Below are 72089 nucleotides of genomic sequence, written 5' to 3'. Positions count from 1 at the left end.
TTCTTACTATTCAGAGGAATAGTTCCTAATACCAATGCAGAAACTAGTTGGATATACAGGTATGAAATAAAGAAAGGGAAGGAAAGTCAATGTGATGATCTTGAAATTCAAAGGAGAGATGAAGAGAAAGCTGAACTAAGGAAGAGGTATTTTGATGCAAAGAAGTCTGTAAAAACAACTAAAGTAGATGTTGGTGATCTTGTTATGATAAAACGTCCAGGTTTTATGGGAAACTCTTCTTCCAAGTTCATGAAACCAATTAAAGTAACAAAAGTGTTTAAAAATGTGATAAAAATTCAAGATCATCGCATCTGGAACCTTAAAAGAGTTGTTGTAGTTAAAGGAAAGATGATTCATAATTCAAATAAAAGTGTGAATGGTCCTCCTCCACCAATTGATGAAAGGGGTCAAATTTGCAGCTCATCTAGAATGTGTAAGCGAACATGTTATCTTTCTGATTATTTATAAATGCTTTTATAGATGTATAAATGTTCTTATTTTAATTTGTTTAGATAAAGAGGGGAGGTGTGTGGTATTCTGCCTTCTTCTCTGCATGTGATGTTTTAGTATGGAATCCAGATATGTCATATACAGAGTGTGCAATGCGTCATTGACCAAGGTCATGACATTCTATGAGAGTGTTTGCAAAGGAAACCTGGTCAGTTGATGCCAAATCTGCTCATTGATGGAGGATATTTCTTGATGGAAAAAACTTGAAAAGAAACTGCATACCTGAGTCCAGTTTCATGATTCAACCTGCTTTAAATTCACCCGCCACTTATTTTATATTTTTTTATTTTATAGCATTTGTAAGGCGCGCAGCTACCCACAAAGAGTTTCCCGGCGCCAGAAACGCAAAACACTCAGATATCACTGGGGAGAGAACAGACAAAGCAATTATTTATTAAAAAGCCACGTTTTTATACTCTTTCTAAAATTCACATAGCTTTCCTCCTTGCGAATGTAAAAGGGCAGTGTGTTCCACAGCATTGGCCCCAGGTAGGAGAAAGATCTCCCGCCTATTCTGGCTCTTTTAAACCTTGGTACTGCAAAGTTTGCCGCTGTACCTGAACGCAGGTTACGGTTTGGGAGGTAGGGCTTAGCAAGGGCCTGAAGATATTTGGGGGCAGTGCCAGCTTTGATTTTAAATAGGTAGCTCAAGGCTTTGAAACGAATACGGTTCTCAACTTTAAGCCAATGCAGATCCTTGAGATGTTGGGTGATCCTAGCAGATCTGGGGATTTTACAAAGCAGTCTAGCCGCAGCGTTCTGCACTAGTTGCAGACGCTTTATCACTGCCTTATTTGAGCCCAGGTATAAGATGTTACCGTAATCAAGCCGAGATGTCACTAAGGCATTGACCACGGTCTTCTGGGTAGTAGGCGGCAGCATCCAGATGATTTTGCGTAACCATTTGATAATGGCGAGCATATACCTGCCACTTTGTTTGCTTGCTGGGACATGGATAAACAGTCATCAATGGTGACCCCAAGGTTTCTAACCTGCGAGGCTGGAGATGGAAGTTTACCCAATGATGGTGGCCAATGGGAGTCATTCCAGAGATCTTTGCTATTTCCTAACAGGAGTACCTCTGTTTTATCTCCATTTAGTTTAAGTTGGTTGTCTGACATCCAGCAAAAAATTTCTTGGAGGCCTACTTTTAATGCAGATGGGGTAGACATGTCAGATTTGGAGAGTGAGAATAGGACTTGTGAATCATCTGCATAGGTCATTAAACTTAAGCCAACATTTTCTATAAGATTGGCCAGTGGACGTAGGGATAAATTAAAAAGCAGAGGGCTCAAAATTGATCCTTGTGGCACTCCGTGAGGAGAATGGAATACCTCAGAGCAAGCTTCCGAAGAGGAGATCTGGAAAGTACGGAGGGAAAGGTAGGATCTAATCCATTCCAGAGCTTTGCCTTCGACACCATTCTCCCCCAGCCTGTCCAGCAGTATGGAGTGAGAAATGGTGTCGAAAGCCGCACTGAGATCTAACAAGACCAGTGCTACTGTTTGGCCGTCGTCCATAAGCTCCCTGATCCTTTCTGTGACCCCGAGCAGGGCCGTCTCAGTAGAAAAACCACTCCTAAACCCCGATTGAGACGAATGTAGGAGATTATTGTTTTCTACATAGGTTGAGAGTGCCTTGTGGATATGCCTCTCTAGGATCTTGGAAAAGGCGGGTAGCAACGAAATTGGGCGATAATTGGCCAATATCATCGGGTCTGCGCCTGGTTTTTTAAGTAGGGGGCTGACCATAGCATGTTTCCATAGAGCAGGAACTATGGCTTGCTCTATGGATGCGTTCAGTATTTCTGCTATGGGAGTTAAGGCAGCATCCTCTAATTTGTTTACGATACTGACAGGAATAGGGTCACGTGGGGAGCCCGATTTGATTGATTTTAGTAGTTCCTTCAGTATATCTAATTTAATAGGAGGCCAGGCTTCAAGATGACAGTTTACTCTAGGGACTAGGGTGATGTTTCCTTGCTTGTCTGTTGACTTGTTAGCATTTTTAATATTAGAGACAATGTTCTCAATCTTATTCGTAAAGAAAGAGGCCAAATCCTGGCATTGCTGGGTATTAAGAGGGGTAGGTTCTGCTCTAGCATTCTCCCCAGCTAACTCTTTTACCGTGTTAAAGAGAGTCTGGGATTTGTTTACGGCCATGTTATTTGTATCGGTGACATAGCAAGCTTTGGCTTTCATGCAAGCTGAATGGTAACAATTTCTGGCCTTTCGGTAAACTTCTTTTTGGTAAAGGTCGTAATTTTTTCGCCACTGTCTCTCTAGGTTCTTACAGCTAGATTTTTCTTTCTTCAAGGCTTCTGTGAACCAGGGAGCAGGAGGGCGATGGACTTTCCCTTTGCAACGGGCTAGGGGCAGGCAAGTATCAACGGCGCCAGTTAGCCACTTTTGTGTTAGCTCTGCAATGCTATCCATATCTCCATCCAAATTTGGATGATTTTCCTTCAAAGCATTGTTCAGGTCCTCCAAATTTAGGAATTTACAGTTTCTTCTAGAAGATTCTGTAGGAGTCGAAATTGGACCTTTTTTAGGCTCTAGCAAAATGGCAAAACTTAGAAGAAAATGATCTGACCAGAGAACAGGCGTGGTGTTAAGCCATGAAAGTTCTTTCATGTTTGATATTATAGGGTCCAGCAAGTGTCCGGCTTTGTGAGTTGGACCGCTATTTCGTAGTGTCATGTCCAACACCATGAGGTCATCTATTAGATTTTTACAGGTCTTGCTTTGGGCGTCGTCTAGATGAAGATTCAGATCTCCTAATACAGTGTAATTTTGGGCTTTTAGATGTTGGGGTAGGATAAAATTTGCCAAGTCATCTGACCAAGATGGATTATTTACTGGTGGTCGGTAGATTAGTAGTCCGGAAAAGGTGAAATTTGGACTGAGGGAAATTTTGAAAGAAGCAGCCTCGCAGTTAGGAATAGCTGCAGGTTCAAAAGTGCACACATAGTCTCTGCTGTAGATAATAGCAATACCCCCTCCTATTTGTCCTACCCTATCTCTCCTAGCTATAGCATAGCTCGGGGGGAGGGCGGTTGCACTCCAACGTATTTCGTATTACGTTAGACAAATGCTATCTACACACTATATTCACCAGGCAAAACCCATGTAATATCCTTGCATCAAACAATTCAAAATATCCCCATAGCTAGTTTTCCTGTTAGACTAGACACCGGCTGTGAATTCAAATGTCCATAAAAGATGGTGACTGTCCGTGCTCTGACTCGCTACCATTCTCTGCTTCAGCTAAACTTAGTCTTGATATGGTGCACTTCAAGAGGATTTTAGGGGCAGAATCCTGCACTCTCCAGCTGCTGCTCTGGTAGATTTCCCCCCGCATGATCCAGTTGCACCCAACAACTGATGGACTCTGTTGCAGAATCTTCCAACTTTTCTTGCCGCAACTCCTTCAGCTTCTCCTGTTGATGCTTAGCTGGCCACACTTCTTTCTATATCAAATCCTTGACTTGGTCATTTTGTGGCCTCATGAGACTGTCAAAGCAATGTTTAGTATACTATTCAGGGTTACAGCAAGTCCCACCCACTAACCTGACACTCTCTAAAATATGGAGCTACCTCATGCTGCTCAAAACTTATGGTGAGAGCCATCAAGACTCCTGGGATGAAGACTAATGTAGCTCTGAACCCTCTGGGGTTAGCAGAGGCAAGCATGACACTAAACATTTATTGATAACCATGATGGCAATACCAGTACCAAAATCATAATTTTCCCTTCTGGAATTACTTCGGTCCCTCCAACTGTGCTGGTAGAATCTGCCTTAGCGGACCTGACAGTAAAATCTGGTGCTTGTCTGGTGGATTTTCTCCCTCCATTGCTGCTTCCGCTTCTCCCCTGGGTTCTCTTAAGTTTCCTTTGAAGTGGGATAAGCTAGAATGGTTGCTGCATTGGAAGGATCTGATGTTGGTGCAAAATGATTTGCTGGGGTTTCTCAATCTGCTTCAGCAAACTCTAATAAAAACGATGTGAGGGCTATTTCTCAGGCTCCCTCTGGAGATAGGGCCCTCCCTATAATTGTATTTGGGCATAAGACATCGTCCACAAAAATATTCTTTTTAATACATTGTACAGTTTGATGGCTCAAATGAGGGCTGGAGCATCTCTGTGATTTGGCAAATTAGGGCAAGGGGAAAACCCGCCCTGATACTTTTACTGATGTGAGATTAACGTGATATAATAAGATAGGGTTCTCTACAAACTGACTCTGATCCAGGAAGCCTCATGGTTAAAGGAGGAATTGGAAGGTATTTTTTCATCATCATCATCGGATGTTCCAGTTGGAGAAGTCAGTGACAGCTTGGTTGTAGTGGTAAGATCTTTGCTGAGACCTATCACCAAATAAATTCACTTCATATCACCAGATACTACTTCAAAAGTAGGGACTGTGGATTCACGTAAGTCATATATTTGCTATTGTGACCCTCAATGCAGATCTTTCTCTTGCTTCTATTTATAATCTGGTTACCCTTATGAAGAGGAGGCCATAAAGAATTACGCACATGTTGTGCCCAGAACTGCTAAATGCAGATGCCAAATCGAAAATCTATAAGCTTAGACACAGTATATGGACTTAAACCAGGGTTGGGTGAGGTGGTAAAGGTGCAGACCCACACTCAAAGCCACTGGAAATGCATGTGTGACAACCTTCTGGCATTCATGTCTGTAGGAAGCTTGCTTTTTATGTACTGTACCAAAATGAGGAACACATGTAGACAGTCCAGATAACCCTTATTTGCTTACAGAGCTTAAATTAACAATCCCAAAAGCTCTCTTTTGTGGTAGTGTGAGTGAGCAAGTTAGGCTTATCAGAGGGTAGTTTAAAACATTTATTGAACACACAGAGTCAATACAGGAAACACACACTCAAGGAGAAAGTCAAGACCAATTTGGAAAAATCACAAGTGCTTTAATATAGTCTAGCACCAACATATTTTGCAATTAGGTAAGCAGTTTTTGAAATAGCAATTTTTACAGAAAAGTAAAATTGTAGTACAAATGTGATTTTACACAGAAATTCTTTCCTATGCAGAAAAAGGCATATACTACATACAGGTACTTGCACGTGTATTCCAGAGCCAACCTTCATGACTTAAGGTGCTAGGGGGGCCAAGGTCCAAAGTGCCACCAGCAGTTTGGGTTTACTCGACCTGCTGTGTTTGGGTGTAGAGGTGCTGGACGGATTGTTAGCCTTGCGCGCTACACTGTAGGCAAGGAAAGGGGTCCACCTCGAAATAGACTGCAGAACGAACTTGGGAATAATTTGGGGAGCTGACCATGGGGGGGGGGGGGGGGGGGGGGGGCTCAGTTTGTAAGGGTCCTGGGAGCAGGAGAGCACAGTCAGTTGTCGTGGACCTGGGCTGAGGAGCTCAGGTGCAGAGGACTTTGTTCGGATGGGCCTGTGGATCAAAGGCACTCATGGTTCTCAGTTAAACCTGGGGGGGGGCAAAATGGGACAGCTGGGCCACTCTAGGAGCTGGCCTCTGTGATGCTGACATCCCATGTAGCTGGTCGGTTGATTCAGCGTTGGTTCTCGACTTGGACTTCAAGCAAGCTTTGGTTGCTGCAAGGGGCTGCTACCCCTGGTATTGGTGCAGGGCTCCTCTGGTTGGTCCTGGAATCTTCACACTTAGTGGGGAGATGGATAGGACCTCCTGAAGCATGGTAACCTCCTCCTGGGTGGCAACTGTGTCAGTGGGCCTGGTGAACAGCAGAACAGTGAACTGGACTTTGTGGTCAGTGCCTGCAGGCTGCTGGGAAGTGGCTCCTCCATTTCATGGGAGATGCAGGTACCTTGGTGAAATGGCGGAGGCCCTCTGAGGCTTTTGGAGGATGCACAGCTTCAGGACTAGTTGGATTGTTGTGATTGCAGGAGCAGGTAGCTGGACAGGGTTTGGCGCCAAAGTCCACCAGCAGTCCGCAGTTCTTACTTCTTCAGCTCTTCTTTGTTTTCTTCTTTCTTCAGTCAGATGATTCTAAGTTCCTGGTATCAGGGGGCCACCTAAATACTGAATTTAGTGTGTGAAGAGGATTGAAGGGTAGTAGCCAATGGGATACTTACTCTTGGGGTCCCTACCCCTGTCCCAGAGTTCATAATTAAACCAAAATCAAGATGGCGGAATCCTTCTTTTGTGGGGCATATCAGGCATCTCACCTTAGGGGTGTGACTGGCTTGGTATTGCACCACACTTCCTTTCATAGCTAATTTCCAACCTATCCTGGTGCCAAATGGACCTCAGGGCAGGAGGTCGCATCTTCCAGGTCTGGAGGAAGCCGGGGTCACATATCAAGGGCGGCAGGGCTTTGAAGCCCCTAGCCTTGTTATGCAGATTCACTAGCCATCCTGCTGGAGTAGGTGTGAACCTCTTCCTTTGGACCAGGCATTGTTTCTAGCCTCAGAGAGCGCAGGCTCTTACCTGTAGGTGGGTCAGAAACATGTCTGTGGTGGCAGGCTGATTGTTACCAGGCATGCAGCACACTAAGAGACTGGTAGGTTTTCAGGGGGCACCTTTGAGGGGACCTCTGGGTCCATGTTTTGATAAATACACTACTGACATCAGTAGGGATTTATAAGAAAAGGTGTTTGATACTGAGCACCATAGGTTTCAGTGAAGCCATCATGTAGCTGGAGATCTCGTAATGATCATGCACAGTACATATACTTAAGATGGTTTATCTGTGGACTTGTACTATCCAGCAATTGAAATGGACAGTAGCAAGGCATATCTGCTCCTGCTGGTATGTCCTCACGTGTAATATAATGCACCCTGCCTTAGGTCTGTAAGGCCTGCTGTAGGGGTGACGTACATCCATTGCATGCAGTGTCTGTGGTAATAGCACACAAGGCGTGTGCCATGTCATGTTTCTACATTTGTTTGCACCATTTCATGCAGCCTGCAATGGCAGTCTGCATGAGTTTGGTATGGGTCCCTTAGTGTGGCACAAAACATGCTGTAGCCCTAATGGACTCTCTTTAGAACCCATGCTCTTGGTACAAAGGGTATCACATACTAGGGGCTTACAGAGATGCTAAAGGTCTTGCCATTTGGAGAAAAATTAAACAGTTACCTTGTTTTTATGGAAAGAGCACTGGCACTGGGGACCTGGTTAGCAGGAACCCAGTGCACTTCAGTCAAAATTGCAACAGATATTAGGCAAAAGTTTGGGTGATCATGTCAAAAAGGGGCACTCTCCTACAATGTCAATTCGGGGATGTGAAAAAATGATTATAATTTTCGCATCTGAGCCTGATGACCTCTCTTCTACATCACGCCTCAAAGTTCAACCTAAAAAAATTAAAATGGCGAGGAGAAGGGTTGGAAAAAATTCAGGCCACTGTAAAATTTCAAATGTCCTACTTAGGGCCCCAAAAAGATGAATAATGTGTAAGTGATTTGGAACAAATGATTCTGGACCTATTACAAGAGTTAAAAAGAAAGGTCGCTAAAGAGGTCCGAGCGCTTGCCAGCCAAATATAACGGGGGTTTGCGGAAGCTAGGAGCATTTATAGGAAGTTACTGGGGGTTGCAAAGTCCTCTTACAAGGAAATGCTCTGGAATAAAGTTCTAAGCGCGGGAAAACACCCAAAATAGTCGGGATTTTTGGGGAATAATTAATGATCTAAACAAAGGGACAAAACTCCATCAGGAAGCATTGGTCGGAGCTGAAACTTGGACCCTTCATGTGCAAACCTTATACTGTGATACAGATCCATGCCTCGTGAATGGCTCATGGACAACAAAGGCAAACAAGGAGAAAATAAATGGAACTAAGTAGAAGAAAAATAAAGAATCAGAGTCTGAGGAAGAACTAAAAGGGCCAGCCGATTTGGTTGATTTAACCACCAAAAACGAATTGAGCAAGATAATAGCAAGATTGAAGTCAGAAGGAGCAGCAGGTCTGAATGGGCTGCCAAACGCGATCTTCAAGCATGACCCGGCCTTGTGGTAAGAGACCTTAGCGCCTCTCTTTAACCACATATATAAACAAGCAGAGGTCCCTGCCTCCTGGAAAGGTAATATTATTCACCCGATATTTAAGCATGGAGACCATCGCAATCCCGCAAACTATAGGCTGATATACTTAATAGATGTGGAGTCCAAGCTCTACGCCTCTTGCATTCTATCAGAGCTACAAGATTGGATAGGAGTTACCAACATAATTCCCCAGTTTCAAACAGGCTTCAGGCAAGGAATGGGAACAATATCAAACCTGACTTGTCTGTCTCTCCTAATGGATATAGCGGTAGCCAAGGGAGTTCGGCTGTACGCCTGCTTTATCGATATCAAGTCTGCGTTCGACCGGGTGAACAGAGAGCAATTGTGGGGAAAATTAAAGAGCTGGGGCGTGCCGAATCAACTTTTAAAGGCCATAAAAGCACTATATAAGAACATCTGGGCAAGAGTGAAACTGGGCAATGGAGGCTGTACAACCACAAGTATCTCAACGCAACAAGGTCTAAAACAAGGTTGTGTTTTAGCTCCTACTCTTTTTAACCTTTTCCTCTCAGAGCTCACAACTGTGCTTGAGTTGGCTGAATGTCACCCATCATCATTGGCCAACAACCCTATACCTTGTTTACAATACGCAGACGACATAGTATTGCTGAGCAAAACACTGATTGTCCCACAAAGAGCAATAAATAAATTAACAGCTTATTTGAAACAGGAAAGGCTGGAACTAAATAAAGAAAAAACAAAAGTGGTCCGTCTAGTAGATCCACAAAAGCTCAAGTACAAATGGACAGCAAATGGGGCAACGGTGGAAGAACAAGAGTCATATAAGTGAATTGGAATAATAATATCACAAGGAGCGAAACATAAGGAGCACAAAGCAGCAATACAAGCAAAAGCCCAATCTTTAATCTTCGCTTAGCATTTATTAAAAGCAAAAATGGACTGCCCTAATTATAAGCACCTATTAAAAGTTATGGCGGCCCGCATTTTGCCCACCCTATCGTACGGGCTGGTTACTTGGTGTGGCAAGGAGGCAGACCTATTAAATGACCTACAAATCAAAACCTACAAAGCTGTTTTCAACCTCCCAAAATCCGCCTCAGCATCGCAAGTCAGGCTTGAATTTGGACTGCAATATCAGAAATTTAGGAGCATGAGCGGCTTCGTGAAACTCTGTCACAAACTTCGATCTGCATACCCAGATACAATGGACTGGCTGAGCTGGGAAGAAATTAAAAAACAGGGGGACACTGGAACCCCAAGCACCTGGGGAAAGCATTTGAAAACCTGTCTGAAAGAGCTGGAGCTGGAACCAGCATGGGAGTCCGGGATGGACAAAGCATGCCTAAGCAGATCGGCCAACGTGGCAGCAAAAAGGAAATCCTTTCTAGAGGATAAATACATACTTGCAAAACGCCGGCACAGCTGGACCATTATTAACTCCTTTACAGCATTAAAACCTCATGCAAACCTCACATCCCATTTTAGCGGTAATTTAAAAAGAGCATTTACAGATTACCGGATGGGTCTGCATATCTCGAAGGATTTAGTACCGTCCTGGAAAGGTTCCCATCAGACGGAGCAATTTCGTCTCTGCTGTTACAAAACCAAAACCCTAGCCCATCTTCTTTGTGTATGTCCGGCACTCACGGCACAGAGACAACGACTTCTGAAACCCATTTTTAATGAGCTAAGCATCCGTTCCTACAGACATGCCGTAACAAGTTGGTTGGGGAGGTTTCTCCATAATTTTGGCATGCCGGGGAATCAAACTCCTGGCAGTGGTGAGAAAAAGCTTAGGTCAAATCGAGCAGGGGGAAGACCGAGGAGGTTGGACATTAGGGCCACCCTAACTCCAAGGAAATCATGGGGCATATTATCAAGCCTGTGCGCTAAAATTATCGCCGCTTTATCGGCCGAAAACGGCCGATAAAGTGGCGATAATGGGCTTGATAATATGCTCTATGGAATTCCAATCGAAGCCCATGTTAGATGTGAAGACATCTAACATGGGCTTCGATTGGAATTCCACAGAGCATATTATCAAGCCCATTATCGCCGCTTTATCGGCCGTTTTCGGCCGATAAAGCGGCGATAATTTTAGCGCACAGGCTTGATAATATGCCCCCATATTCTGTAAAAACCGACTGAGACCCTGAGACGGCTGGAGCTGCCCTGGACGAAAGTTTTTAAACATTGTTTGTTATACCATTTCTTAGTCGCTGAGCAGCAACAAGTCCAGAAAAATGTATTAACTTTTGTACTGTTATTTTATCATGTGAAATTTGTAATAATTTTAATTATTTATGCAATAAACCTTTTGACTTGACTTGACTGAGCCTGATGAGGAATTTCAAAGAGTTGAATGTGGAGCAACTGATAGTGAATTTGTTACTGCAGGCATTCCCTGACCTCTGTTGCTGGCTCTTCTCTCAGCAAGTTTTGACAGCTCAACAATTCACATTCTTTGTCCCTTAACCCCTTCAAAGCTCATGACAGAATAGTTCCGTCATGAGCATTGGTGCCCCTGTGCTCATGATGGAAATATTCTGCCATGAGGCCAGGGACACGAAATCCCTCTGCTGCAGACAGCAGAGGGATTTCTATTTCGCTCCTGTGACATCGGGAGCTGGGGAAGAGCTTCCCCAGCTCCTAAGGCCCCCTGCCTGGTTTCTGTTCCATGAAGATCAGCACGCATGTCGCGCTGTCGTCATTGAACAGAAACCGAAACTGAAATGAGTCTTAATGCTCATTTCAGGTTCACTTTCTATGTGCTAAGGGGGCTATATCAGCCCCGCGGGCACGTAGAAAGACAGGAGAGGTATTATTAGAAAGGGGAAAATCTCCCCAGTGGATTCCTGCTTGGGGATCGCCCCAGGAAGGCGATCCCCAAGTTGGGATCCACCCACTAGACACCAGGGAGGGGGGAGCGGCCCCTTCACTCCCCCATAAATAAATGGCCTAAATTCAATCATTCTGCCTCCCCTGGGGGACAGATGGGGCAGTAGCCCCCGATGGGCAGAAAGCCCACTAAACGCCAGGGATTTTTTGTGTGCATTTTTTTAAGGTGGAGGCTGCCCGAAATGGGAACGCCAAATGCCCCCACCCCCTGCCACCATTACAGCCTTTCTGCCCCCCAGATGGTGGCAGTAGCCCCCAAAATTCCCCCCGGGGGCGGAAAGCCCCCTAAACACCAGGGATTTTTTGCACCAATTCTTTTAGGATGGGGGCTGCCCAAATGGGCATGCCAATGCCCCCACCCCCCAACACCATTACAGCCTTTCTGCCCCCTAGGTGAAGATGGGGGCAGGAGCCCCCAATCTGCCTTCCGGGGGGGGGCAAAAGCCCACTAGACGCCAGGGACATTTTGAGGGAAATCTGAATTAGGGTGGTGGCTGCCCAGAATGGGCATGTCAATGCCCCCACCACTCCCTCACAAACATTACAGCCTTTCTGCCCCCCCTGGGGAGAAGATGGGGCATTAGCCCCCAATCTGCCCCCGGGGGGCAAAAAGCCTAGTAGACACCAGGGATGTTTTGGGCAAATTTTTATTAGGGTGGGGCATTGGCATGCCCATTTTGGGCAGCCCCCACCCTAATTAAAATTTGGCCAAAAAACTTACTGGCATCTCGTGGACTTTCAGCCCCCCCTGGGGAGAAGATGGGGCATTAGCCCCCAATCTGCCTCGTTGGAGGGGCAAAAAGCTCATTAGACGCCAGTTTCTTTTTGTGGCAAATCCAAATTAGGGTGGGGCTGCCCAAAACGGGCATGCCCATACCCCCCCTTCCCCCACAAAAATGACAGCCTTCCTGCCCCCCTGTGGGCTGATGGGGGCATTATCCCCCAATCTGCCCGCTCGGGGGCAAATAGCCCAGTAGACGCCCAGGATTATTTTGGGAAAATTTTAATTAGGATGGGGGCATTGGCATGCCCGTTTTAGGCAGCACCCACCCTAATTAAAATTTGCCCAAAAAACTCCCTGGCATCTAGAGGACTTTCAGCCCCCCCCGGGGGAAGACGGGGGCATTAGCCCCCAATCTGCCCCGCTCGGGGTGGCAAAAGCCCACTAGATGCCAGGGTTTTCTTTTGAGCAAATTTGAATTAGGGTTGGGCTGCCCAAAACAGGCATGCCCATGCCCCCTCTCATGCAAAAATGACAGCCTTCCTGCCCCCGCTGGGGGGGCAAGTGGGTCAGTAGCCCCCAATCTGCCCCCCGGGGGGGCAAAAGCCCACTAGATGTCAGGGATTTTTTGGCAAATTTTTATTAGGGTGGGGCATTGACATGCTGTTTTTGGCAACCTCCACCCTAATTAAAATTTGCTCAAATAAATCCCTAGCATCTAGTAGGCTTTTCTCCCCCCTGGGGGGGGAAGATGGGGCATTATCCCCCAATCTGCACCCCCAGGGAGTGGGCAAAAAGCCCACTAGTTTTTATGGGCTAATTTGAATTAGGGTGGGGCTGCCCAAAAAGGGCATGCCCATGCCCCACCCCTGCAAAAACGACAGCCTTCCTGCCCCCGTTGGGGGGGGGGCAAATGTGGCAGTAGCGCCCAATCTTTCCCTGAGGGGGCAAAAAGCCCACTAGATGCCAGTGATTTTTTTTGGCAAATTTGTATTAGGGTTGGGGCATTGACACGCTGTTTTTGGCAACCTCCACCCTAATTAAAATTTGCTCAAAAAAATCCCTGGCATCTAGTAGGCTTTCCACCCCCCTGGGGGGAAGATGGGGGCATTATTCCCCAATCTGCACCCCCAGGGAAAGGTCAAAAAGCCCACTAGTTGCCAGGTTTTTTATGGGCAAATTTGAATTAGGGTGGGGGCTGCCCAAAACAGGCATGCCCATACCCCCACCCCCTCTCCCACAAAAATTACAGCCTTCCTGCCCCCCCCCAGGGGGCAGATGGGGCAGTAGCCCCAATCTGCCTCCCAGGGGGGCTAAAAGCCCACTAGATGCCCGGGATTTTTTTGGGCAAATTTTAATTAGGGTTGGGGCTGCCCAAAGCGGGTATGCCAATGCCCCTACCCCCACCCACAACAATTGCAGCCTTTCTGCCCCCCCCCGGGGGAAGAGGGGGACAGGAGCTCCCAATCTGCCCCCCGGGGGTCAAAAAGCCCACTAGACACCAATGATTACGCTGGCTTTTTTAAATGTGGACATACCAATGCCCCCACCCCCAAAAAACTAGCCACAGTGTTTTTCCCCCCTTGGAGGCATTTCAGGGTAACCCCACCCCCGATATCCCCCCCAGAGCGGCAGAAAGCCGACTAGGCACAGATTTGTTTTTAGCAATATGCCTACCTGTCGATTTTGAGCCCTAGCGCAGCCGGCACATAGGGAAACCTAGCAAACCTGTACATTTTTACAAACTAGACACCCAGGGGAATCCGGGATGGAGTAACAACTGGCTCGCTCCAGATTCTGTTCACCTGTCCCCTTCCATACCTAAACATTTGTCCAAAAAAAACAAATTTTCCTCATATTTCTGTGGTGGAAAGTTCTGGAATCTGCATGGATCCACACAATTCCACCCACCCCGCGATCTCCAAAATTTTCCAAGAAAAATAGTACCTCACTTACATGTGTAGGCCTAGTGCCCGCGACAGAAAACGGTCCGAAACGCAACTTGAACACACCACATTTTCACAGGAAAAACTGATCCTATTTTTGCAAAGTCCTAGCTATAGATTTTGAACCCTAGCTCAGCCGGCACCTAGGAAAACCTAGCAAACCTATACATTTTTGAAAACTAGGTACCCAGGGGAATCAAAGATGGGTTTACTTGACTGGCTCTCACCAGGCTCTATTACCCAGAATCCCTTGCAAACCTAAAAATGACATCAAAATTACCCAACACAAAGCAACCTGGTTTTGCAAGGGGCGTCCCTTGAGTCTATGGCCCCGGGCTTGGCGTCCATCTAGGGAAACCTACCAAACCCACACTTTTCTTAAAACTAGACACCCAAGAGAGTCCAGTGAGGTATGGCTTGCATGGGTCCCCCAATGTTTTCCTACCCAGAATCCCTGCAAACCTCAAATGTAACAGAAAAATTCACTTTCATCTCAAATTTCTGTGTGAGAAAGTTCTGGAATCTACCTGGATCCACAAATTTCTTCCCACCCGGTGTTTCCCCAGGTCTCCATATAAAAATGATGTCTCACTCATGTGGGTGGGTCAAGTACCCACGACAGGCAAGGGCCCAAATCCTATTGAGGCGACATCAAAATGTCATATCACAAAAGAACCTTGTTTTGCAAAGGGCGGTCCCATGACTTTTTGGCCCCGGGCTTGGCGGCCATCTAGGGAAAACTACAAAACCCACACATTTGTGAGAACTAGACACCCGTGGGGAGTCCAGCGAGGTATGGCTTGCATGGGTCCCCTAATGTTTTCCTACCCACAATCCCCTGCAAACCTCAAATTTAGCTGAAAAAATTACTGTTTCCCAAATTTCTCTGTGGGAAAGTTCTGTAATCTACGTGAATCCACAAATTTCTTCTCACCCAGCATTCCCCCAGGTCTCCCAATAAAGATGATACCTCACTTGTGTGGGTAGGCACAGTGGCTGCAACAGGAAATGGATCAAATGGTAGTGTGGAGAATTCAAAATTAACTAGTGCAAAACTACCTGGTTTTGGGGGGGCACCTTAGATTTTGGCACCGGGCTCAGCCTTCTTAGTGCACATTTTTTGTTTCTTGAGTTAGCTGTACTTTCTTCAATCCAAGAAAATATGTCAGCCCTAAGGGATATTTCCACAAAGCATGGGCGCAGCCTTTAACTGATTCATACATCGTCGCACCAGTTTTTGACACTCAATAATCAATTCTTACGATGTTTGATTAACATCGGTACTAGCTTTAACACTAACACCAGTTTGTGAGTACTTCATATAGAAAACACGTAACATCACAATACCCTCAGCTTACTTGATTATTAGCTGATCGGTTTATTATAACAGACAATCTGGTTCGTTTTGGGATTTCTTCTTACTGTGTTCACACACGCAGATTATCCGCACGGTAATATGTAGTAAACTTGTGCAATTGACATCTAGGTGTCAATAAAGTTGCATTTGTCCTCGACGAGTTGCCCTTTAAAATACAGCCTGCTGACGTACTGGATGTATACCCCGGAAGTCTGCAAGCGGCAGGACTCGGCGTTCAGGAAATCGGCATGGAAAGGATCTAGGTAATTACCCCGCAGAAACCTGTTAGTTTAGTGCAGACTCAATAATGATCCACGCTCTCATAACTAAGCGTGATCTTTTATTTCTTGTCCCGCAGTACTTTTGACACAAGCATAGATTGGTGGACGGAGCAACATTCGCAGGAGTTCACGGGTAAGAAACGTGAATTACTGACCGTGAGGGAAATGAAGCCTCACAGCTTAAGATTCAATTGTAATAACCGCGTGTATTCATTCATAGTCTTATATCCAAGGAAGTGGGTCTGGATATTGCCAACTAGTGAGACCTATGGTTTACTAGTTTACAGGAATAGTGAGGCACCGAATTTTAGAGAGACTCAGGTATGCTGGTACATTTATTAACACAGGGTCACAACACCATCTGATACCCTTGAACATGGCAGTCAGTATTTTTCACTTCCTTTTCTAGTTTCTCAAAGAGCCCAACCAAATAGAAATCCGACTGCCTGTGATATCAGAGCTTACTTTGTTCATTCTCAGTGAGTACCACCATGTTATCCTTTGGTTCCTCTTTAATCCCCCGGCGCCTGTTTCATTCTTCACAAAGTTCCAACACACATGGTGTGAATCTCATATTCGATCCTTTGCACTTGGCTAAACTTGTTGGGATCTTCACATGGATGCATTATAATCAGGCACAAAGTGCGAATCATTTCACCCCCTTTTATTTTTTTCACAAATCTTTTATGACCCACAGAGGTGCCAATTCTAGATAATTATGTATCATCTCATGGTGAATTTTGAAGTATCATATTCAGATGACAATGTTTCACATTTCAGTGCCAAAACCGTGGAACTTGAAGTCACGAAGAAACTAACAAGAAAAATTCCAACCCCTGAAGAAGAGTTCAGCGGAACCCGAAATGCATTGTTTTTTTTTTCATTTGATTTTGTAAATACCAGGATATATAATTTCATTTGTTTTGATCTTTTAGACATGTTTTGAATGTTAATGAGTAAATTTGTAGTGAATAAATATGTTCAGAATATATGAACACAAATTTCTTGGATTTTTGGCGTTTATTTGAATATAACAGGAGAAGTACCTTTTGATTGAACATTGCATAAACTAGATAAGTTTAAACAGAAATCCTAGGGACATAGGTTGAGTACCCTCCAGACTTGGATGTATCCAGGTCTTGACAGAGCAGTTTGACAAATTGGGTTGTGGGCACAACCCTCAGCAGGGCACTCCCTCACAGTATAAAATTGGTTACAGATTTTAGAACTTGCTGATTAAATTGGAGTGCGGTTTTCACATTTTCAGAGCAGTTATACTAGGTCCCACAGTAAACTAGCACCCATCCAACTTTATTTACACCATGGCATCATTCAAAGACATAGCCGATCTGACATTAAATGAAGCAGAAACGAAACCTTACAGTATGGAGAAACAGCTTCCATTTTCTCACTAATCAAAGAAGTACAGACTTTTAGCACCTCGGCTGGCACTACCACACAGATGCTGAGACAACTTGAATACACAATGCGCAGAGAGGTTAACCAACGCCTTCATGCGACAACTCTAATTTAATACCACAAAGTTAAAAGAATACCACGAGGACTACACATAGCATTGAAACCGATGCTCTTTAAATTCAACAAAGCATTCATGAGTAAGTGGTATGCGATTTTAAATAAGTGTTCTTTAGACCTAATATTGCTTATCATAGAAGAGTTATCTCTCATTCTCGAGGATCTAAAAGAGGACATCTTTAAACTCACAGAGGAACTTTCCACTAATATACCAGAGGAAGATTGGGGAAAGATTTTGGAGGACATCCTGATTAAGCTCGATATCCACGCAAAAGAAGTACATGACCGCAAGATTAGAAAATTCCGCAGGGACACGATAGACTACAAGTTGGATGAGGTTTATACGTGGGCAGAAATCTATACTCGAAAAAGATTCTCCACAAAAAATCCGAGACAAACATCTTCTGAAGAAAGCATAGTACCAGACGAAAACCTAACACTACAAAGACCTCCAGCACTGTCTAATGGCTCACAAGCAAGTGGTTCAATCCCTGGACAAGGCACATCAAGAACTGAGAAGCCGTCTTTTTTAGCGGAAGGCCATTCATCGAACCTCCCACCAGACAAACCCATGGAACAAAAAAGAAACAAATCAGGAGGGGAAAAAAGCACAAAAAAAACAACAGAAAGTGGCAGACCCCAAGGGATAGTCAAACGGGTAACTTAGTAGTGAATATTTCCACGAGAACTTTTACAACCGAAGAAACCAATGTACTGAACAAATGCACATCGTTCCAACATACGTCTCTAATGGACTAGAAACGGAGATAGCATTGTTCAGATTCTTGAGAAAGTTACGTTTGAAGTGGTTCTTCTCCACAATCAACAACAAGGGGCAACATCAACACCTGAACTTTTCAAGCCCAAGAGCAAAGTTATGTCCCCTATTTCGCATAAAACACTGGATAATTTTGAAATACTAGTCAAAAAGGATTTGGAGAAAATAGTTTATGAAAAATCGAAACAAACAAATCTATCCAAGAAAGAAATGAGGATCTTGAATGATTTAGGACAAGACACAGAAATCACCTTCCAACCGGTAGACAAGGGAGGTGCCCTTGTAATGATGAACACCACTTTTTATGATCAGAAAGTTGAGGAGCATGTCAATGACACGGATACATACATTCGTTTGGATAGTTATCCCATCGATCAATTCTGCAAACTTTTGGAAGACATCACACTGAGAGCTGAAGAAAAAGGACTCATCAACGCCAACACCAGGAAATACTTATCATCGACTACTCCACAGACACCTCATATATACATGTTACCAAAGATCCATAAAGACCCCACTAATCCACCTTTTCGTCCCATCGTGGCAGGATGAGGATCGATTCATGAACCAGTAGGATGTTTCATTGATCATCACATGCAACCTCTGGTAAAATCCTGGATAACGTACATTAAGGACACCACTGACTGTCTTCCCAAACTATCAGCCATTAGTCATTCAGTTAGTGCAGAGACCCTCTTGTGTACCATTGATATAGTAGCATTATACACATCTATTTCCCACATGGATGGGATGGAAGCCATGGAGTAGAGACTGTTGAACTCAGAAGTGGATCAGGATTTAGGAGTGCTACTACTAGAACTGTTACACTTCTCTCTGTATCATAGTTACTTTTTGTGGAAAAATCAGTACTTTTTGCAAAGAACAGGGACATCAATGAGTTTCCGAGGAGCACCCTTGTATGCAAATACCTTTATGGCCCATTTTAAGGAAGAACACATACTGAAGAACCCAAAATGGAGTGCGCACACACTCCTGTTTTTAAGATTCATAGATGATATTCTCATTATTTGGAACGGGAGCAGAGCTGAACTGGAAGAAGGTATATTGGAGATCAACTCAAAGAACCAGAGGATAAAATTCACTCACAATATACAGAGGGAACGGATAAAATTTTTGGACATTGAAATTTATAAATCATCCCAAGGGATTGCGACTACCATGTTCCGCAAACCGACAGACGTCAACAATGCCTTGCACTATACCAGTGCTCATCCAAAAACATTGAAAGATCACTTACCCACATCACAACTGATATGGATTAAAAGAATCTCCTCGGATCAACAACATTGTGACAACCTAATCAAAGATCAAATTGACCAATACAAACAACGTGGATATCCGGATGAAGTATTAGACTGTGCACTGAACAAGGTAGCACTATTGGACAGAGCAACTTTGCTCCACAAAACACAGAAACCACCTAATGAACGCATGGTATCCATTCTGAAACAATCCAAACAGGCAGTCAAGAGCAAAGAAATCATTCGACAACGATGGGACATCATAGCTAATGACTCAGACTTTGTCAACTTATTTATAGGGACCCCTATCTTTGCACAAACACGCTCGAAAAACTTAAGAGAGTTACTAAAAACAAACGCTCATCCACTCACAATTTTTTAGGTTTGCAAGGGATTCTGGGTAACAGAACCTAGTGGGATCCTGTCAAGTCATCCCATCCTGGATTACCCTGGGTATCTAGTTTTCAAAAACATATAGGTTTGCTAGGTTTTTCTAGGTGCCTGCAGAACTATGGTTCAAAAACTACAGCTAGGCCCTTTGCCAAAAAAGGGTCATTTTTCACTGCTAAATTGAGGTGTGTCCACATTACGTTTTGTGCCGTTTCCTGTCGCGGGCACTAGGCCGACCCACACAAGTGAGGTAAAGTATTCATTCACAGTCTTATATCCAAGGAAGTGCGTCTGGATTTCGTCAACTAGTGAGACCTATGGTCTACTAGTTTACAGGAATAGTGAGACAACAAATTTTAGAGAGACTCGGGTATGCTGGTACATTTATTACCACAGGGTCACAATACCATCTGATACCCTTGAACATGGCAGTCAGTATTTTTCACTTCCTTTTCTAGTTTCTCAAAGAGCACAACCAAATAGAAATCCAACTGCCTGTGTTATCAGAGCTCACTTTGTTTGTTCTCAGTGAGTACCACCATTTTATCCTTTGGTTCCTCTTTAATCCCCCGGCGCCTGTTTCATCCTTCACAAAGTTCCCACACACACGGTGTGAATCTCATATTCGACCCTTTGCACTTGTGTTATCAGAGCTCACTTTGTTTGTTCTCAGTGAGTACCACCATCTTCCTCATGCTGGACTGGACTTGGTGTCCGACATGTGTCTGTTTCTCAACAGACTTTAGGGAACACAGGGAGGGTGGAAATTTGTGGATCCATGCAGATTCCAGAACTTTCCACCACAGAAATGTGGGGAAAATTTGATTTTTTTGACAATGTTTTAGGTTTGCAAGGGATTCTAGGTAACAGAACCTGGTGGGAGGCAGTCAAGTCCCCCCATCCTGGATTAATCTGGGTGTTTAGTTTTCAAAAATGTATAGGTTTGCTAGGTTTCCCTAAGTGCCGAGGGTCATTTTTCACTGCGAAATTGAGGTGTGTCCACGTTGCGTTTTGCGCCATTTCCTTTCGCGGGCACTAGGCGGACCCACACAAGTGAGGTACCATTTTTCTCTGAAGTTTTTATGAACGTGGGGTGGGTGGAAATTTTTGGATCCAAGCAGATTCCAGAACTTTCCAGCACAAAAAAAGGAGAGAAAATTAGTTTTTTTATGACAATTATTTAGGTTTGAAAGGGATTCTGGGTAACAGAACCAGGTGAGAGGCAGTCAAGTCACTCCATCCTGAATTACCCTGGATGTCTAGTTTTCAAAAATGTATAGGTTTGCTAGGTTTACCTAGGTGCCGGCAGAGCTAGGGTTAAAAAACTACAGCTAGGCACTTTGCCAAAAAAGAGTCATTTGTCAATGCAAAGTTGAGGTGTGTCCACGTTGCATTTTGCGCAGTTTCCTGTCACGGGCACTAGGCCGACCCACACAAGTGAGGTACCATTATTCTTGGAAGACTTTGGGGAATGCGGGGTGGGTCAAAATGTGTGGATCCACGCAGATTCCAGAACTTTCCACCACAGAAATATGGGGAATATGTGTTTTTTGGAGACAATGTTCTAGGCTTGCAAGGGTTTCTGGGTAACAGAACCTGGTGGGAGGCAGTCAAGTCACCCCATTCTGGATTTCCCAGGGTGTCTGGTTTAAAAAAAATGTATAGGTTTGCTAGGTTTCCCTAGGTACCGGAAGAGCTATGGTTCACAAACTACAGCTAGGCACTTAGCCAAAAAAATCATTTTTCACAGCGAAATTGAGGCGATTCCACGTTGCGTTTTGCGCTGTTTCCTGCCGCAGGCACTAGGCCGACCCACACAAGTGAGGTACCATTTTTCTCGGAAGACTTTGGGAAATGCGGGGTTGGTGGAAATTAGTGGATCCATGCAGATTCCAGAACTTTTCACCACAAAAATGTGGGGAAATTGTGGGTTTTTTGACAATTTGTTACATTTGCAAGGATTTCTGGGTAACAGAACCTGGTGGGAGGCAGTCATGTCACCCCATCCTGGATTTCCCTGCGTGTCTAGATTTAAAAAATGTATAGGTTTGCTGGGTTTCCCTGGGTGCCGGCAGAGCTATCATTCAAAAACTACAGCTAGGCACTTTGGCAAAAAAGGGTAATTTTTCAGAGTGAAATTGAAGTGTGTCCACGTTGCGTTTTGCGCCATTTCCTGTCAGAGGCACTAGGCCAACCCACACATGTGAGGTACCATTTTTCTTGTAAGACGTTGGTGAACGTGGGGTAGGTGGAAATTTGTGGATCCATGCAGATTCCAGAACTTTTCATCACAGAAATGTGGGGAATATGTGTTTGTTTTGACAATTGTTTAGGTTTGCAAGGGATTCTGGGTAACAGAACCTGGTGAGAACCAGTCACGTCAACATATTCTGAATTCCCCTGGATGTCTAGTTTTCAAAAATGTATAGTTTTGCTAGGTTTCCCTAGGTGCCGGCAAAGCTAGGGTTAAAAAATACAGCTAGGCACTTTGCCAAAAAAGGGTCATTTTTCACTGTAAAATTGGGGTGTGTCCACGTTGCGTTTTGTACCTTTCCTGTCGTGGTTACTATGTCTACCCACACAAGTGAGGTACCATTTTTATCGGGAGACTTAGGGTAATTCATATTTGTAAAGCAACTGTTATTACCTATTGACTTTCGATGCATTTCTGCCTTCCAAATGAAAAACATTGGGTAAAAAAGAAGTCATTTTGAAAAATGACCGATAATTCTCATGCTAGTATGAGTATTCCCAATTTCGGAAATGTGCAAATATCTACTGTTTCTAAACTCTATATTTTGTTCCCCTTTCAGAAATACATAGGTGTCTTTCGTACCGATTTTTCCATGTATACATTTTCCCACAATAACTGCTATATACCCAGTACATCATAAAAAGCCATTGCAAATTGCTGCTCAGTTTTTGACTCTGGGTTGATCTGGTTCTTGGAGAACCTACAAGTCCTATGTATCCCCACAATCAGTAAAGTCCAGCGGATATAATGGTATATTGTTTTCAAAGAGCTGTAATAATTTGAAGAAGTTACAGGTGAAAACATTGACACAAAAGGCTGTCTTTTTCAACCAATTTTCAATTTTTCCTATATTAAACTGTTAGTTTCTATAAAGAAACCTTGATGGATCTACACAAATGACCCCTTGCTGTATTAAGAATTTTGCCTACTTTTCTAAAACGTATAGCTTTCCAGGACCCATTATTGCTTTCGTACTCATGTCTACCATTAACTGGAAGGTGGCTGAAAGCACAACAAATATCAAAAATAGGCTATGTCCCTAAAAATACCAAAAGTGTGCAAAAAATGTTAGTTTTCTCACAAACGTCTGTAATTTCCTAAAAGTTGGTAAAATGTTGATTTCATCTCCACAAACTTTTTTTTGATACCATATTCAGGGAAAAACCCAGACGCTTTTATTTGCTGGCCTTTTTTCCATTTCACCCCCAAAAAAACAAAATTTTGCGGTATTTTGGCTAATTTCTGGGACCGCTCCAGAGGAATCCACAAACCCTGGGTACCTTTAGAATCCCCATGATATTGGAAGAAAAGGACACAAATTTAGTGTGGATACCTTATGGGTCAAAAAGTTACAGGGGCTTAAGCTCGTACTACCTCAAATAGCCCAAAAAAGGCTTAGCACGGGGGAGGGGGAAGGCCTAGCAGTGAAGGGGTTAAAAAATCTGCTAGAGTAACATAACAAAGACTCATATTTGTAGTCCTTAATAAACATGTTTAATCTGGAGGAGATTATTCGTGACAGATATGACCCAAATATTTTGTAGAGCCACCGTGGGACATTGGTGGTTTTTTCATTAGCTCATTCAAGTCTTCCATGAGGTTGGGGTTCTAGTGGTCTTTCAAGCACCTGCAAAACTTCAATGGTTTTCAGAAGATGGATGTTGTTTTGTATTTCACTTTTTATTGTGTCACAGTTTTTTAAAGAAGTGGCAGCATGTTCAACAAAGAGGAAGGGGAAAGGAAGTCCGGTTGCTCCGCACTCGCCTTGATGCCCATGGGCTAAATCTGCGCTTTACAAGACTACATTCAATTCAATTCAATTCAATTCAAATCTCTGATTTAAAGTAATTGCTATTTTCATTCTAAGGATGCCAGTAACAAAAATTGCAATACTTAGAGATGAGAAGAAAACATTGAGGAGTATTCACAAGCATCACTGTCAAGTTTATTTAAACCACTTGTTATGTAATTTTGTTAGTAGTGGTTTGTGTTGCCTTTATTGCCATTAGCATGGCTTCACAGTATGTCAATCAATCAATCAGGCAGTACTTGTAAAGCACGGCTTATCACCCAGAGGGGTATGCAGGTGATGAGGTTCTGATGACTTATTTAAAGAGCCAGGTCTTAAGCCCCTTTCTGAAGTCAGTAAATGACTGGGTTCGCGGGTGGAAGGGGAGTTCAATCCAGGGCTTGGCGGCGAGGTAGGAAAAGGAACAACATCCACTGCAGCTTGAACACATGTAGGGGATATGTACGAGGGCAAGGGAGGCAGAGGGAAGCTCTCTGGTGGGTTGGTGGAACGTCAGTCAGTGGTTGATGTAGGTGGGTCCGATATTGTGGTGAGCTTTGTAGGCGTAAGTCAGCAGCTTGAAGTGGCATCTCTCGTGGATGGGAAGCCAGTGGAGTGTTTTTAGGTGAGGTGTGGTGCTAGTTCTGTTGGGGAGATTGAGAGTGAGTCTGGTTGAGGTGTTTTCGATGGTCTGGAGGCTTTTGGGGAGCTGTTTGGTGGTTTTGGCATAGAGTGCATTGCCATAGTCAAGCCAACTAGAGACGAGGGCTTGAGTGACCATTTTTTAGGTTGGAGATGGGGATCCATCAGAAGATCTTGCACAGCATGCAGAGGGTATGGAAGCAGGAAGAGGATACGGTATTTATCTGTTGCCTAATAGTAAGTTGGCTGTCCAGGATGATGTTGATATTGTGTGCGTGGTGTGAGAGGAGGTCAGCATTGAGCCAAGCCTAGGGGGGCCACCAGGTGTTGTCCTATGGTGAGGTGTTGTTTCCGAAGATGAGTACCTCCCTTTTGTCCATGTTCAGCTTCAGGCAGTTGGACCTCATCCAGTTGGTGGCATTAGACATGCTGTTCTGGAAGTTGGATCTGGTGGTGACAGGGTAGTCTGTGAGGGACAGAATGATCTGAGTGTCATTGGCATACAAGATAATATTTAGTCCGTGGTGCAGATGATGGTGGCTACCGCATGATGTAGGTGTTTAAGAGGGTGGGGCTTAGGGAGGAGCCCTGGGGGACTCAGCAGAAAAGCTTTTGGGTTAGGATGTGAAGGGTGATAGATAGATATTTTGTGTTCATCTAGTGAGGAAGGAGGAGATCCACTTTAGTGCCTTACCCCTGATGCCAATGCTGTGGAGTCTGGCGATGCAAGTGTATTGGTATACAGTGTTGAAAGCTGCTGAGAGATCGAGAAGGATCAAAGTTGCCGTCTCCCTTTGGTTGAGAAGGCATCTAATGTCATCTGTTGTGGTGATCAGGGCAGTCTTGTGCTATGATTGGATCAGAAGCCGGATTGGGAGGCATCAAGCAGGTTGTTATCTTCCAGGTACTCTGTGAGCTGCTAGTTGATGGTTTTCTCCAGGACCTTGGTGGGGAAGGGGATCAGCAAAATACGGTGATAATTCTTGAGTTCGTTGGGGTCAGCAGAGGGTTTCTTCAGGTGCGGTTTGACCTCAGTGTGCTTCCATGCGTCAGGAACAGCAGCAGTGGTGATGGAAGAGTTGAGGATGTCTGTTATTGGTGCTGCTGATTTATTTCCTTTCTAAGTTGTAGATGTGATGGGGACAGGGATCCATTGGTGATCGGAAGTGGATCGAGTTCATGATGGATGTGGTGTCCTGGGGCATGGGCTATTTCAAGTTGGCGAGCGGTTGCCTGTTGGCTGCATTGTGTGGGTGTTAGGAGGTGGTTTAGGTTGGTTGGTTGAGAGTCAAAATTGCTAAAGGACTGACATCTTGTTGTGGAAGTGGTCTGCAAGAGTGTGGCAGAGGGCCTGGGATGGGTTGCTCGTGTTTTTAGTGGCAGCTTGGTAGGCAAACTCTCTGAAGATGCTGTATAGTTCATTGACATGGTTTACGCTCACCCCAATAGAGTTGGTGAGGATGTCTCTCTTGGCCCCCCTTGGGCAGTGGTGGTAATTGCTAGAGCACCAATGCCTCTCCAGTCGCTTGCATTGACGTTTGAATCACAAGAATGTGTATGGTGCGCTACTCACCTGTAAGGGTCTCAAGGTGCTGCGGGGGGGGGGGGGGAGTTCCAAGTCTTGGCTGCCAGGTAGGAGAATGATCTTCCTCCGACTGTGGATTTCCGAATTCGTGGGACGGAGGCGAGGCTGGCAGATTGGAGCTGGCGGGTGGGTGTGTAGGAAGTGAGGCGGTTGTGGAGGTACTTCGAGCCCATGTCGTGGAGAGCCTTGTGTGCGTGGGTGAGGAGTCTGAACGTGATCCTCTTGTTGACGGGGAGCCAGTGTAGGTCTTTCAGGTGGGCAGAGATGTGGCTGCGGCGAGGGATGTCCAGGATGAGTCGTGCTGAGGCATTCTGAATGCGCTGGAGTCTTTTCTGGAGTTTGGCTGTGGTTCCAGCGTAGAGGGTGTTCCCGTAGTCCAGACGGCTGGTGACGAGGGCCTGGGTGACCGTCTTCCTGGTTTCTGTGGGGATCCATCGGAAGATCTTTCGGAGCATGCGCAGGGGGTTGAAGCAGGATGATGAGACTGCGTTCACTTACTTGGTCATCGTGAGGGAGGAGTCCAGGATGAAGCCCAGGTTGCGTGCGTGGTCCGTTGGTATGGGTGCATTGCCCAGGGCAGGGGGCCACCAGGAGTCGTCCCACGTGGAGGGAGATGGTCCGAGGATGAGGACTTCCGTCTTGTCTGAGTTCAGTTTCAGACGGCTGATCTTCATCCATTCTGCGACGTCTCTCATTCCTTCCTGGAGGTTGGCTTTGGCGGTGGCGGGGTCGTTGGTGAGGGAGAGGATCAGCTGGGTGTTCCATGGCGTAGGAGATGATGTTGAGGTTGTGTTGGCGGGCGATGGCTGTGAGAAGGCTCATGTAGACGTTGAAGAGGGTGGGGCTGAGTGAGGATCCTTGCGGGACACGGCAGATGACTTCGGTGGCCGCGGATCGGAATGGGGGGAAGCGGACTCTCTGAGTTCTTCCGGCAAGGAATGAGATGAGCCACTCCAGGGCCGCTCCTTGGATTCCGGTGTTGCTGAGGCGCTGTATCAGGGTGCGGTGGCAGACGGTGTCGAAGGCTGCTGAGAGGTCCAGGAGGATGAGAGCAGCCGTTTCCCCGTTGTCGAGCAGGGACCTGATGTCATCGGTGGCTGCGATGAGGGCGGTCTCGGTGCTGTGGTTTGCTCAGAAACCAGACTGTGAGGGGTTGAGGGATCCGTTGGTCTCGAGGAAGGCGGAGAGTTGTCTGTTGACGGTCTTCTCGATGACTTTGGCTGGAAAGGGGAGGAGCGAGATGGGGCGAAAGTTCTTCAGGTCCATGGGGTCCGCAGTGTGTTTCTTGAGGAGAGCGCTCAGCTCGGCATGTTTCCAGCTCTCCGTGAAGGTGGCAGATGCGAAGGAGCTGTTGATGATGTTCCAGAGTTGGGGTGTGATGATGGAGTCGGCTTTGTTGAAGATGTGGTGTGGGCAGGGGTTGGTGGGGGAGCCGGAGTGGATGGTGTTCATCTTGTGGGTGGTGTCTTCGGTGCTGACAGGGGTCCAGGTGCAGAGGGTGGTGGTTGGGGGTGCTGATTCGGCAGTTGGGTGCGTAGTTTGTGCGCCGAAGCTGTTGTGAATGTCGGTGATCTTGCGGTGGAAGAACGAGGCGAGAGTGTCGCAGAGGCCTTGCGAGGGAGAGATGTCGATGTTGCAGGCGCTGCGATTTGAGAGCTCTTTGACGATGCTGAAGAGCTCCTTGCTGTTGTGGGTGTTGTTGTTCAACACCCACAACAGCAAGCGGATCAGCTGGTGGTGTTTGCGGGTGGCGTTCTTGAGGGCGGTCATGTGTTCTGTTGTCTGGTCGTGGTGCCAGACTTTCTCGAGGGTGTGGCAGGTTTTCTTGGAGTTTTTGAGGTTGGTGGTAAACCACAAGGCTTTCCTGCTGCCGGGTCTGCTGGGGGGGTTCCTCAGTGGTGCGAGTTCGGTGGAGGGGCTGAAGGAGATGTGCTTGCTGGAGGAGAAGACAGGGTCAAGCATTTGGCTGGCGTAGTGGGTGGGGGTGTTCACCAGTTGCTTGAGTCCAAGGTTGGTGAGGTTGTCCAGCAGGGCGGTGGTGTTGCAGTCCTTGTCATTCTCCAGATGGAAGTTGAGGTCCCCTAGGAGGATGTAGTCAGAGGAGGTGAGGGCGTGCGGACTGACGAAGTCTGCGAGGGCTTCGCTGAATTGTGTGCATGGTCCCGGGGGTCTGTAGATGAGAGTGCCTCTGTGGGTGGTCTTGGGGTTGGTGTGGATCTGGAAGTGAAGGTGTTCGGCAGCCGTGAGGGTGCCGTCGGAGTTGGTCGTGATGCGGATGGTGTTTCTGTGGACGATGGCGATGCCTCCTCCAGTTTGGTTGACGCGATCCCTCCGGGTGATTTTGTAGCCGTCCGGGATGCTATGGCGATGTCAGGGGGCTGAGGAGGCGTTCATCCAGGTGTCCGTGAGGAAGGCGACATCTGGTGAGGTTGTGTCGAGGAGGTTCCAGAGTTCCACGGCGTGCCTGTGGACGGAGCGGGTGTTGAGCAGGATGCACTTGAGGTGGTTGTTGCTGGTGATCGGCTTGGCGGATGCGGTGCAGTTCCTGAGGCAGGTGAATCAGCAGGCTTGGCAGGTGAAGGGTCCGTGTGTGGGCCTCGGGGTGGCTTGGTAGCGGGCGGCGTATCGGACGGCGTTGAGTGCGTGGAGGGTGGCGGTGTCGTAGGACCGTCGGGTGCGCTGGCATCGGTGAGGACCAGGGGTCCTGGCGCTGGGCGCGGTCCAGCCGCGGACAGGCGTAGACAGTCTTGCCTTTGGGGCGCCTTCGGCGCACAATCGGCGTGCCCGCTGCACGTGAACGCTGCGCGTACGCACTGGCTCCATTTAGGGCGAAGTGGGAGGGAGGAGCAGCTGGGAGGCGGGAGTGGGCGGCCAATGGGGAAACAGAAAGAAAAGGGGGTGGGGCTGTGAGGGAGCAGCGGCGGGAAGCGGGAGGGGGGGTCACACCAGGGGTACAGTAACGAGAGAAAGCGCAACAAAAACCTACTGACAGAAGGAAAAACACTAATACAGTAAATACAATACAATCCAATAAACGAAGGCTCAGGAGGGCAACAGCGGGAGAAAAGAACGAGCAGCAGCGAGGGGGCACCGAGGTCAGGGATGGACCTGTGGCGCTGCGGCAGAGACGTGGCTACAGCTGGTGCGCCGTACGGCGTTGGGGTGTCCTGGGGTCAGCTGGGTCAGCTGGGTTTGTAGTGCTTGCTGGGTCTGTAGTGGTGACCTTCCTCATGGGGACAACAGTGTAGATGTTGTGGAGATCCAGTTAGATAAATTCTGGACGTCGAGTTCTAGGGTGTTGGCGGGGTCAGGCCTGGTGATCCAGCAGGAGATCCAGCGGGACTCTGTGATTCTGCTCTAACTTTGGCGAGGTGGGTTGGAGGGTAAGGTACTAGGTTCCAGTGATCCTGGGAAGGTGAAGTGGGTGATGCTATGGTCTGTGAAGGTATCCTTGGTCACAAGGTGAGAACTTGATTCTGTCTCTGGCTGAAAAGATGGGTTCAAGTGTGCGTCCTGCACTGTGTGTGGGGCTGGTGACCCACTGCACGAGGCTGATGTTGCTTATGCTCTCCAGGAGGTTGATGGAGTTGAATGAATGAATGAAGGAATTTCTAAAGTGCCGGAATCACCCAGTAAGGGCTATCTCTGCGCTAGAGGAGTCGATATGCCAATCCATGAAAATCAGTGAATAGGTAATAAGTTCCAGTAACGTGGAGCGGTGTCAGAAAAAGCTTTGCCGCCCGTGCAGAGTTTCCTACAACGGGGGAGGTAACAAGAAAAGCTTTCTCCCCTGAGCGTAAATGTCTACACGTCTGATATGAAATACGTTTTTCAGTAAGGTAACTTGGACCTCTGCCATTGAGTGCTTTAAGTACAAGACAGCAGATCTTGTACTTAATTCTTTGGCAGATAGGTAACCAGTTAAGGCATCGCAAGGGAGGAAGAGAGGCTGTTCTGGGGGACATATTAAGAATTAAATGGGCTGCAGTGTTCTGAACCACCTGCAGCCTATTCAGTACAGACTCATTTGCGGACGCCAGAAGGGAATCACAATAGTCGAGATGACTAATTACCAAGGCCTGAGTTGGTGTTGTTATTGTCATTGAGGTGGAAGTTCAGGTCTCCCAGGAAGATCTAGTGGATGGAGTCGATAGCTGGTGGGTGATGAAGTCAGAGATAGGGTTGCAGAAGCTAGTGCGGGGGCCCAGGGATCTGAAGGAAAGTGTTTCTCTGATGGTTGTCTTCACGTCCATTCTGATCAGAAAGTTGAGGTGTTCTTGATTGGTGAGATTTCTTCTTTAGAGCGTATCCTTGTTGCCTCCACCGTGCTTGCCAGGGCAATCGCAGTGAAGCATCTTGTAGCCATGGAGTGTAGCAGCACCGATGAGGAGGTGAGCCGGGTCTGTGTGATGATCATTATATTGGGGGTGAGTGTGATAATGGTGTCTCAGATTTCCATGGCTTGCTTGCAGAGGGACCGATCATTGAACAGCATGCAGTGGAGCTGTGTCTCAGGGCGGTTGTTGGCTGTGTGGGAGTCATGGGGCTATGACGTTGCAGGTGAAGCAGCAGTGGTGGCATGTGAATGACCCTTTTGTTGATTGTGGTGAGGCAATGCAGCAGTTGTTGTGCTAGCTCCTGGTGGTGAGGGACCATAGCTGGGTGGAGGTGTACCGGTGGATTTTGGGTGAGCCAAGGATCCTGGTGCTAGGCGTAGTTCAGGTACAGACGGGCACAGATGGGCTTGCCTCTGGCCCACTTTGGCATGCCCGCAGCACGCCCGCTGTGCACACCCACACTGCAGCCTCCATTACGTAGGTCCTGGGGGTGAGAGGGACTCTGGGAGGTGGGAGGCAGGAGGTGGTAAAATTGGCAGGAAATAGGAGTTGCTAGCTAATAACATTAAAGTAAAGTGGGCAAAAATTCAAATACAAAAACAGTGGCGATTAGCTCAGGTGCCAACGGGCATTAAACACAGAAAAATGGGCAGAGCACCTGTTTACCACCGAAGGTCGATTCAGAAAAGGGGGTGGTGATGAACAGAGTGTCTGAATTAAGCAGACCACTCTTACCCAGTCCAAAGATCAGGGCTTGATCCATCACCGTTATTTATCTCACTGCACCATCCCAGCTCAGAACCTGGCTATATGCAAATCAGTCTGTCCCTGGCCCAGTGCATCATGGGAACAGGGCAGACTAAACTACCAAGCCAATTCTTCACCAGAAAGGAGACAAGCTACCGGGGACCGGTTTCTGGCATTTCAGCCTTCTTCGGCCCGGCTTGCTTGAATCCTGATGGTGCAGTGAGAAAGGGACTCATGTCTGAGTATACCATGCCACACCTATAGTGGCCAAAAACGATTCAGAAAAGGGGGTGGTGATGAACAGAGTGTCTGAATTAAGCAGACCACTCTTACCCAGTCCAAAGATCAGGGCTTGATCCATCACCGTTATTTATCTCACTGCACCATCCCAGCTCAGAACCTGGCTATATGCAAATCAGTCTGTCCCTGGCCCAGTGCATCATGGGAACAGGGCAGACTAAACTACCAAGCCAATTCTTCACCAGAAAGGAGACAAGCTACCGGGGACCGGTTTCTGGCATTTCAGCCTTCTGGAAGGGTATACTCAGATGTGAGTCCCTTGCTCATTGCACCATCAGGATTCAAGCAAGCCGGGCCGAAGACGTCTGAAATGCCAGAAACCGGTCCCCGGAAGCTTGTTTCCTTCCCAGTATAAGAATTGGCTTGGTAGTTTGGTCTGCCCTGTTCCCATGATGCACTGGGCCAGGGTCAGACTAATTTGCATATAGCCAAGTTCTGAGCTGGGATGGTGCAGTGAGCTAAAGAACGGTGATGGATCAAGCCCTGATCTTTGGACTGGGTAAGAGTGGTCTGCTTAATTCAGACATTCTGTTCATCACCACCCCCTTTTCTGAATCATTTTTGACCACCGAAGGTCAGCAGTTAGGGGCAGGTCACAGGCCAAAGTCTCCAGGGAGAGCTGGCACAGGACCTGCTCAATGGGGTCACGCTGCGGCCTTCGGTAAGTAGGTCCTGGGGGTAGGAGGGGCGCTGGGAGATGGGAGGCAGTGAAATCTATGGGAAAAAGGAGCGGTGCACAGGGCTTTTTAATACAGGGAAAGTAAAGTACAGTGGGGAACAATACAAGTACAAAAATGCAGTGATGAAGGAGCTGAGATGCAAAGAAGCAATCACAGAAATATTGGCCGAGCACCTCCTTACGGATGAAGGTCATCAGTCAGGGGCATGACATGAGCAGAAAGCGTCAGGGGGAGCTGACACAGGACCTGGGTACCTGTTTGTCCTGGCCCAGGATTCTGTCACAGACTGAAGTCTGTTCTCTGTTGAATAGGTTCATTAGTAGTGTGGGTGTAGTTCGTACTCATTTTGTGTATGTGTTTGGTTGTATTGTTGTTAGGTGTATGTAGTGAGGGAACTTTACTATTTAGGGAACGCACCATCTATTTTAATTGGTATGTATTGTATTGTTTTTATCGCAGAATTTATATAGTGCTTACTACCCCTATGTGAGGTGCTAAAGTGTTCACCTACATGAATGGCATGCTAGTCCGCGTTGGTTGTGTGGTTTGAAGGATATTGTGTTTTGTTTTTGTCGTATGCGGGAAGCGTTTCCATATCATGCTTAATGACCACTGGTGTTCCTTTATTGTGTTTTGGGATGCAGCACATAGCAGTTTTATGGATGATGAGGTGTGACAGATATGCAGTTTTAGGATTTTCAGTATACTGGCTCACTTTGAACAGCCCTGCAAGTCCCTTTATAGTATTTCGTATGATATAGTCTGCTTTGCAGGTTATTGCACTGGGATGTCCAATCTGAGATTTTATGTATAGTTGTGGTCCTGAGCTGACATTTTTGGAGGGAGAGAGAAGTGGAGAGATTTTTTGGAATGGGCATTTTTATTATCACCCCATACCTGAGTGCCTTTGTGAGATGTAAAGAAGCGGTCAGACCGTATAGATATTTGAGACCTGCAGTGGTGCACTATATTAAAGTACTCTGAATTGTCCAGCATTGTCTGACAAATATCTTCAGTCATTCAATGTCTGTTCATGTGGTGATGTTAGTTCATTTGGCTGTACAGTGCTGGCAATGGACAACCCTTATAGCAGATATGTCTTATGTGAATTTAAGAGTATAAGTTACAATGTGCTTCTGACCGCTGAAAATTATGGTTTTAATATCATTGTGGGCCATCCCTGGTATATATGTATGCACATAACGATAAAATACCACGGTGAGCTACATGTCAGCCCGTCTTAATCTGCAAAATTGAAAGCAGTTTGTTAGTTGAAAAGTTTCCAATTCACGGGTTGTAAGCTGGGAATTGTGTTTGAGGATGTTACTCTTTTCTGGGCTCTGTTGTTTATGTATGGATAGTGCAGTTACCTGGGAAATAGCCATGTTTTCAACTATCTTCAGAAGTGCTATGCTCCTGTGTGCTTGTAATGCTGGCTGGTAGTGAGCGCCAGAGCTTGGCGGGTTGTACTAAGAAAGCATGGCCTCCTACCGATTTCTTATGGTAAGTTGGTATGATGATAAGTGGGACAAGCCTAGAGCACAGTGTTGTACTTGGTTTGTATTGCTCAAATGTAACTTGTAGCTATAGCAGTCCTTTTCCTTGGGAGGATCTGTAGACCTTGCAGAGTGCCTTGAACATCGCCCTTCTAGCTATAGGTAGCCAGCGATTGCATGAGTCGAGTCAAGCGGTCTCTTGGTTGCAGAAAAAGATGAAGTCTTGTGGCAAATTTTTGAATATGTTTTTTTTGCGAATGATGAATGCTAGTGCACTAAGGTATAGGCTGTTGGTATAGTTATGCTTCAAGATTACGAAAGTGAAGATGGCTTGCAGTTTATGTGGGTTTGCAAGGTATAGAAAGATGCAACAAAGTGTTTTCATTGTGTAGAAGGCACTCTTTGTGACATTGTTAATATGGGGTATCAAGGATAAGTCTGAATCCATGGTTGCATCTCTCACTTGTAGGCCATACATATAATAGAGAAACAAAAAGTACAAGGCCCAGAATTCGTAGAGCTTCTGGCTAAGTTTTAAACACTGGTGACTTTGATGGTGTAGTGCGAAATTAGAAAACACAGTAAAATAATAATGCGCTCCCAAAAGGACTTAACTACCATATTGTGCATAATTTAGTTTAAAAGGTACATGCTTTCCCGGAAGACTATAAAAGTAGAATTTAGGTGCCTGAGCGTGTGCTGAATGTATACAATATATGCTGCATGGGAATAAATAACACATACTTAAATTACAAATGGGTGTGACATCCCCAGGCGACAGCAATATGGTCAATATGTTGTTCATTTCTGCAAAATACATACATTTCCACTTATAATTTTGCATCATGCATAATTGATGCACTGGACTGAAGAAACAGTGTGATAATTAGCACAAAAAAAAGTACATTGTGCCTACCCAGGGGTGTCATTGATGCAATGTTGGATTAAGTTACTCACCTGCCACTCGCCCAGTGTACCTCCAGCGCAACAGACCTTCGCGCTGAGAGGGGAAACTTTGCACGGCTGACGCCATTGCCTGGAAGCACTGCGGCCACGCCCACCACCCTTAGGCCACGCCCCCTTACTCGGTATTTAGGCGAGCTGATGTGCTAGCGCGACTAGAGAACTGGTAAGCTCCTGAGGCGGAAAGCCGGGAGATTTTGTGAAGACTGCTTTGATTTTTAATACTTTTTAACAGATTTGTGTGATACTGTGTTTTTAAAAAGTAACCTCAAAACCTCACCTGCCACTCGCCCAGTGTACCTCCAGCGCAACAGACCTTCGCGCTGAGAGGGAAAACTTTGCACGGCTGACGCCATTGCCTGGAAGCACTGCGGCCACGCCCACCACCCCCTTCAGTCTATAAAAATGTGCTTCACCCAGAAGCGCAGCGGACGAGCGCAGCGGACGAGCGCAGCGGACGAGCGCAGCGGGAGCACCGTTTGCGCGCCTAAGGCGCGCCTAAGGCAAGGCCGTCTGCGCCCGTCCGCAACCAGACTGCGCTCAGCGCCAGCCATGCTGCTGGTTTATCCCCCTCACAAATAAGATAGTCTGGACAAGTGCGGAATTATTGGCACTGAATAGAGTCAAACTCTGTCATGCGTCCAGGCTCGACCTGACCCAATCGGTTCTCCCACCCTCATGCCTGCATTGTGGCGATTTGCCGGCCAACGCTCCACCTCAACCAAACAAACATTCTAAAACAACAAGACGACCCACGGCCACCAGTTCCCCTACGATCCCGTTTAAGGCAGCTCTACTGAACTGTAGATCCCTCCCCAAACATGCGGATGATAGAAACCTGGCTAAACTTCGACAATATGGCCTCTATTCCTCTTGCGATCCCACCGGGTTTCAAACTAAGCCTCTCAAATAGAGAGGAAGACAGAAGAGGCGGTGGAGTGGCCATTATCTTCAAAGATAAATTTATACTGACATCCTCTGCTCCCAACACTATCCCTGGTATAGAGGGGCTACACTTCTGCCTACAAATTAACCCGCAACTATCCCTAGCCGGCCTGCTCATCTATAGACCCCCGGACTGCCCCTCGACACGCACCAGCGAACTTTGGGATCTAATAATCCAAAGCTCCCTAGCCCACCCTTCAATGTCCACGCCGACAGGCCTGATGGCCTCCAGACTAGTCAACTTATCTCAACGCTACAAGCCGCTAACCTAACGCAAATTATCTCAGAACCCACGCACAGAGCCGGCCATATATTGGACCTAATTTTCTCCAACGTTTTGGACTCTACTACCCTTCCTCCCTTACCCCTGGTATGGACGGATCATTTTTTAATTCCCTTCTCCATCCCCCTTCCGTCCTATTCCCATAAAACAGGCAAACGTTCCTACATATGTAGAAATTGGGCTAAATTATCTGCTAACACCTTATGTCCTGCTCTTGCAGTTGCCCCCCCCCCCACTGACATCGGATGTGAACTCCGATGCAGTGCTGTTAAACCGCCGGATAGGAAACACAGTGGAATCCATCGCTCCTGCCAAAACTGCCACATCTCGCAGAGAATCCCCTACTGCCCCCTGGTTCTCCGCAGAGTTGATGGAGAAAAAAAGCTATTGCAAAAAGCTGGAGCGCCTTTGGAGGACAAACTATTGTGAAGCAGCAAAAAAATGCTACAAAAAAGCCCTACGAGGCTTACATCAATCTATAAAAAAAAGCCAAAAAATGATTCTTTGTGACCTCCATCCAACAAGCTGAGACCTTTTCAAACCCCACGCCCACTGTAATGGCGGACTCAGAAATAAAAGTTTCACCCCCTCCTCCCTTGGCCCAATTCCATCACATCTCCCGTGAAGAGGCCATGAGTGAGTTAAATAAATGTAAATCTGGAGGCCCAGACGACCCCTGTCCGCCAAAACTCTGGAAAATGATGTCGACACCTATTGTTGAACCTCTTCTTCATATTTGGAACACATCCATTGAAACTGGCATTTTCCCTGACTGCTGGAAACATGCCACCCTCCTCCCTTTAAAAAAAAAGCCAAATGGTGCTCCTGACGACCTGACCAACCTGCGCCCTATTTCCCTGCTAGCAGCCCCCGGAAAAATGCTCGAGAAGCTGATTCAGCATCAATTGAACAGCTTCATAGAGAAAAACGGAATCCTACATGAAACACAGTCAGGTTTCAGGACCGGTTTCAGCACCGAGACGGCCCTTATTGAGGTTGCTGAGTCGATTAGATGGTCTTTAGACGCAGGAGCATCAGCTATGCTGGTGCTCCTGGATCTATCGGCTGCATTTGACTCAGTGGACGATGGAAGATTGATGTTGAGGCTAAGAGACACAGGTCTTGAGGGTAAAGCACTGAACTGGCTTCAATCCTACTTAACGGGTCGCTCCCAGAAAGTTGCACTAGGCACCTTTTCCTCCAAACCAAAACGTCTCTGGTGTGGTGTCCCCCAGGGGTCTGCGCTCAGCCTGTTACTTTTTAATGTCTACTTGGCCCCACTTTTTACCTTGATTGCCAAATGGGGGGTCAAGGCAATCTCTTATGCCGATGATACTCAATTAGTCTTCCCCTTTCATGAAGTATCTGAGGTTGCTTTTAGCAAAATTAAGGGCTGCCTTCAAGAAATAGCCAACTGGATGAATACTAACAAACTTAAGTTGAATGCATCCAAAACGGAAGTATTATTCTTTGGAAAAAATACGTGTCCTTCTCCAGACCTATGGTGGCCCTCCGAAATGGGACCAGCCCCAGTCCCTGGAACCAATGCGAAGAACCTGGGAGTAAGATGGGATGTTAACAGGTTAATAGCAGGTCTCCACATGTTGCCTTCACAAACTCAGGAACCTTCGCAAATTTCTGTCTCTCCTACCGGCTGAGTGCCGTAAAACGGTAGTCCACGCTACAGTTACCTCTAGACTAGACTACTCGAACGGCCTCTACCTTGGTCTGCCCAAATATCTGGTGCAGCGCCTTCAGACCGTGCAGAATGCGGATGCGAGACTCATAAAATCGATTTCTTTTAAACATCATGTCTCTCTGCACCTGCGCGAACTGCACTGGCTCCCAGTGGCGAGCAGAATTAAATTCAAAGCTCTTACTCTGGCGTTTAGAGCACTAAAAGGCATATGCCCTAACTATTTAAAACTTAGACTCCCCCGCTAGCATTCGGAAAGACATCTACGCTCAAACTCCCTGCTTCAGCTAACCATACCAAGAGTTAGGAAGGCCAGACTTGGGGGCAGATCCTTCTCTGCTGGCACGGCGAAACTCTGGAACGCCCTGCCTCTGGATATTCAATCCACCTCGACAGAAGCAAGTTTTAAGAAACTCCTAAAGACCTGGCTTTTTATGCAAAAAACCTAAGCATTTCACCTAGTTTCTGTCTTAAGCTGAAAGCTCTCTACTAGCGCCAGGACACCTCCTTGTGAGGTAGCTGTTCGCGCTTTACAAGCATCAGTATTATTATTATTATTATTATTATTATTATTATTATTATTATTATTTACTCAAATATGGATGACCCATTCTGAATGTACCGCATTAAAGAACATTTAGCTATGTTCAAAGGCGATGTCCTCAAAATGTATGTGTGAATTTCAGCGCCGTTAAAGTTACTACCTCTCACTGCTTGTGACGTTTGGTACAGGATGAATGCTGGTATAGTTTACCAAAACAAGCATGACGCACTGCTGAAAGCATAGGGGCAGATTTATGTTAACTGGCGCATCCCCAGGGATGCACCAGTTAACATGCGCCACAGTGCGCCACAGCTCCGCCAGCCATGGTGCGCCGCATTTATAATGCGGCGCACCATGGTGCAAAAACGGCACAGATGCGTGACGCATCTGTGCCGGAAATGTGGCGCATTGCTGGAGTTGCGTCGCAAACGCGACGCAGCTCCAGCAAGGCTCGGGGGTGCCCCATTTTAACAATGCTGCGTCAAGACCTACGCCTGCTTCAAGCAGGCGCAGGCTTTTGACGCAGCATTGGCTTAAAAGTGACTGAGTGAAATCTCATAGATTTCACTCAGCCACTTTTGCGAGGCGCACCTGCCCCGGAACGCCCACCCTGCGCCGGAACGTCCACAAGCGGCGCAGGGCTTTACAATGTGACGCATCTGCCTAGATGCGTCACGTTGTAAATCGTTCGTAGGGATGCGCCACGTTTACGCCGCCTTGCGTGACGCAACAGCGGCGTAAACGTGGCGCAAGGGCCTCATAAATCTGCCCCATAGTCTCTAGAAACATTTAAGTACACCCTTATTTTACTGATTCATTATTTGCCCACAAGAAATACATATATTTAAGGCTAATAAAACAGATAATACAACCGTCACGCTTTCTGTGTGATAATAATAAAATAATGTGGCGAATGCAAAAAAAAACCCGAGGTTATTTGTCATAATGTAAAATAGTAGGCACACACTAAGTTCAAGAGTTTATATATATATTTTTTTAAAACACGTCTAAGCGTGGCTGAATGTACGCTGTTTTTTTGTGAGTAATCACCGCAGCGTTAGCATCTGTGATAGTGCATGAAACGAGAGAGCAAGTCAGCGGGCGAACAGTATGTGCCTCTGTGTTAAATTTAAACTGGCTCTTGTAGGAACCTCCTGTCATGTGAAGGTGAAGGCCGTGACAAATGGTCAGCATATGATGAGAGGACTCCTGAAAGCAGGGCACGCATTTTTATTTTGGAACACAGGAATGAGTGCTTGTAGCTCTGGCAGGTCAAGAGCGCGTCCCTCGCTACGCAGACATTTTGGTGTTCATTCTAAGGGAAGCGTTGATGGAAGTGTTCAATCTCGTATTAACAACCCAGGCAGGGGAATTCACACTCACGGAATGTCACGTGCACTAGAGAGAATTCTGACACCTATGACTAATAATCCGTGTTCACTTTTAGGCACCGAGTTTGATTCTCTAAAGCTAATGAATAGTGTAGCGTTATTTCCTAGCCTGGGTACCTGCCAATGAATGTGCAACACACCGAGCTCTTCTGTGTGTAACTGCGAGCTCAACATTCTAAATCAGTCTTCACTACATTCCCTTCTAACACTTACGTCACAGTTCGAGGGAGACTATCAGGAGCCAAACTAGTTCCATCATGTCTAATTCACAAGAGACTACTCCACCTCTGGTAAATAATACCAAAAAAACAGTTTTTTTAAACAAAATAGACCTATATAAACGTACAATTAAATCTATTCAATCAATCTTTGCGGTGTTTTCATTGTTCAACCTAATCTTGCTCTTGGAAACTGAGAACTTCCATCACCATTGTCAGAATCTGTGTCAACGGTGTAGAGGCAACAACAGTCACTGATGTTTTAGACCCAGTTCCTCCTACAACAGTTAGATCTGATGAATGATCAGTTAAGTGCCTGAAATATGAATAGTCTCAGGTCATAGCATTCCCAGGGTGCTGGGCAGTCACCCTCTGTCCTTTACTAGACATACCTTGAAAAGGTTCTGCATCAAATGGAGCATCATAATTTCTTCTCCACATTTGTCGTGTGAGCAAAGGATATGCTTTCTTAAAAGCAATGGGGCAGATTTACAATTACTGGCGCATCCCCAGGGATGCGCCAGTTATTGTGCGCCGCAGCTCCACCACCCATGGTGCGCCGCATTTACAATGCGGCGCACCATGGGGCAAAAACGGCACAGATGCGTGACGCATCTGTGCCGTAAAGGTGACGCATTGCTGGAGTTGCGTCGCAAGCGCGACGCAGCTCCAGCAAGGCTCGGGGGTGCCCTATCTGTCCAATGCTGCGTCAAGCCTTACGCCTGCTTCAAGCAGGCGCAGGGTTTTGACGCAGCATTGGCTTAAAAGTGACTGAGTGAAATCTTGTAGATTTCACTCAGCCACTTTTGCGAGGTGCACCTGCCCCGGAACGCCCACACTGCGCCGGAACGCCCACATGTGGCGCAGGGCTTTACAACGTGACGCATCTGCCTAGATGTGTCACGTTGTAAATAGGTCGCAGGGATGCACCACGTTTACGCCGCCGTTGCATGATGCAAACTTGGCGCAAGTCCAACATAAATCTGCCCCAATGTTTTCAGCATCTCATCTAATAATAATAAAGAGCTTATAGAGCGCTCAGTAACGCCATCACGGCGTGTCCCCGCGCTAAAGCTGTCAGAGAGCAACAAGAGAGCCTATGATCTACGCAGTGTATAGATGTGTTTTAAGCATGGCCCTAAACCGCGATTCACTGCTCTCCAGTCTCAGAGCAGGGGGAAGTATGTTCCATTGTTGAGCTGCTTGGAGAGCAAACGATCGTCCACCCATTCTAGCCTTCCTTGTCCTGGGGACTGTCAGTAGTCCGGCACCCTCCGAGCGGAGGGTCCTAGTAGGTTCATATCGGCTGACTAGATCCTTTAGGTAAGCGGGCGATCTGTCCCAGACAATACGGTGACAGAAGAGGAGGCACTTAAACAACACACGTTTCTTCACAGGCAGCCAGTGAAGCGCATCCAGCGCCTTTTGTGAATTAGCTCTCCTGGGTCTTCTTAACACCAGTCTGGCGGCTGAGTTCTGTATGACTTAAAGGCGGCCTAGGCTGCCCTCGGTTGCCCCAAGGAACAAAATGTTTCCATAGTCTAACCGCGAGGTCACCAGTGCCTGTGTTAGTGTCCTTCTGGCCGCTAAGGGTAGGAGGTCTAAAGTTTTATTCAGGGTCTTTAGTACTCCAAAACATTTGCCCACAAGACGCCTTATGTGGCCATCATATGAAAGAGAGGGGTTCATCCAAATTCCTAAATTCTTAGCCTCCTCACAAGGTGTAGGGGTAGGGCCCAGGCATGAAGGCCACCACTCAGCGGACCAGTTTTCGCTTTTACCCCCCACCACCAACACCTCAGTTTTAGAACCATTGAGTTTTAAGCAATGGGAATCCATCCACTCAGCTAGTGCCTGCATACAGGATTTAAAGTTGGTGGGCATATACTTTCACCTTTTATTTGCTAACCAAGCCCTTCGTGTGAGTCGCTCTTTCATCTGTCTTTCTCTGATGCTCCATTGAGGTAACTTGGTGTTCATTGGCCTCCTGAACATCAGTGTCACAGGACTTTCACCTGTGGTCCAGGGGCGGTGGGTGACATTTGAAAGTGGTGGGGCGCAAAGTGATTTGCATACAGCACCGTAGCGAGGGAGTGCAGCGAGCGAGCCTGAACCCCTTAAGGGGGGATTGGGGGGATAACCCCCCCAAGAAAATTTTGGAAAAAAAGAAGAAAAATCTCAGCTCTAAGAGTAGAAGAAGTTGCACAGCAGTTGGGAGACAGCCTTTACAAAGCCCTCTGTCCCACTCGTTTTTTGTACCTTTCTGCCCCCTGTTCCACTCGTTTTTGTGCCCTTCTGAGCTCTGTCCCACTCGTTTTTGTGCCTTTCTGCCCTCTGTCCCACTCGTTTTTTGTGCCTTTCTGCCCGTAAGGGGCGTTTGGAAAATTTTGAAAAAAGAGAAGCTCTGTCCCACTCGTTTTTGTGCCTTTCTGCCCTCTGTCCCACTCGTTTTTTGTGCCTTTCTGCCCATAAGGGGCGTTTGGAAAATTTTGAAAAAAGAGAAGAAAAATCGTGCATTTTCAAGCAAATTTGAGAAAGCAGGAAGGTTAATAAAGCAATTGTGAAAGTGCAGTTATTACATTACAAACACACGGCCTCACACAGAGACACGCTTTCACATACAGACTCAAACACACACCCATACATCAATCCACACATACACTCACACAGACACCCCACACACACACACACACACTCACACACACATATCTAGATAGATTCCACTCTCCACAGTCACTACATGAGGTGCCAGCTCGCTACCACACATGCCTATTCTTTCGAAAAGGCAAAAAAAGGATCTAGCATACACACACAGACACACACACACACACACGCACACAGACACACACACTCATGCAGATTGTGTTCCTGCAGGGAGCTTGCTGTCAGGCTGTTTGAGGCCTAAGTACTTGCAGCCGGTTTTTACAGTCCGTCTTTGTTTGCATCTTAGATGTATCCCAAAAGTGAGCACATCCCACCAGCAAAACCGCAAAACCATCAATATTGTAGCAAGGCCAACTCTGAAGCAGTGTAGTCTTACAGACTAAGGGAAAGATGGAAGCAGCGGGGCCCACAAAAAATATGGTGGCACTGTGGCAGCCATTGTGTGCTCTTTAGCCACATTAAATTGAAGATGACCTGATTTTACTGCTTTGGCATCGGTTCTGTTTTTCTAATAACTTTCAACCTATTAACCTTTCAACCTTAATAAGCAGTCTCTTTCACTCACACCCAAAGCACCGCCTATTCATAGCATATTCACTGCAGAGTGTGTACAGGTGACGTTTATCAATAATCTGAGCAGCCCAATAAAACAGGAGGAGCGTGAGCATTGCTCTCACTTACAAGCTTAGTATAGCATCCTCTGGCCCAACAAAGTTGAAAGCTATAAAGAACGCTTATGTTTGAAAGAAATGTGCAGCCCCTTTGCACACCAGATGAGTCCTGATCCAAGAGACCCAAGAGAAGCACACTTCCTGTTGGAAGAGAGCATGAACCCACTCATCCAAAAATGATGGGGGCTCCCTGCAGTGTGTCATGAGGGGCCTTGAGTCTCCCAAATCTGGCTTTCGGCCAGGGCTGGAGTGTACGAGTGCAGTTGTGTACCTACAGTGGGTTCAGGGGCCTGCTCTACCCCCCTGCACTCCTCCACTCTTTCTGGAAGTCTTCACAAGTTTATCCGACACAGTAACCAGAGTACAAAACTGTGAAAGCAGCGACAAGCCCCCTAGCAATGAGCAAATAAGGCAAACCACGCCCCAATTTGCATGACCTAAATATTTTCTACATATATTGCTTCAAATGAGGCACACATAACAGAAACCAAAACTCTCATTAGCAGTTGCACAGCCTTCTCCTGAATGGAACAAAAAATAACTTTGAAAAAGATACAACGAGTATAAAGTCTCAGATGCTGACCTAGTCATTTGTGAAACCTCACTCAGAGAGGCCAAACATGAGAAGGAGGCTGTAAACAGCAGAAACCAGAAAGCTGAGCAGGCCTGTGTACAACATGGACACAATACAAGACAAGATGACAACTAATGTTGAGGCATTTTGGAATTGGGGAGAAAGTTGTACATGTTATTAGGCACCAAGAATCAAATTAAATTCAAAAACCAATACACAAGAGTGGCCATGGGCACAAACAGGTTATATACTATTGCGATTTACATTTTCCACTGTTCTTTCGAAAAGGCAAATAAAGGATCTAGCATACACACACAGACACACAGAACTGCCTGATTCCAGTCCAGCCACAAGTGGCCTCATGCAGATATCGTGCTCGGTCCCCTTGATCTTGTGAAAAACAATGAGTCACTGTCAGCTCCAGGAGGCTCATGAACCTACGAAGGGGAGTAACCAGCAATAGCAGCCCTCTACTAACTGTATCTGCAGAGTATCTGTCTTCGAGGGATCACATCAGCCCTTAGCCCATTAGGCACCTCCATGGCAGGCCATGTGTAGGCAGCGGGCTCACCTCCAGTTCCATTCAGGCTGAAAACACGACGGTAATCGGGGCCTCACTCAGGCAGGTCACACCCCGTAACGGCCCTCTCAGAAACTGGGGACAGATTCAGTCCGAACTACAGTTTGTTTTTTAGACATTACTGTGCACGCAAATAGTCATCATAGTAGTTAAATGAAAATACATGAAGTAAGTAGTAAGCAGGGCTGCGAGTCGAGTCGAGTGAAAGGGCACATAGGCTGGCTCATGCACACGGTCCACACGAGGCGAGACTGGTGGTGAGTAGAGGATCTGACGTCAGCTCAGCAGTGCCGCAAAATGGCCAATCACTGCATGACTACATGAAGTCACACACAGGGATTGGCCATTATGCAGTATGTGTGTCACCATCCACGCGCGGCATCCAATAATGGATTGCCCTGCCCTGCTGCGCGGTGACCGTCCAATTCTGGCGCTGCAAGCAGCGCCAGGATTGGCTAGGGGGGCTCACTGACTGCTCGCCCTGTGTCGCCTCTGTAAAGCCGGGGGCTGCGGCCAGGTTAAACGAGCACCCCCCCTGGTCACTCTCTATGGGGGACCTTTCATGCGCTTGCTCGGGCTAGTTTCTGCCCCAAGCATCACTTGCGCGCTAGATACCTTGGCTGGCCTGGCTGTCTGCTGCTGCAGCTGAGTGATTGTGTCACGTGGACTGTCACTCAAGCTGCGCAGCAGTCCAGACCAGCCCCCCTGCGCAGCACTCTCCCAGATTACTCGGGTGCTTCCCGGATTCCCGGCGGCGCACGCACAACTTTTACTAAATTTTTCATCAGTCAGTGTGTGTGTTTATAATTTCTTGCAGCAGCCGAGCAGCGTCGTCCATGGGCTTGAGGGGCTACGCCCCAAGGCCCAATGGACGCACCGCGGCTGCTGTGGTCGAGTCGGGTGTTAAACGATAGGCTCTCAAGGTAGGATTTCCACAGTTTTCAAATCAAGCTTCTCAAGACTAGCACACTGCACTGCATTCTTTTGAGTACTCATAAAATGCTCAACAAGTCGGTTGGCCTGTGGCTACAAAGGTGTGCTCTCTTGATGCTTTATATTCAAATTATCCAAGAAATCTTTAAACTCTTGACTGTTGAAAGGTGGGCCATTGTCAGACTTCACTATTGGCTGAAACACCTCATGTCACAAAGATGTCATCTAGGGCCAGATGTAGGTAATCGTGAAATACCGATTCCTTAATACCGAATTTTACCGATTCGGTATTAAGGGATCGTTCTATATCCGATGTACGTAAAATTCAGTAAAAATTACCGAATCGGTATTAATCGGTAAAAAATAGCGATACGGAATGGATCGGTAAAAAAACAATACCGAAAGCCAATACCGAATCGTAAATACCAAATCCCAATACCGAATAAGTAAATACCGATTCAGTCATTTAAAAATTCGGAAATTGTGGAATCAGCCAATCCTGTGCATCCCAATTATCTCCCAAACAGGAAGTGGCAACACCCAGGCAGCTGCACTGAACCTGGAGCTGACTGTGAGGCAGGGAGGTGAGCAGAGAAGCCAGGAGCTACAAAGCCTCTTTTTGCAAAGAAAACCAAGCAAAATGGCAAACCAGGAGAGGGAGAAGGAGGGTGCAGAAAGGAAAAGAAATCAGAAATTTAGCGAGAGGGAGCTGGAGGTCCTCATCGAAGATGTCACCAAGGACCATGACACGTTGTGTGGCAAGCAGTCCCTGCATGTGCCAGAATCACAAAAAAGACAGATCTGCTTTGCTATTCAGAACAAAATCAATGCCATCGGAGTCACCCAGCGCTCCATTGAGGATATCAAAAAAAGATGGTGCGCTCTAAGGAAGACTGCTAAGGCGAGGATGGCAGAGAGGCAGAAGCAGGCCAGGAAAACTTGTGGAGGGAGGAGCAGAGTACCTGCACCAACAGCCCTGGAGCTCATGGTTGAGTCCACCCTCCAGCCGGAGAGTGTGAGTGGGGTTGGCGACGCAGACAGCTCTGCCAGAGCTGCCACCAAGCAAGGTAAGATGCATGCACAGCATGCGGTGCACCCCCTCCCCACCCCCAATCCCAGAGAGGCATAGGGACTCCACTCCAGTCAATGTTTTACTCATAACCTGCAATGCATTATGGGAATGTAGTCAGAAGTAATACATGATCAGAACAGACAATCTAGCAAACCCAAAGGCATGGGACAGCAATTAGCAAGCAGAGGACAGCCAGTGTGATTGGCAGGCATAATGTTTATTACAATGGAAATGCTGCCAGATAAGTAAGCATATCTACATTCTCTCTTCACAGGCGAGACATCTTGCAGTGCAGCAGAGGGGAGAAGAGGGAAGGCACCCAGGCCAGAGAGGAGACAAGAGGAGGAGGACCAGTTGCCTGTAGGGCACACAACCCCACCACCACCACCACCACAATCAACGCCACCACCACCATCACCACAGCTCCAAACAACGCCACCATCACCACCATCACCACAGCCACAATCAACGCCACCACCACCGACAGGCAGGAGGCATGCAGTGGCCACCCTCCAGCAGATGGAGGTGTCCGAGGAGGACAGCACAGGGGGCCAACAGTCGACAGTGGCTAAGGACGGCAACAGGGCCAGATCACAGTCCTCAACAGAGCGCACCCACACATCTTCTAGACTCCGCAGGGCAAGGGCAGACAGTCCTCACATCCAGGGCAAAGATGACAGTGTGTTTGCTGGGCTTGAAGGCAACATGCTGAAGGTCCAGCGCCTGCAAGGGAGAGCGATCAGGTCAGTGCAGAGGGAGATGGCACACATGAATGCACACATGCATCGCATTGCAAAGGGCATCAGTGCCATTAACACTACTATGGCTGAGGGCATGAGTGACGTGGCGTCGGGTGTGAGGCAGCTCTGCAGCAAGTTGGAGGAGGACCACCTGTCTAGGCACAGGGAGAGGCAGAAACTGGATAATTACACCAAGGCGATGAACCACCTGTCCACTGCAACCTCTCTCATGTGCAGATGCTCAATAGCCATGCAGGAGGAGATAGCACACTGTAGTCGGGATGTGGCTAGGGGGATGGTCACAATGACCACTGCACTTGAACTGCAGCAAACAGACAAGGTGGCCACTACAGCTGATGGGGGTGAAAGTGAGGAGGCTACTAGCTGTAGTAGCATTACACCCTTTCCCACCGAGACCAGGAGGCGCAGCGACCGCCACAGCGCTGGCCCTAGACAAACTGGCAGTGCAGACAGGGGGTAAAGGAACGTGGCAGTGCAGCAAGTGGGCGCAAGAAATAGAGCCAGCCATGATATGGTTATACTTAAATGGGTGATGTAACCCATGGGTGTGTGGACACTGCTTCTGATCTTGGTGGTGTGCACTGATCATTAAACACCATCACTCAAATACAGTAAGTGGCTATGGCTCCTTACTCACTCAGAAATAGTTGCGTGTTATCTTAGCCCGTCTGTGTCGACCATCCGGTGCTGCTGCCACACCAGCTGCGCTGTGCTCTGGCTATGGATAGTCCTCACCCTCGTCCTCAGAGTCAGTTAGTTCCACTACTGTTCCTTTCTTTGTGGCAAGGTTGTGCAGCATAGCACAAGTTGCAATGATTTTGCAGCAAATGACGGGTGTGTACTGACGTGCGCCTCCGCTTTTGTGGAGGCAGCGGAACCTGCTTTTCAGTAGTCCAAAGGTGCGCTCCACATGTTCTGTGTTGATTTGTGTGCCACATTGTATCGTCTGTTTTTCGGGGTGGATGAGTTTAGGTAGGGAGTGAGGATAAATGATCGTACGGCATATGCGCTATCGCCTAGGTGAGAAAGAGAGTGCCATTAGTTACATACACCAAAACACATTCATCAGCAGTAACTATAAGGGTGTATCACAGTTATTTACCTAGCAGGTATCCTTCTCCAAATTCTCCCGCAGCCAGGCGTGTGTAGATCCCACTGTTCTGGAAGATGTATGAGTCGTGGGTGCTCCCAGGAAATTTGGCCACGATGTCAGTGATTATGTTGGCAGCATCGCAGATTACCTGCACATTTATGGAGTGGGTGGACTTTCTATTCCTGTAGATATACTCAGTGGCTGCAGGTGGGCAGATCGGTATGTGTGTGCTATCAATACACCCTATGACATGCGGGAACTGTGCCATCTGGTAAAAGTCTGTCTTGGTTTTCAGCAGTTCCGCTTGTGTGTTTGTGAAGCTAACGTAGTTATGCATTCTCTGCATCATGGCATCCAGGAAATTTCTAAAGAAACGGGACAGGCAACTCTGAGACACCCCGCTTACCGCAGCTATCACCCCCTGGTAACTGCCAGATGCAAGTAGATGTAGGCTACAGAGCACCTGCACATGTGGTGGTATGACGTGCACCCTTGGTGTTGGGTGCTCCAGGAGTGGGTGCTGGTCCCTTATCAAGTCCAGAATGGTGTGGGGATGTAGCCTGTACCTTTCATGGAACTCAGCCTCAGTCTGTTGGAAGAGTGTGATGCGCTGTCTGTAAATGCGCTCCACCCGACTCCAGATCCTCACTCCTGCTGCCAGTAGCCGTAGCCGCCTTGCAATCAGATAGAAAGCCGCCATAGTGATTACACTGTTGCATTTTGGGATTGCTTATATACACTGTAGCTGATTACCACATGCTTTCAGTCAGTGTTAACTACCGACTCCTAAATACCGAATTTCATAAAATTCAGTATTACCGATTTTTCCTACATCTCTTTTCTCGTTTTTACCATTTCTTATTTACTGATTCGGTAAATAAGGAATCGGTAATTTCGAATCGGTATTTTTGAATTCGGTAATGATGAATCGTTATTTACCGATTCATAATTACCGAATCCTTACCTACATCTCAAAATACCGGTCGGTAACGGTGAAATTTACCGAATTTCACCGGTACCAACCAGTATTGGCCCACCTACATATGGCCCTAGTCTTTCAATGACTCACTTTTAAGTAGTAGATGAAAGACCTTTAATTAATGGAAATCGTGAGTATTCGTCCATAATAACCAGCGGGTGATGTCCATTGTCATGTGCACCAAAAAATTAAATGGCTATTCACTCCCATGCATGCTTTGGGACTTCTGACATGTTCAAGGTATGGTGAATAGTTTTTGTAAAAAGCAGTTAAATAGATGATTACTTTTGAACCCTGTCTTCAAGATCAGTAAACCAGACTCAGTCTCAGAAAGCTAGTTTTGTGGCAATGCTTCCATGATTTCCTTTGTTTGTCACTTCAATAATTTAATAGTTTTCTGTCACTGACTCTCCGGAATCAGAATTTTTGACCATCATAGTATAAATCCTTCTTGAGTTATGGACAGTTCATCCCTGACATTTTTCTAATTTTGATGATCACTATCATTGGTGAGAAGTCGAATGTGTTGGTTCCATGACTGATGCGTAATGATATTGTTCAACTTTAACTTTTCACTATCATGGCTTGTGGCAGTGATAATCTTGGCTAATGGAATGGCAGCTGGTGTCTTTGATTTCACAATGAAGTAAAAGAGGCCTCAGCTCTCTTGGATGGAGTACCATGACTTGTATAGGCACTCTAGAAAGTAGTCAGCAGGGTTCTGATTCTTCCCTGGATGATGCACAATAGTATAATTATATGCTTGCAACCGTAGTTCCCATCATTCAATGAGAGGAAGCATTTTAGCCTTTAAATTGACAAATATAGTCAGTAAAGCTTGATGACCAGTTACCAGTGTAAAAGGTTTTCCATATAGAAATACATGGAAATGTTCATGAGCCCATACCATGGCTAAACTTTTTTTTTCTGGTTGTGAGTAATCATATTCTCTTTGGGACAACCTTCTGCTTGCATGTGCCATAATATGCCTTTGAGCATTCCGGAGACATCTGTGTTTTGAAAGAATTGCGCCTAACCCGACTGGGCTAATTTTAACAACAACCACTGTATGAAGCTATTGATTAAAGTATGCCATTTCAGTAGAATTCTCAATTGCTTGTTTGATTTTCTTAAAACGTTTCTCACATTCATGTGACAATGAAATGAATTTTTTTTTCCCTCAAGTATCTCTACAGAGCACTTGCAGAGGCAAAGTCTTTTATGTATCTGGAACAGAAACTGTCCAATACAAGAAATGAACATACCATAGAAACTTCTTGTGGGGGATCAGCATTTGACATCAAATGTACTTTAGCAGGATCATGTGTCATACGCCCATCAGAAAAGTTATGACCAAATAATTTTTGCTTTGTATCATGGAACTCACAGTTGTCTGCATTCAAAGCCAATCCTGCTATGCAAGTAAACGACATACTTGCATAAGAGCTTTAGCATGTTCTTTTTCTGTAGGTCAAAAAAACAGTACCTCATCAACGTACTTGAATGCATTCGCGACAGGCTGTATGATATGCTGAATGACATTTTGAGATAATTATGGAGCAGATTGCACATCAAAACCTATTCTTTGTTATCAAAACAGACCAACATGTAAAGGAAAGTTTGTAATGTACCTGCAATCCTCTTTGAGTTCCAACTAATAATAACCTATATTTAGATCAAGGTGAGAGAAGACCTTTGCACTATTTAGTTGTATTGTCATGTTAGCAGTGTGTGGACCTGGGTGTTGTTCTTATTCAATTGCCTTGTTTGCATAAAGCATGTCAACGCATACGTGTACAGTTTCTTCACTGTCTGTTTTAGGCATTACTGCTATGGGAGAAACCCTTAGCATCGGACCAGTAGAATGCTCAATATTATCATGCTGAAGTAACAATTCATGTTCTTTCTCAACAGCTTCTTGCAGAACAAAAGCAATTTGTCTATGTCTGTGAGCAACAGGATGGACATCCTCATTAATATGTGTTCAAAAGTGCCTTTTTTTGCATGGTTGCCCCCCACTTTTTGCCAAACGTTGAGTGTGCCCTGGGTTCCTGTCATCCAGGTACCCAGGGCCTATGTTCCTTCCCCAAACTGTACTGTTGCAAAACCCAATTGACAACTGTCTGGCTACATGTAAGTCCCTTGTGAAAGGTACCACAGGTACCAAAGGCATTGTGACCAGAGAAGACCTCCAAGGGCTGCAGCACTTATTGTGCCCGTCGTAGAGGCCCTGTACCTTTTACCCAGGGCCTATGTTCTTTCCCTAAACTGTACCATTGCAAAACCCAATTGGCAAGTCTCTGGCCATATGTAAGTCCCTTGTTAAAGGTACCACAGGTACCAAAGGCATTGTGACCATGGAATACCTCTAAGGGCTGCAGCACTTATTGTGCCCCCCGTAGAGGCCCTGTACCTTCACACACACACTGCTATTGCAGGCTGCATGTTTTGTTGCAGATCAAAGTGAAGAAGAACATTGCACACATCCCTTTGTGCCATGCCTGCAAACCACTGCCCTGACAGAGGTAAGCCACCCCTGAAGCTGGGTGCACTATACTAATGGTAAAGGTACAGGTGCATGAGACCTGTACCCCTACTGTGTCTAAGGGAATTCTTAGACATTGTAAGTGCAGTAATGCCATAAAGAGTATATAGTCTGGAGTTTGTCATTACGAACTCCACAGCACCATAATGGCTTTACTGAAAACTGGGAAGTTTGGTATCAAACCTCTCAGCACAATAAACCCACACTGATACCAGGGTTGCATTTAATGAAAAATGCGCTCAGAGGGCAACTTAGAAATGCCCCTGAAAAACGATCTAACTCTAGTATCTGGCCTGAGTGGCAGCTTGCCAGCTGCCACCACCAGACATATTTCTGGAGCCCTGGGTCGAGAGCCTGCCGCTCTCGGTGTCCTGAAAAAAAGCACATCCTGGCACAAGGTGCCAAGCCTCCGCCCCAGGATGGACTGGGTCGACGAAGGGGAACCTTCAAAGGCCTGCTGTCTTTGTGAGCTACACCAAACATTTGCTACCCCCACTGGTTTTGACCCCCCACTTTGGGTGGGAGTATTGGCAGGAAAAACAAGTTAGGAGGAAAGGTGTGCCCACCTTTGCCAACCCCACCCTTCAGGTGGGGGAGGTGCAATGAAGCCCAACTCTCAGTCCCCGCCATCTTGAAGATGGGGGACCCAGCCAACCAGAGTGAGGCTTATGCCCCCTTCCACTAGGGGAAAGGGGGGAATTTGGGGGAAATGTTTATGCCTGATTTATGTTTTATGCCTGTGGAAGCGTTTAACAGTGATATTTCAGGGTAACATGGGTGGGGAATGATTTTTACCGGATACATTTTAGCCCCTCGCTGATCTGTTATAATTAATTGGAGTGTGTTATACTCCTTATTCTGTTGCACTTTGCACTTTCCTGAGGCCGTCTTGTCCAGCCTCCATCTTGGACGCGCCTTGCGCCTTCTGCCGGCAGCGCTCTAGTCGCTGCACGCTGCACGCCCCATCAGCCCAACACTATTTAACGGGCTGTGCTGGGGCGAGGAGCGCTTGGTAAAGGCTCTGTTTGCTTGCTTTCTCCTACCACTTTTTTATCTATTTTAACTTGCCGCATAATATTCCTCATTCTGGGAATTTGGAGGGAATGTTTATGCCTGAATTACATTTTATACCTGTGGAATTGTTTAACAGTGATATTTCAGGGTAACACAGGTAGGGAATGATTTTTACCGGATGCATTTTAGCCGCTCGCTGCTCTGTTTTAATTAATTGGAGTATGTTATACTCCTTATTCTGTTGCACTTTGCACTTTACTGAGGCCGTCTCGTCCAGCCTCCATCTTCGACATGCCTCGCACCTTCTGCCGGCAGCGCTCAAGTCGCTGCACGCTGCACGCCCCATCAGCCAGAAATATTTAATGGCCTCTTCTTAGACCTGCAGCGGATGAACGCAGGGGGAGCGCCTTTGGCGCACAGAAGGCGCGCCTAAAGCAAGCCCGTCTGCGCCCGTCCGTGCCAAGTCAGTCCCCAGGGCCCGAAACGCTGCCCGTGGTGGGTCAGCAAGAGGTAGGATAATCTATTTAAACCGCGAGTTCCTAATACATTTTAGACCTCCACCATGCCCCTCATACTGCAGCTACTCGCCGGGTTCAAATGCATCTTTTGCTTGCCCAGATTGTGATTCTATGCCTACACGCGAGCCTCTTTTGAGCACCATGTCGAAAAAAATACCTTACACTGCCTATCAAAGCTGCCCTGATTAATGACAGATCAGTAAGGAAGCCTTATGTGGATATTTCTGATCTGGTTTCTGACCACTCATTAGATTTCCTTTTTATCATTGAAACCTGGTTAGATGCGTCATCCAACCCCATTGATACGATGGCCACTCCTGCGGGCTATAAATGACATCGGGATGATCGCCCAGCTGGCAAGGGAGGTGGCCTTGCTATCATGTATAGAGCCAACTGGGCTCTCCATAGCAAAACTTCAAACCTTTGGGGTGAGTGTGAGGCTTTGGATTTCAGCGTGAAGCTCTCAGACCACTTCACGTTGGGTGGCTTTCTCATCTATCGTCCCCAGGTACACCGAGTGTCTTTCTTAATTCATGTTGAGACGCGGACAAAAGAGCACTGCGCTTTTTAGACTATCTGATTCTTGGGGATGTCAATATTCATGTGGATCAACAGGAGGTGTGTGATCCAGCTGCTTTCCTTGTCTCCCTCCAATCGGTCCAACTAAGCCAATGGGTCACGTATCCGACTCAAAAGGGGGCCATATAAGTGACCCCATCTGCTCAAATTTTTCCATTCACGTCAATAAATCTCTGCCTGTCACTTGGACGGACCATTTTCCCATATTTTTTTCTTGGGAATCTTTGCGACCAGTTCAGTCGGCTGGCTGTCACCGCCCACTGGCTTACAGTAAAATTGACCCTCTCCAGTTCCCTAGCTCTCTGACTGCCTCTAGGCCTCTGCCCCAAGAAGGTCTGGAGGGGTATGTGAACAGGTTTAAGACCTGGATCTCAGACTCTTTGTCCGCCCTTGCTGCTCCTTGCCGGCCTAAGCGAGCAAGAAACTCGCCCTCCCAACCATGGTTTTCCCTTGAATTGAAGGCCTTGAAATATGAATGCAAGGTTCTGGAGAGGACGTGGTTCTCCAGGGGCTATGGGCCATTGTTCAAACTGGCACTTAAGTCCAAACAAAAAAGCTATTATGCCGCCATTGTAGTCGCCAAAAGTCACTATCATTGCTTCACGCATCACCCAGGCTAATAATAATTTGAAGGAAATCTTTCCCATTGTTCAAAACTTAATGTCCCCGAGCGCACTGGTGCGAGCGATGCCAGTTTCTGACACCTGGTGCAATACTCTTTACAAGTTTTTTGTGGACAAAGTATGCTGCATCCAAGCCACTTTTTCCGCTCCTGATGATGGGCTCACAGCTGTCCTGCCTGGCCATTTGATGGCTGGCTCGTCTAATACGCTGTCAAGGTTTGCGCCTGCTGACTTATCTGATACGCTAAAAGTTCTTAAAGCTTTGAAGTTGGGCTCCCCCAATGATCCTTGCTCGGCTAAACTCCTAGCCACTGCGGTTGAAATTATTTATCCCGAAGCCAACCAAATTATCAATATGCCCCTCCGTGAAGCCATGGTCCCAATTGCTTGGAAGCAGGCACTGATTCTCCCTCTTCTTAAAAAGCTGTCCCTCGATCCTTCAATACCTGTAAACTACAGGTATAAGCTCGCTCCTGCCAAGTCTGGCTAAGGTTTGCGAGAAAGTAGTTACTAACCAGTTTACTAAATTTGTTGAGTCATCCGGTCTGCTATACCCAGCTCAATTGAGTTTTCAGGCAGCCTACAGCACAGAATCAGCGCTGGTAGCGGTGGCAGAGGCGATCCGAGAATGTTTGGATGCCGGCGGGAGGGCAGCATTGGTTATGCTAGACCTCTCGGCGGCATTCGACACAGTGCCTCATTCCATGCTCCTCAATTGCCTTTCGGAGATAGGCATCACAGGTAATGTCTGGGGCTGGATCAAGTCCTTCCTCGAAGCTCGAACACAGCAGGAATCTCTTCCAACATGTACCTCTGTGCCTCAACATATGACTACTTGTGTCCCGTGGGATCATCCCTTAGTCCCCTTTTATTTAACATCTATGTTACACCGCTGGTTTATATAGCGGAGTCACTTGGGGCTAAGGTGATGGCCTATGCTGACGACACCCAGCTCTTGTTCTCCTGGGGAAGAGACGATGAATCAGTTTTGTCTGCGCAACACTGTTTAACCTCCGTCTTCCACTGGCTGGCCTATGCTCAGCTGCAGTGCAACGAAGAGAAGTCTGAGGTTCTCTTGTATGGGACTTTTCCGGTGGACTTCAGAGCAAAGTTGTGGCCCCCTAGTTTCCCTTTGCCAAGTGCAGGGAACAATACAGCAAAATATTTAGGGATCTGTTTTTCTGAGAATCTGAATTTCTCCATACAAGTTAACCCCTTCCATGCTGATGACAGAACGGTTCCGTCATCAGCTACGGGTGAGCTGTGCTGATGACGGAACCGTTCCGTCATTACTCCGCCCGCGCAAGGCGGAGTCAGCACAGGCGGAAAATACGCCCCGCACGGAAGGGGTTAAGAAGCTTGCAGGGACGTGCTTTGGCATTTTGAAAGCATTGAGAATGTTTCTTCCCTTCCTCCCAGGACCTGCTAAAGAAACAGTGGTTCGGGCCTTGATCTTATCTCGCCTTGATTATGCCAATGCCCTTTTTTTGGACATTCGTGGCTACCTCTTAAGAAAATAGTAGGTAGTCCAAAATTCTGCAGTCAGACTCCTGCTATGCGTGTCAAACAGGTGCAGTGTCCGTGCTCACCTGCGCACTCTGCACTGACTTCCTGTCGAGGCGGAATTCAATTTAAAATGGTTTCCATTGCATATAGGGCCCTTTATGGTAGTGGCCCCATTTATCTTCAAAAGAGATTTGTCTTTTATAACCCAGCAAGACAGTTGCGCTCCTCTTCTCAACTGCTGCTTCTGACCCCCAGATTCAATCGTCAAATGCTGGTGGTTGCTCTCTTGTCAGGAAAGCCAGCTTGGCGTGGAATGCTCTGCCCTTGGCACTTCGGAACATTCAGGATCATGTGATCTTTAAGAAGAAGGTTACAACTTTCCTATTTTAGTTCTCCCTCTGCATACTCCGTCTTTACCTCTGCATGCGCCGGGACACTCTTCTGAGTAGCCGTATGACATAACATGGTAGGGGGTGTACCCACCCCAAGGAAGGGACCTATTAGTCCTGACTTGTACCTACCCGTAACACCCCTAAATTTAGTATTTAGGGGTAACCCATAAATTTGCCTCCTCAGAAAAGATGAAACAAGCAGAAGGGCTAAAGAGTCGTGCTGAAGAAGAAAGGGAGGACATCAGCTGACTTGGCTCCAGCCCAATCGGCCTGTCCAGACCTCGGCCTGCTGCAGCAAAATTCCAGTATTTTCTGCTGCTTGCAGCCCCTAAGAACCCTGAGGACCTGGCCTGCCTTCCTAAACCAGACTTTGCCTCAGTGATTACTCCGGCATAATCTGTGAGTCGGCACCACTCTGCACCTGATGCCCATGGCCTGAGCTTGAGCGGCCCAACATCACAAGGAGGTCTCCCCGGCAATTCTGATCTGAGATCTAGTGATCCCTGACCTGCCTCAGTTCTCCAACCGACGCCTGCAGCCCCTTTCTGAAGGATCCTTCCTACCGCGACCGGAGCGGTAAGAGAAACCAGACGCCAAAAGGCACACATGCTTCTGACATCCCACGGCCTGTGGTGGCCCAGCCCGGCATCCCCAAGCATCCCAACTTACCTCTCCAACCAGTGGTCACCTCCAGAAGATCTTCGTCCCCAAGCCTACAGCGTTTGTTGCAACCGGAGGCTCCCCACTGAAACCAACAGGGCAACTGACGCCAAAACCGCACCCTGCACCCGGCTACCCCTGGGCCGCTGGGGGTGCACCTTGTGTGCTAAATTGTATCACCCTTTGACTTGAGCCTAACACAACCTTGTAGCCTACTTGTGAGCAGCAACCAACCGGATGCCCCTTACCCCCATTGGAGAACATTGTGCCTCAGCACTCCGCACTTGGCTGCCCTAGTACTGATGAGGGTATTTTGAGAGTGCATCCTCAACCCTGGGGGAACCCTGGGGCATATTATCAAGGGGGTTTATCTCCGCTTTTTTGGCTTTAAAAGCCAAGAAAGCGGAGATAAAATGATGTCCCTATTACCTAGCTGCCGCTAACACCAGTTAGCGGCAGCTAGTAGGAGATAGCGATCATCTTGGGCCCCACTTTGCATGTCAGTGATATTTATCACTAATGAGATGCAAAGTGGGCGTGCCAAGATGTTAGAGACTGAAAACAGTCGCTAACATCGCTATCTCCTATTACCAACTTTTGGAGATATTCGCGCTAAGCGGGAATATCTCCAAAAGCTAACACCTGCCCTGAGCAGTTCTTAGCCATGTTATCCAATGGGAGGTGGATAAAATGGCTAAGAGCATTAGCTCGCTAATGCATGAATATCGCTGACTTTTCAGCGATATTCATGCTTTGCGGTGATTTTTACCGCATTTGCGTTAAACCTTGGTAATACCAAGGTTTATTTGTGGTAAAATTCGCCGCAGCGCTGCGGTAAATTTTTGTCTCTAACCAAGCAATAGCGATAATTATCGCTATTGCTTGGTAATATGCCCCCCTGTTACTAACCCCAGAATACCAACTCCAAAACCTAAGTACCTACTGATAACACTGTTTTCTGAAATAGGACTGCATTGTCTGCTTTTCTGTGAAAAATCTTCTAAGAAATTGCAATTACTTACCTTTTCTCTAGGAAATGTCCCAATGTGATATCTGGGCATATGTGATATCTAGGCATATCACATTGAGTAGAAAATGTAACTTAAAATGTAATCTGAAAAGTAACGTACAAAATAATCTCAAAGGTAACTGTAAAGTAATTTTGACTGTTGACTTACCTGGAAACAAACCAATTGCATCCAATTACATTTCAATTGTATTCAACTGCGTTATACTTGCAAAGTATTATTTCACTTACCTGCACAAGGCTTGGCTTGGTTCTAGAAAACAGTGTGAACAATAAATGCTTAACACTACCCTGTGAAGAAGCCTTACTGCTCTCCCACACTACCACAAGTAGAGAATAAAGTATTATCTACTTTTACCTCTGCCTACCTTTGGGGTTCCACTGGGCTTTGTGCACTCTATACTTTACTTTGGTATAGTATATACAGAGCCAGCTTCCTACAATATGCAACTTTACTTTTATAGTTTTAAGCGTTCTCAAGCCATGAAATTTTAAAGGAAACTGTCTTACTACTTTGCGGTGAACATTCATGCTCTAATTCACAGAAACCAGTCCCAAGTAAGTGGCTGTGCTGAAACTGACTAGACACTTGATGCTGTGCCTCTGAAGCACCTTCGTTTTCTTACGTTTCATTGTCGCTCCAAATGAACCTTGACTTTTTAAGGTTGATGATGCAGCCCTTTTATATACTTTGGTTTTCGATGCTGTAAGTTGCGGCAATGGAGATAATTCAATGTATTTCTCCTCAGGCATAATGTTTATCAATATGCCACTGTCAATAATCTAAGATATCAAACAGCCATTCACTTTCAATGTAATCTTAGATCAATGTTTGAATGGCCTTGGTGCTTTGGCATGTCGATCTTTCTTTGTCTGACATTTTTCTTCACAGGTGGCTAAACCAACATGCGCACACTTTTCTGAGGTGAACACATTAATTTCCTTCACTCTCTCTTGACACTGAGATTGAAGAACTGTTTGATGATGATTTAGATGATGATTGACTTTGTTCAGTCTCAATTTGTTTTAACTGATGTTGCTGCTTGCTCTTAGAGGTGTGTCGAACATTGCTTCTGGAACGTTCTGGTGACAATTTGTCTTCCCGCTGTGATGCACTTCCTTATTCCTTTACTTAGCAAAAAGACAAAAAATAGTTCTCCTTCCCACAGACTTTACATATCTGTAAAAGACCCGGACATTTACCTTTGTGTGGAAACGAAAATCCACATCTAAAACACAACTTCTTTTTACATATGGACATCACTTTGTGTTCTTCAGTCTTTTGTTTTAGTTTACAAAAGTAAGATTTGGCAGATTTATTCTGGGATTTTCTGGCCTCCATGCTAGCAGCTTGTCTATCAGCATGCTCTTCATATCTGGCAGCCATTAACACTCACTCCAGACCAAGAGTTTTTTTCTGCATTCGTCTTCTGAATGAATCTAACAAGCATCCATCAATAACTCTCAGACACAGATCTACTTCATCATTAAGTTAAATGAACTTACTGTGTCGGATGAGTGTGTAGGGTCTCTCCACAAATTCATCAATGGTTTCACCAGCTTTCAATGGGATTCGGATTACATTTGAGATTTGAACACTTCTTTGATCTGACTACTGGGAATTCTTTATCTGTTTGCAACATTTTCTTTATGAATTCTTTTACACCATCACCAGCAACATTTTTGAGACACTTGATAATCTTTTGTTAGGAGTCTCTTCAAGTGCAACAACAAAATCACTTTGCACTTTGCACTTTCCTGAGGCTGTCTCATCCAGGCTCCATCTTGAACATGCCTTGCACCTTCTGCCCGCAGCGCTCTAGTCGCTGCACGCTGCACGCCCCATCAGCCAGACATATTTAATGGCCTCTTCTTGGACCTGCAGCGGATGCACGTAGCGGGCGTGCCTTTGGCACACAGAAGGCACGCCTAAAGCAAGCCCGTCTGCGTCCGTCCGTGCCAAGTCAGCGCCCAGGGCCAGAAACGCTGTCTGTGGTGGGTCAGCAAGAGGTAAGATAAGTATTTAAACCATGAGTTCCTAATAAATTTTGGACCTCCACCATGCCCCTCATACTGCAGCTACTCGCCGAGTTCAAATGCATCTTTTGCTTGCCAAGATTGTGGGTCTATGCCTAAATGCGAGCCTCTTTTGAGCACCATGTCGAAAAAAACACCTTGCCCACTGCCTATCAACGCTGCCCTGATTATTGCCAGATCAGTAAGGAAGCATTATATGGATATTTCTGATCTGGTTTCTGATCACTCATTAGATTTCCTTTTTATCACTGAAACCTGGTTAGATGCGTCATCCAACCCCAATGATACAATGGACACTCCTGCGGGCTATAAATGACATCAGACTGATCGTTCATCTGGCAAGGGAGGTGGCCTTGCTATCATGTATAGAGCCAACTGTTATGTTATGTTATGTTATGTTATGTTATGTTATACTATATTTTGTATAGCGTACGGCTACTCAGAGAGTGTCCCGACGCTTTGATTTGCACACCAATCTTATAACATAACAAGAGAAAAACAGAAAAAGACAGAAAGGGAACCAACAGAGCCCGGGAAACTAAGAAGTGAAAAGCCAGGTTTTGAGCCCCTTCCTAAAAGCCAACAAGTTAGAAGTGCTGCGCAGGGTCACTGGTAGCTTATTCCACAACTGGGGCGCCAACAGTCTAAAGGAGCGGCCTCCAATGCGTGCCCTCTTAACACGGGGCACTACGGCAAGAAACAAGGCTTCTGACCTCAGCGACCTGGCTGGATGGTAAAAGGTCAGCCTTTTTTGGAGGTATTTCGCTCCGGAGGCGTGCAGGGCTTTATGTGCCAGAGTCAAGATCTTAAACATTTTCCGCTTCCGGACAGGAAGCCAGTGCAGTGCCTCCAACTGGGCTCTCCATAGCAAAACTTCAAACCTTTGGGGTTTGGATATCAGCCTGAAGCTCTCAGACCACTTCACGTTGGGTGGCTCTCTCATCTATCGTCCCCCAGGTACACCGAGTGTCTTCTTTAATTCATGTTGAGACGCGGACAAAAGAGCACTGTGCTTTTCAGATTATCTGATTCTTGGGGATGTCAATCTTCATCTGGATCAACAGGAGAAGCGTGGGTCAGCTGCTTTCCTTGTCTCCCTCCAATCAGTTCAACTAAGCCAATGGGTCACGTATCCGACTCATCAAGGGGGCCATATACTTGACCCCATCTACTCAAATGTTTCCATTCACATCAATAAATCTCTGCCTGTCGCTTGGACGGACCATTTTCCCATCTTTTTTTCTTGGGAATCTTTGCGACCGGTTCAGTCGGCTGGTTGTCACCACCCACCGGCTTACAGTAAAATTGACCCTCTCCAGTTCACTAGCTCTCTGGCTGCCTCTAGGCCTCCGCCCCAAGACAGTCTGGAGGGGTATGTGAACAGGTTTAAGACCTGGATCTCAGACTCTGTGTCCGCCCTTGCTGCTGGAGGGGATACGGCCCATTGTTCAAACTGGCACTTAGGTCCAAACAAAAAAGCTATTATGCCGCAATTGTAGTCACCAAAAGTCACTACTATGCCGCACGCATCACCCAGGCTAATAATAATTTGAAGGAAATCTTTCCTATTGTTCAAAATGTAATGTCCCCGAGCGCACTGGTGCGAGCGATGCCAGTTTCTGACACCTGTTGTAATACTCTTTAGAAGTTTTTTGCGGACAAAATATGCTGCATCCAAGCCACTTTTTCCGCTCCGTCTGGTGGGCTCACAGCTATCCTGCCTGGCCATTTGATGGCTGGCTCGTCTAATACGCTGTCAAGGTTTGCGCCTGCTGACTTATCTGATATGCTAAAAGTTCTTAAAGCTTTAAAGTCAGGCTTCCCTACTGATCCTTGCTCGGCTAGACTCCTAGCCACTGCGGTTGACATTGTTAATCCCGAAGTCAACCAAATTATCGATATGCCCCTCCGTGAGGCCATAGTCCCAATTGCTTGGAAGCAGGCACTGATTCTCCCTCTTCTTAAAAAGCCGTCCCTCGATCCTTAAATACCTGTAAACTACAGGCTAAGCTCTCTCCTGCCAAGTCTGGCAAAGGTTTGCGAGAAAGTAGTTACAAACCAGTTTACTACATTTGTTGAGTCATCCGGCCTGCTATACCCAGCTCAATCTTTATTTCGGGTGGCCTACAGCACAGAATCAGCGCTGGTAGTGGTGGCAGAGGCGATCCGAGAATGTTTGGATGCCGCCGGGAGGGAAGCATTGGTTATGCTAGACCTCTCGGCAGCATTCGACACAGTGCCTCATTCCATGCTCCTCAATTGCCTTTCAGAGATAGGCGTCACAGGTTCTGTCTGGGGCTGGATCAAGTCCTTCCTCGAAGCTCGAACACAGCAGGAATTGCTTCCGCCATGTTCCTTTGTGCCTCAACATATGACTACTGGTGTCCCGTGGGGGGCATCCCTTAGTCCCCTTTTATTTAACATCTTTGTTACGCCCCTGGTTTATTTAGCGGAGTCACTTGGGGCTAAGGTGATGGCCTATGCTGACGACACCCAGCTCTTTTTCTCCTGGGGAAGAGAAGATGAATCAGTTTTGTCTGCGCAACACTGTTTAACCTCTGTCTTCCACTGGCTGGCCTATCCTCAGCTGAAGTGCAACAAAGAGAAGTCCGAGGTTCTCTTGTATGGGATTTTTCCGTAGATTTCAGAGCAAAGCTGTGGCCCCCTGGTTTCCCTTTGCCTAGTGCAGGGAACAATACAGCAAAAAATGTAGGGTTTTGGTTTTCTGAGAATCTGAATTTCTCCATACAAGTTAAGAAGCTTGCAGGGACGTGCTTCGGCATTTTGAAAGTATTGAGAAAGTTTCTTCCCTTCCTCACAGGACCTGCTAAAGAAACAGCGGTCCGGGCCTTGATCTTATCTCGCCTTGATTATGCCAATGCCCTCTATTTGGGCATTTGTGGCTACCTCTTAAGAAAATTGCAGGTAGTCCAAAATTCTGCAGTCAGACTCCTGCTAGGCGTGTCAAGCAGGTGCAGTGTCCGTGCTCACCCACGCTCTCTGCACTGACTTCCTGTCGAGGCGGAAATCAATTTAAAATGCTTTCCATTGCCATAGGGCCCTCTATGGTAGTGGCCCCATTTATCTTCAAAAGAGATTTGTCTTTTATAACCCAGCAAGACAGTTGCGCTCCTCTTCTCAACTGCTGCTTCTGACCCCCAGATTCAATCGCCAAAGGCTGGGTGGTTGCTCTCTTGTCAGGAAAGCCAGCTTGGCGTGGAATGCTCCGCCCTTGGCACTTCAGAGCTTTCAGGATCATGTGATCTTTAAGAAGAAGGTTAAAACTTTCCTATTCTAGTTCTCCCTCTGCATTCTCTGTCATTACCTCTGCATGCGCCGGGACATTCTTCTGATTAGCCGTATGACATAACATGGTCGGGGGTGTACCCACCCCAAGGAAGGGATCTATTGGTCCCGACTTGTACCTACCCGTAACACCCCTAAATTTAGTATTTAGGTGTAACCCATAACCTTGCCTCCTCAGAAAAGATGAAACAAGCAGAAGGGCTAAAGAGTCGTGCTGAAGAAGAAAAGGAGGACATCAGCTGACTTGGCCCCAGCCCAACCGGCCTGTCCAGACCTCGACCTGCTGCAGCAAAATCCCAGTATTTTCTGCAGCTTGCAAACCCCCAAGAACCCTGAGGACCTGTCCTGCCTTCCCAAACCATACTTGGTCTCCCGTGACTACCGGATATGCTCATCTACAGAGTCTGGCTCCGGCATAATCCGTGAGTCGGCACCACTCTGCACCTGATGCCCATGGCCTGAGCTCGAGTGGCCCAATATCACAAGGAGGTCTCCCTGGCAATCCTGATCTGAGATCTAGTGATCCCTGACCTGCCTCAGTTCTCCAACCGACGCCTGAAGCCCCTTTCTGGAGGATCCTTCCTACCGCGACCGGAGCGGTAAGAGAAACCCGATGCCAAAGACACCCCTGCTCCTGACATCCCTCGGCCTGTGGTGGCCCAACCCGGCATCCCCAAGCATCCCAACTTACCTCTCCAACCAGTTGTCGCCTCCAGAAGATCTTCGTCCCCAAGCCTGCAGCGTTTGTTGCAACCGGAGAAGCCCCACTGAAACCAACAGGGCACCTGACGCCAAAACTGCACCCTGCACCCGGCTGCCCCTTGGCCGCTGTGGGTGCACCTTGTGTGCTAAATTGTATCACCCTTTGACTTGAACCTAACACAACCTTGTGGCCTACTTGTGAGCAGCAACCAACCGGAGGCCCCTTATCCCCCAGTGGATAACATTGCGCCTCAGAACTCCGCACTTGGCTGCCCTAGTACTGCTTAGGGTGCTTTGAGAGTGCATCATAGACCCTGGGGAAACCCTGGTTCTAACCCCAGAATACCAACTCCAAAACCTAAGTACCTACTGATAACACTGTTTTCTGAAATAGGACTGCATTGTCTGCTTTTCTGCGAAAAATCTTCTAAGAAACTGCAATTACTTACCTTTTCTCTAGGAAATGTCCCAATGTTATATCTAGGCATATGTGATATCCAGGCATATCACATTGAGTAGAAAAAGTAACTTAAAAGGTAATCTGAAAAGTAACCTTAAAGTAATTTTGACTGTTGACTTACCTGGAAACAAACCAATTGCATACAATTACATTTCAATTGTATTCAACTGCATTATACTTGCAAAGTATTATTTCACTTACCTGCACAAGGCCTGGCTTGGTTCTAGAAAACAGTGTGCACAATAAATGCTTAACACTACCCTGTGATGAAGCCTTACTGCTCTCCCACACTACCACAAGTAGAGAATAAGGTATTATCTACTTTTACCTCTACCTACCTTTGGAGTTCCACTGGGCTTTGTGCACTCTATACTTTATTTGGTATAGTATATACAGAGCCAGCTTTCTACAATATGCAACTTTACTTTTATAGTTTTAAGCTTTCTCAAGCCATGAAATTTTAAAGGAAACTGTCTTACTACTTTGCGGTGAACATTCATGCTCTAATTCACAGAAACCAGTCCCAAGTAAGTGGCTGTGCTAAAACTGACTAGACACTTGATGCTGTGCCACTGAAGCACCTTCGTTTTCTTACGTTTCATTGTCGATCCAAATGAACCATGACGTTTTAAGGTTGTTGATGCAGCCCTTTTATACACTTTGGTTTTCGATGCTGTCAGTTGCAGCAATGGAGATAATTCAATGTATTTCTCCTCAGGTATAATGTTTATCAATACGCCACTGTCAATAATCTAAGATATCAAACAACCATTCACTTTCAATGTAATCTTAGATCAATGTTTGAATGGCTTTGGTGCTTTGGCATGTCGATCTTTCTTTGACTGACATTTTTCTTCACAGGTGGCTAAACCAACATGCGCACACTTTTCTGAGGTGAGCACAATAATTTCCTTCACTCTCCCTTGATACTGAGATTGAAGAACTGTTTGATGATGATTTAGATGATGATTGACTTTGTTCAGTCTCAATTTGTTTTAACTGATGTTGCTGCTTGCTCTAGAGGTGTGTCGAACCTTGCTTCTGGAACGTTCTGGTGACAATTTGTCTTCACTCTGTGATGCACTTCCTTTTTCTTTTACTTTGCAAACTGACACAAAATGGTTCTCCTTCCCACAGACTTTACATATCTGTACAAGACCCGGACATTTACCTTTGTTTGGAAACGAAAATCCACATCTAAAACACAACTTCTTTTTACATGTAGACATCACTTTGTGTTCTTCAGTCTTTTGTTTTAGCTTACTTTTCACACACATGGCAGATGTATTCTTGGATCTTCAGGCCTCCATGCTAGCAGCTCGTCTATCAGCATGCTCTTCAGATCTAGCAGACATTAACACTCACTCCAGACTAAGGGCCATATGTATCAAGGAACCATTTTGCGACTCTGTAATAGCGAATTTCAAGAAATCGCTATTTCAGAATCGCAAAATGGTATGTATCAAGAAAAATGCAATTTTTTTGCGATTTCTTGATATTCCTTAATTGTGAATTCGCAAATTGCGAATTCGCAATTAAGGAATACTTCCCATTCATTTCTATGGGCCTCCTAACCATCTCGCTTTCAGGAAAAAGTTAAAAACCATACTGTTCCTAGAAATATAATTGGGTCATTCTGCTTTCCAGATTTCAGCTCAACCACTACAACTCCTCTATATGTACATCTAAAACGAGCAAAGCGCGGAGATACCCCGTAAGGAGTTTATTCTTGCGCTATATAAGAAATTAAATAAATAAATAAATAAATAGCCCATAGAAATGAAAGGGAAAATTGCGATTCGCAATTTGCTAATCGCAAATTGAGAATATTTCCAAGGGTGCAGGGGTGTCCAAAGGACCCCCTGTTGCACCCCTGAAATAAGAATGGGTGCACATGTGGTGCACATACATGCCCTAAGGGCATGTATGTGCGTCACATGGCACATTGAAAAACGCAAATATTTGCATTTTTCAAGAAATTCGCACGTTACCACCAACTTGAAGTTGGTGGTAATTTGCGATTCCTTAAAGCCAATTTGTATTTTTTTTTGGCTTCTTACATTGCATTTAATGAATCACAACATTTGCGATTCCTTAAATGTAATCGCAAAATAAGGAATAGCAAATTTTGCGATTCTTTATTTTGCCTTGATACATACCTTTTTGAAAAATTGCATTCGCAAATGCCGAAATTCGGCGAATTTCGGCGTTTGCGAATGCAATAATGCTTCATACATATGGCCCTAAGAGTTTTTCTCTGCATTCGTCTTCTGAATGAATCTAACAAGCATCCATCAATAACTCTCAGACACAGAGCTACTTCATCATTAAGTTAAATGAACTTACTGTGTCGGATGAGTGCGTAGGGTCTCTCCACAAATTCATCAATGGTTTCACCAGCTTTCAAAGGGATTCGGACTATATTTGAGATTCAACACTTCTTTGATCTGATTACTGTGAAGTCTTTATCGGTTTGCAACATTTTCTTTATGAATTCTTTTACACCATCAGCAGCAACATTTTTGAGACACTTGATAATCTTTTGTTAAGAGTCTCTTCAAGTGAAACAACAAAATCATCAAATGCCTCTATCAGAACAGTCCATCTGTTGCCAATATTCAGCTTGTTGGTGGTATCGAGTGATGGTGGTGGTTTCAAGAAAGTGGTAGCATTGTTGCCATTTCTTGGGGTGGCTGACATTGAGGGTGGAGCTATATCTGATTCCCTCGGCTCCTCATCTTGAACCTGTTCATGTGAGTAATCACTAGGGGCCATATGTATCATACTATCGTTTTGCGAATTCCAAATAGCGAATTTTAAGGAATCGCTATTTGGAAATCGCAAAACGGTATGTATGTAAATAATCACTGTTTTTTAGCGATTTCCAATAATTCCTTATTTGCAAATTCGCAAGTTGCGAATTCGCAAATAAGGAATATATCCCATTCATTTCTAAGGGCCTCTTGGCCCATAGAAATGAAAGGCAAAATTGCGATTAGCAATTTGCTAATCGCAAAGTTTGCGAATTTTCCAGGGTGCAGGGGTATCTCAAGAACACCCTGCTGCACCCCTGAAAATGACATGTGTGCGCATATGGCACACCTACATGCCCAAAGGGCATGTATGAGCGTCACATGGCACCTTTTGTTTTTTAAAAAAATGCTTTTTTTAAAGAATTCGCAATTTACCACCAACTACAAGTTGGTGGTAATTTGCGAAATCTTATTCCAAAATCGCAATTTTTAGATATTTCATACATATCATTTAGGAAATCGCATTTTGCGATTCCCTAAATGCTTGTGCAATGTTAAGGAATCGCAACATTTGCGATTCCTTAACATTTGCGATGCGATAATTTCATACGTCGCATTTCACGTTTTTCTTGTCGCAAACGCTGCGAATTTCCGATTCGCAGCGTTTGCGACAAGAAAAACGCTTCATACATATGGCCCTAAGGCCTACAGATGTGCTGTCCTCAGGATTATGCTTGATAACTTTTGGGAAAACAATCTCTGTCTTTGCCTGCATCAGATCAGAAAAGCAGTGTTTCACTATTCCAAAGTATCTGCAACCGTTCTGATTTTCACTCACTGCTATGTTCCTGTTCCATTCACCTTTATGGTCCTTCAGTCAGCTTGACAAGACTCACCAGCGTTATAAGCACAACCCCTGTGCTCTGCCTGGGTTGTGGTACCTGGCGATGAGGTCGTACTGGCTCACTTTATTAGCTCAGGTGAGTAGATAACTATTTATTCTTTAGCGTCTCTGTGTACTGTCTGACAACTGGTGGATCTTGGTCTCGCAGCGCTTCTGAACACAGCGTTATCCTGCAATTTTCTGTCACTAATTTCCTGCTGTTTGAAAACCTGGTTGTATCTGCCTTCAGAGTTAACGCTCCGGATTACGTATGACTGTATCTTGCATAGCAGTGCAGTACTTTATGTATGGTCTGACCAACAGGTTTTCAGTTGCCGATATGTAGATTTCTTTGCAATGCTTTTTTTGTTTCCAACTTCTATACAGCGGCTGGAGTTGCGTTTTTGACTACACATGCATTAAGTGTTGATTCCTCACTTCTTCTGCACCACATGTGGCTGCACAAGCAGTTTTCTTGAACCACAGCAAACTCTCTGGTAGAGCACTGTTGCTCTTCGGGTTACTAATTCCCTAACTCATCGTCAGTTGTAGCGTCCTCCCCAGCCTGGGTACCCACCAATGACTCTGCCACACACAGAGCTTAGTATTACACGTCTTTATTTATCTGCGAACTCAACATTCTAACCAGTCTTCATTGCATTCTGCTCTAACACATAAGTCACAGTTCAATGGAGTCTATCAAGAGGCAAAGGGGTTCCATCATTTCTAATTTGAAAGACATTAAAAAAAATAGCAATCTGAAGACATGAGTCAATGAATGTTACCAGTGCTTAATTTATGCATGGGAAAGAAAGAGAAAGATTGAAACCACTTAACAAAGGGGGAAAGCAGAAACCTGCAAGAGTGAGATAAAGGGTCAGAGAGCATCTGGTAGTGAGTATAAAGGCATGAGGTGGATTCCAGACTATGCTGCCTTGGTATTCGACTGCTGAGATGTAATAGCATTGACCCAGGCCTCTGGCAGAGATGGGGCACCGGCTCACATTCTTTTAGAAACTGAGACATGATTTCGACACATCATGGTATGGATTTGATTTGATAAGGAAATTCATTGGCTATAGACACTTTTAGGGTTGTCTTGTAGCACAAAAGACCCAGTCATAGAAAATGTTTTGCAAATGAGGACTGATAGTTTGCAATGGTTCTCAGTAAGAAAAACATCCTTAAGACTGTCTTAAGTTAGGAAGAATCCTTCATATATCAAGCATTTCTTTCGTGGCTTAAGACAGCCTAGCGCTGGAAAACCGCTGTACTAATTTGGGCTCTATGTTTCGACTACTAACACAAAAACGTACACTTTATGGTTCTATTCACAAAGCTTTTTCTGTGAGGATGGGGGGAGGATTGTTTTACCTCTCATTAAGAAGTTATTTGCTCCTGAAGTGTTCATGTTGGAGGTGATAATAGTGGAGGTAGTGCCAGAAGGGTTAGAGAATTTCAATTATCTATAGCTCACCATAGGACTTTAGACCTTTATCTATAGGAACTGGGGATCTATGACAAGAGTAGAAAAAACAGAGGGCCAGTTGAAGCTGAAGCTTTCTGTGGTTTCTCTCCTAAGGTCGGCATGGTTTATGCTCTACTGCCTCATATGGTCAAGCAGCGTTTCTTCAGGACTTTTTGGTTGAACGCTACTATATACGATCATTGCCATTTTGGATCGGGGAGTGCGGGTAGGACAACGGTGTGATAACCTGTACATTTCGTTCATTGCCTCATGCTCTTTACATGAGACACAGCAATTGAGGAATATGGGTTCTAGGACCGACTGTTGGAGCTGAGCGGAGTAGCTGGTTGGTGAGTAAGGAACAAAGCTTCTGCCTTTTGATCCATCTTTGGTGTCCTGTGTCCTCTTATACATCCAATTTTACACTGACGGGTAGCTGGGTACAGCACACCAAGCAGATGACACCCCAATGGCTGCTAGCTGATATGATTTGATTGAGGTGCCCCATGCTGGTAAGCTCAGGTGAAGTACATGCAGTGGTGAAGACCACTGACTTATTGTCAGTAAAATTTCTCTCCCACCCTCGCCGCACCACCATCAAGTGAGGCCCTCCTGAGCCCCAGCACTGTCGAGCATTGGTGTTCGAGGCCTTCCTCCACCTGCAGGCTATACCTGCACCACATCCCTGGTTGTCCAGTGGACCTCTCACTCTTTCTCTCGCTCTGCTTTTCTACTTGCCTCCTCCTCTCACCTCTTGGCTTTTCTACTTCGTTTTTTTCACCCTTTTACTGTCAATCTCTTTCTATCAATTTCCATCCTTCTTTTCTTTTTTACTGTTTTCACTCCACTTTTTATTCTGTGCACCTCTCTCCTGCTTTTCCCCGCCGCTGCTGCCCCCGGGGCCCCTCCCCCCAGTGTGACCAGCCCCGGTGAGTCTCGCCTCCCAGCTGTCCAACCCTCCCTGACCCCTTGCCATTGCACCACAGGGAATGCAGCGGACACGCCGCTGGCGCGCCGAAGGCACGCCAAAGGCAAGCCCATCTGCACCGGTCAGTGACCCGCACGTGACAAGCGCCAGGAACCCTGGACCTCAGAACCGCCAACGTTACAACCCAGAGGCACTCCACGCACTCAATCTAGGTCGCAACAACAACTGCAAGCTAGCATTACCTGCCAACACCCACGGACCCTTCAGCTGTCACCACTGCCGCCACTCCTGCAGCACCGCCAAGACCACAGATCCAGCATAATCCGCCTGCAACAATGCAACCACACCAAAGGCCCTGCAATGCATCCTCCTCAACATCCACTCCTTCCACAAACACACCACTGAAATCTGGGACCTCGACAGCACCACCCCGGACGCCATATTCCTCACTGAAACCTGGAATAACACCATCTTGGGACCTGAAATCGCCATTCCCCAAGGATGGAAGATCTTCCGGAAGGACCTCCCCTCCGGCCCTGGGGGGAATCGCCATCGTCCACAAATCCACCATCCAACTGAGCACACTTTCCAAAGAGACAACAGACCTGATGGAACACCTACACTTCAAGATACAAGCCAGCTCTACCACCACCCTCTGGGGAACCCTCATCTACCGACCCCCCGAACGTCGTGGACCATTCACCAACTCCATCACAGACAGCATCACCCTGCAGGCCATCACGTCCACCAACTACACCTTGCTGGGAGACCTCAACTTCCACATCAACAACCAACAAGATCCCAACATCACATCCCTCCTGGACAACCTCCACAACTCCGCCAGATCGTGACTAAGCCCACACACTCAGCAGGACACACCCACGACCCCATCTTCACCACAGGAAACTCCATCACATTGAGCCACACCACCAAACCCCTGTGGACAGACCATCACTGCATCCATTTCACCTTCAGAACACCCACCATCCAGAGAACCCAGCACCTGCTCCCATGCCAAAATTGGACTAAAATCACTGATGACCAGCTCACCACCTCATTCGGCAACTCCACCCGTAACCATCACAGACAACAACGACCCCTATGCCACAGCCCGAACCTTGCACAGATGGATCTCCAACTGTGGCAACACCATACCCCCCTCAAGAAGAACAACAACACACACGCCAAGAAAGGCAGCTGGTTCACCACCAAACTCCAAGAGTCCAGACGCACAGGTTGCAACCTAGAAAATGCCTGGAGGAACTCCAAATCTACAGAAGCCCACAACAACTTCAGAGCCACCACCAATGTCCACCACCAACTCATCAGCAATACAAGAAAGAAAGCGATCAGAGACAGAATCTCCACATACGCGGTCAACAGCAAAGAACTCTTCAGCAGCATCAAGGAGTTCGCCCAACCCATCAGTGAGTCTACAGACATCCCTCCCTCACAAGACCTCTGCAATAATCTCAGCACCTTCTCCCACCACAAAACTAAGAACATTTACAATTTCGACAAAGACAGCCAACACACAGAACCCTCACCAACCACCCCCGACACCTTGAAGCCAATGATTGACAGCTGGACAGCCCTCACCACCGAAGACACACTGAAGTCAATAAAGTCAATACACTCCGGGTCCCCCACGGACCTCTGCCCTCACCACATCTTCAACAGAGCCACCAACACCATTGCCCCATGCTTCGCCAGACCATCAACTGCTCCCACACAGTGCCTCCTTCCCCTACGTCTGTAAGCATGCTGATATCAACTCCCTCCTGAAGAAACCCTCAGCGGACCCCACCGACCTCAAAA

Source organism: Lissotriton vulgaris, chromosome 6 (assembly GCF_964263255.1).
Source record: "Lissotriton vulgaris chromosome 6, aLisVul1.2, whole genome shotgun sequence".
Lineage (NCBI taxonomy): Eukaryota > Metazoa > Chordata > Amphibia > Caudata > Salamandridae > Lissotriton > Lissotriton vulgaris.
The sequence above is the reverse complement of the archived record's forward strand: the minus strand, read 5'-3'. Positions refer to the sequence as shown.